Here is a 72,089-nt window from a genome sequence, read left to right as displayed (position 1 = left end):
CCAAGTACTTTATCAACAGAAATGTTTTTAACATCCAAACTCATCTCCTGACAAAAAAGGTTAGCGATTCATTTGACAAGACCTAGCTACCATGGGACTTGTTGACTGAAATTGTTTCGGTTTTTTTTTTTATCTTCTACTTTGTTGATAGACTCTCTGTTTGACTGATCCATTTAGAAATCTTAGGAGCCGTATCAGGTTACTTAGACTTTAAATCCTTATTAACACCACCTTCCCCAGCCCCACCCCCCTTTTATTTTATTACTTTTTAAAGAACTCCTAACTGTGGAACCAAAATTACATTTTTGTAATCATGTAGAAATCATCTGTTTTTTCAAGAGATTTATGAATTAACAAAATTTGGGAAAGTCCTGTATCCTTTAAAAAATAATAAATTTTACGGTTGTAAGTTTTCCTTTCTCATTATTTGTATATTTGTGGCTTTCATCAGTCCTTTCAAAGCAATTTTAAAAATTATTATTTAACTATCATGTTCTTAGTCATGTTTGAAACATTGCCCCCTCTGAAGGAACTAGTGATGCATATGTAATTTGTCCCCAGTTTTCACTAATACTTCTGTGATATTTCTGTGCTCCCAAAATACAGTTATGGTGATAGTTGCTTAAAGTTTTTGGAAACTGTCCCGTTGTATTCTTTAGCGTTTGCTGTACTGCATGCTGCTTGAAGGAGGTAAATGCAACATAACAACTCTTTTTTCCATTCATCCATTAACTCAGTTTTTAACTCTTGTCAGTGAAACTCAGTATTGCATTACCTCTGTTGGGTGCTAAGTATGCTCACTCAACAAATTATTGCATACTATTTGAAAAATTTATAAATATAAAATGTTTACCGGACTGACATTCAATATAAGAACATTCTTCACCCTCCTTGCTCATAATGGACAGCTATTAAAGGAAAAATTTGCCTGTTTTCTAGTAATACTTGCTCTTTGGAAAGAGTGGGGTGGATGACCTCCAGGATCCCGTCTATGGTTTTGTGAGTCAGTTTTCAAATTCTACATTATCTGCTGGAAAGATGATGTAGACACAGTGATGTACCATGTCATTAGTAAACTTCCATATCAGTGTTTTTTCCATATTAGTATTATGATCCTATTCCACTGGGTTTCAGTTCAATTTCCTTTACTTTGGGGTGTTTTTCCCTACGTATGAATATCTTCAGTTCCTCTTGCCTATTACTTAGGCAGATGGTATACATTGATGGGCTTTTTTTGGTAAAGTATGTTCTTTGAAAGGTTCAGTGTGATTTGATTTATGTTATTTCTGTTGTTATGAGACCAGCTTACATAACAGACCATTTGTGTTGTAATTATTCTATTGAATGAAAAAACCTTCCTGGCTACCTGGTCATGTTCATTACTTTGGAGAATCGGATTTTTATAAAGGTGGGGCCAACTGAAGTGTACAATTCCCTCTATGATGATAGACTTTTCAGTGCTTCACAATGAAAACCTACCCCTCAGTCGTCTGCCAACATTTTAGCTCACTCACAGCTAGCCTTACAGATTTAGCACATTCCTTGTTCTTGAGGCAAAAGGGACATTTGTGACGTAACTTTCCAGATATTCCCATCCTTCAACAGCCTAAGGTCTTCCAGGATCAGTGGAATGCAGGTTGGTAAGGTGTCAAAGGTAACCAGAGGTTACTGCCAGAGGAATCGCTCTGTATCATCTTTACTCTTTCGCTTCTGGAAGGAAGAAAATAGTCCTGCTTGTAAAATGTCCTGATCATTCAGATGCTCTGTGCACACTTTTTCCACAGTCATAGAATAGAATCACAGAATCATTTAGGTTGGAAAAGACCTTTAAGATCGAGTCCAGCCACAAGCCTAACAATGCCAATTCGACCACTAAACCCTGTCCCTACAGGTGCCGCATCTACATGTATTTTTTTAAATATCTCCAGGGATGGTGACTCAACCACTTCCCTGGGCAGCCTGTTGCAATGCTTGACAACCCTTTTGGTGAGCAGGTTTTCATAACCTTGTGGTAAGTCTGTGTGTTTTGAGTTGGGTGATAGTTCAATTCTTTCCTCCAGCTCCTTTTTCCTTCTCTTCAGATGGCTCATTCAGCATATTGATGTACCTTAGGTGCATCTGTGAAGATACAGAATACACTTTCAGTCAGCTTGCAAATTGACATTGCAACTGGGTACATTAGTGAAATACATAACTTCAAGATGCCTGGTCACAGAATGAAAGAATGGTCGGGGTTGCAAGGCACCTCTGGAGATCATCTAGTCCAACTCCCTGCTAAAGCAGGGTCACCTAGAGCAGGTTGCATAGTTGTGTCCAGGCAGATTTTGAATGCCTCCAGAGAAGGAGACCCCACAGCCTCTTTGGGCAGCCTGTGCCAGGGCTCTGCCATCCTCAAAGGAAAGAGGTGCTTCCTCACGTTCAGATGGAACTCCCTGTGTTGCAGTTTGTGCCCATTGCCCCTTGTCCTGTCGCTGGGCACCACTGAAAAGAGCCCAGCCCCATCCTCTTGACACTCATCCTTAAGGTATCTGTAGGCATTGATAAGATCTCCTCTCAGTCTTCTCTTCAGGCTAAACAGGGTCAGCTTTCTCAGCCTTCCTTCACAAGGGAGATGCTCCAGTCCCCTCCATCATCTTTGTAGCCCTCTGCTGGGCCGTCTTCAGTAGTTCCCAGTCTCTTGAACTGGGGAGCCCAGCACTGGACACAGCACCCCAGATGCGGCCTCACCAGGGCAGAGCAGAGGGGCAGGATCACCTCCCTCCACCTGCTGGCCATGATCCTCCTGATGCACCCCAGGGTCCCACTGGCCTTGGCCACCAGGGCACACTGCTGGCCCATGGGCACCTTGCTGCCCACCAGAGCTCCCAGGCCCTTCCCCGCAGAGCTGCCTCCCAGCAGGCCAGCCCCAGCCTGTACTGGTGCAGGGGGTTATTCCTGCCCAGGGGCAGGACCCTACACTTGGCTTTGCTGAACTCCATGAGGTCCCTCTGCGCCCAGATCTCTAGTCTTTGGCAGACTACAATTGCAATGCTGTCTACCTGTTTACATTGTCACTGACAATGTAAATCTTAGAACAGCTTGACCAATTTTAAAAATTATGGAAGTAATAAATACCTTCATTATTTTTTTCCAAACTCATTTCTCACAAAGGAATAAGTTGTCCTTAGAAGTAAAATTGCACTTATTTCTGCATGGTTTCCAGAATTACTCTGAGAACATATAATTTTATAACGTTAACAAGAAGATAAAAACTTTATAAGAAATAAATAGTCCATCAGATATCACTTATATTGTGTTCTGTTACCTTAGACTTGCTATCTAGATGGCTGGTGAGTTTAAAACAAACTGCAAAGTAATTTCAGTACGGGGTTTCCCATTATTTTCTCAGATTTGTGCTTTCCTTTCTTTTCTACTGTCACCTTTAAAAATCCACTTTTTATATTTTGATGAAAGGCAGAAAGGTGATTGTTTTTATTTGAAAAGAACAAGTGCAACATGAATCTCTCTTCTCGTGACATGCTTATTTGTGATCTACTGTAATAATTTACAGAGATGCTAATGAGAACCTGTACTCATGGACATAAAACTGGCTGACCAGGAATCCCTGGTCACGTGAGAGAAGAACTTTCTTCTGTTTAATTTAAGTGCAATGTTGAAATGAAACATTAGTACATAGAGGTTTGAGGGTATTGTGTTGTAGAGATCAAGTTATTGTGGTATTATGGTAATGATAAAACATTTTCATAGGTTATCAAACTTATAAAGAAAAGGATTGATTAAATTAGGGAGCCTGTCCTGAAAATTAAGGCTATTTGGAGTATTCATAACAGAGTCCTGAAAATATCAAGTGCCTTATTAAGAAGAAGTTCTGTTGCTAGGAGACTGTAACCACAGTGTCAGGATAACATCTTTTTTATTTCATGTAAGAAATTCTGGTTAATGCATCTAGTTAGATAATGAGCAAGGATGGCTATGTGATGTAAAAAATTGGGTGAAATGCTTAATTTGTGAGATGGGAAGCCAGTAAAAAGTGCAGGTCTTTAAAGTGTAGCTTAGTGTAGTGTGCCACAAGAACAAATTTGAAGCTTGGCTAGAAGCAGGTAGACACCCTGCTCCAGAGTACTTGGATGAAGCAATCCCAGTTCATACATCAAGTAAGAATAAAAAAATATAATAAAACAGCTTTAAAAAATGAAGTGCTTATACAGCTGTTTAATCTTGCTGATACAGAATCAAGTTCGGCATGGGAAAGAATGTCACAGGTTCATAATGCCATGTAATAAAATAAACTATCTAGAAGCAAAGTTTCTAAAAGCATCAGGAGTTTGGAGAGGCAAGGAGGATCTGTGTCACCAGGAGTAATGCAGTACTGTGTTCTAGGAGGTGCTAGGAAAGCTTTGGGAGGATCACAGCTAAAAAAAAATATCAAAATAGCAGATTCTTTGTAGAAACAATTTCATGACTGATATCCACTAGATGCTTTAAGTAGAGAAATTCTGAAATAAGTATCTGAATATATGGGTTGAAAGAATTTGATCTGGAAAGCATGATCCACGTTGCTAATGTGTGGTTATGAAAGCGTGGCAGAGGGGCCTGTGTAGTTGGACTCCAAACAAGGTACATCATAAAGCTCACACCAAGCTTAGATTGGGTATGTGTTCTGCACGCTGGTCAAGTTTTCCCCGTTTTTCAACCTATAGGGACTCCTTAAAAGCTATGCTGACCACTGTCAGCTGGACTCCAGGCAGGTACAGGAGGCTTGTGCCTCTGACTCCACTCCCCCAGCTCCCCTTGGTATTGGTGCTTTGAGCTGATAAGTGTATAGGCTTTAGTATATAGGTTGTATATGCATGAAGAGCTATTTTTTCAACAGCAGCATCCTGTCATTCTGCTAAACATCTTTTCTACATATTCTTTGAATGGAAGCAGCCTGCCAGTTGGATGTAGCCCCTAGGCTGCTGTTTCAGGCGCACTGAACTGCTCTTTACTCGTTCTTTGTTTCTTTCAAACTTTACTTTGATTAAAATGAAACATTTAAAAATGTGAATCCGCATTTTAAGAAACATGGCCTTGCTAAGTCATTAGTTTAATAATTGAACTAGTACTGATTTCATATTGTACCAAAACTTCCCAGGACATCTGTGACAAGTCGTGCTTGATTGCGATCGGTGGCTGACACAATGGCTTCTTCCCTTGCAGACAAGGGAATGTGGGTGAACAGCATAAAAATGCTTTCAGATATTTACTTGCATTCAAAGTTTGTATGTGTGTCATCCCCCGTCCCCCACACCTACTTTCACCGCCCTTTTGTGAAAAGCTTTGCTGGCAGAATTTTTCATAGAATCAGTAATGTTAAATACATGTAAGTATTTGTAGAAATCAGGTTTTAATCTCTTTCAAATGTAGAATTATCCTATTATGTTTAATCATTCAGGCAACAGAAGCAAACAAAAAAAAAACAAAAACAAAAACCAAAAAAACCCAACAACCACCCACCCACCCCGATATTTGCAGCCTATGAAAAGTAATAGAAGTGCAGATTTTAAATGTAAACAAGTTTTTTCAATTTGCTTAGGATGGGTCTGTAAGGTGCCCAGATCTGATTTACAGAAATTTCTCAGTGAATGATGAATATGTTTGTGCTTTATATGAGAACATAAAAATTTTTAGGTGCTCCTGGTTAACTGGGGGGGAGGGCGGGGAGGGATGGGGAAGCAACAAAATAAAAAGCTTAATTAATTTGAATAATTTATTCCTCTATAAAGTCAGCCATTCAGCTTCAAATTTCCTTCCTACTCCCCAGAGGCTACAGCCCAAATTAAGGAGTAGCCAGAGGGGGACACACATTTTGCACACGATCACAACATATCTAGAAATAGACTTGAGAGAAATTCTAGTTTGACTGGATCCCGCCTGAGGGCTGCACTGAGCATGTCCTGCACTTGCTCTCCGGACACTGCTAGTAGCAAAAAAACTAAGGAACTCGCCTGTTGTAAAACTGGCCTTTGGAAACCTTTCTTATGATTTCAGTATGTTTCAGATGGTGCCTCAGAATGGATTCTTGCCCAAAAAATATTTATTTATTTATTTATTTATTTTTTAAGAAAAACTAGTTTTTAGCCTAAGTAAATTAATCTCTAGAGCTGTTGCTAGGTCCAGCAGTAGCAGATAACTGTAACAGATAAGAAAAGTGCCCTTCAGTTTTATACGTGTTCTTAGAGAAGCTCTTGTCCATCTAGAAGCCAATCACAGATTTCCCAGTCCTTCATAAAGTTCATAGATGTATATAGTTCGTACTGAAACAGGGAAATTATTGCTTGCAAATTCCGATGTTTTCTTACATAGGTTTCAAAATGTGCCACAATACTATTGCCTTGGCCTGTTCCCATTAAGGGTTACCTCCTGTACGGGTATCTGTGCCTTTTCAGTCCTCTCTACAAAGAATACATAGCAGCTTCCTGAGCAGAGCAGGAAAAAACAGGTAGTGGTTTGCCATCTGTGTCTGCTTTTCTGCCAGTCCTCTGTTCATGTGCTTGCTTCTCTGCTTTTCAAGCACTGCCTTGTTAATCTCCATGATTTCTTCTTCTGTGCTCAAACCGCGGTAGTGTAAGGAATGCTTCTGGCTCTCCATTTGCAGACTGTTTGCATGGTCACGTAGCATAGCTTCTGCTCAGACTTTGCCATGCCTGTTGGTACCTGAAGCCATCAGTTCAGATCCACGTTCCTCTCCAGATTCTCACAAAACCAAATGGGAAGATTTGTTCTTTCCATTGTTTCAGATATCATTAAATATGAGGGAGTGTAGTTACTTTGCTGGTGCTCCTGCCGACTGAATTCAGGGTGGTTAGGGGTGTTTCAGAAGTGTCCATCCATCATTAGCTATTCCAGGACAAGTATGGAGTGGGAGGATCTATGTTCTCTAACACGTATATGGGTCTTTCAAGCAGTATTAAGACTACATTGTACTGAAAGAACAGTTATGCTTGCAAATAATTTAAGTCAGGTTTGGGAAGTAAATAATTTGATGAATCAAACAATGTATTTTTATTTCACTAGTGTTTTTTAAAAACGTGTATGTTGGCTGTGGTCTTCACCAAAAACCTAGGTACTTAATACGGGAGCCAAGGATTGATGAATTAGAAGACCAGAAGACACTATATCTAAGTGGAATAAACAAACAATGAAAATGGATTTTGAAAATAAACTATTAACTGAAAAAGCAGGTGTATAGGTGTTGAAAAACAGCTTTATTGTAAATTAACAATTTTTATTTATTTTTTGTATTTATGTTGCTTTATCTAGATGAATAGTTGTGAAAAATAAAAAATAATGACCTAAATGTGTTGTCTTATGTTTCTCTTTTCTGCTGAGGTCAAACTCATTTTGTAGCGTGGTGCCTGTTTTTTCATAGTGCCACTGCCAAACGTCATTGAAATTACAAATACAGAACTAAATTAAAAGGACATATTTAAGATTGGAAAGTCAGCATAAATTGTAATTAAGTCTGTTTGTGCACTTTTACCTCAGTTTCTGTGTGTACATGCATCCTGATAAGAGTGTTTCATTGCATAGTTATGGCCATTTTTTTTCAGAGGGCACTTTCCCAGTTAGTGAGCACCAACCAGTCCAGCACGTGTGTAAAGCAGCTATTCAAAACTGCTCTTCCTCCCTATTATATGTTCGGGCCTCACTCATTGCTGACTAGCCAAATCTTGTTATGGAGAGAGAATTATTAATTTCATTGGGTCTCTTCAGTGGTGTTTGTCACTGCTGTATTTCATGTGTCTTTCAAATAAGAATGAATGTATTTCACATGTGAGTGGTTGGTACTGTTATCTCCCTATAAAGGGGAACAGAGATAAACTGTTGTCACTATAGTTTGCTAATTTTGAACATCCAATCTGAGGTATCTACAACTTGGTATTTGAGTCAACTACAATACTGCTAAAGCCCACTGACTTCTGAGCAGCTCTTCCTTTGGACAGCTTCTCTGTGTGTCTGGGGTCAGCAATGAGGACATGGAGAGGCAAGGTTCGTCGCTCCCTGACCTGGACTTGAAATGTCTGATACTGGCCCAGAACCACAGTTACTGCAGAAACCTAAATCCAAAATGGGTTCTTGATATTCTGAGCCTTGAATTCTCTCCTGAAAATGTAGGTAGTGTATACACTTTTTGAAGGTGACAGATACCCTCTTTCAAACAGGGGGAGAATAGTTGCGTCTCCTTTTCTATCTAGTATGCTGTCGCTTACAACTCCCACCTCAACTGAGACATGAGCTCCTATTTTTCTTCTTCCTGAGGGCTTGCAAACCTGTCTGATATCTCAGGGATTATCCCTACCCTATCAGCAGATTCTGTTGAAGATAAAACATCTTACTGACTCCTGTTAAAATGGTTATGTTTCATGGATAAGTGGTTTTGATTATTATTTTATTTTTAAACTGGATTAGAGGGTAGAAGAGAAGAAAAACTAAGTTAAGCAAGTACTTAATCAGAAGGAAGGAAAAAAAATTTGTACTGGTATTTGTCAGTTACAGTTTCTGTGGAACTTCCATTGACATTATAGATGTAAACCTTTTGAAGTTCAATCAGGACAAATGCAACACCCTGTACCTGGAAAGCAAGAACCCCTTGTAACAACACAGGCTGGGGATTTGCTCTGGTGAAGAGACGTGAGGGTCTTGGAGGATCTCAAGCTGAACAAGCTTGGATGAAAGCATAGTTGCAAGACTGATTCCCTTGGTGTTGCTGGACCATTGAAAGTTTAGCACACTTGTATATACAGCAGCAGTAAAAGAAACATGCAAAGAAAGTCCTAGCTGATGACCATGTTTTTAAAACATGGCCTAGAAGCTTTGAGTAAAGCCTTCTGCAGCTTTTGTGACTGTAAACTTAAGCCTGGGCTGAATTGTCAAAAGAACAGATTCCCATGGGATAGTCAATAAATTTGATCACATTTTTCTATATATCACATCTGTGAGCCTCCCTGTTAAAGGAGAAAAAGCCAAACAAACTAGTTTTCAGACTGCCGAACTCTTAAAATGCGTGAATCAGAAGAATATCAGCAAAATATTTCAAAGTAAGAATTAATTTCTAGGGTTTTGTGTAGTTTAATCCAGTATCTGGTTATCATGTCCTGATAAATAGTAGTGGAGTATTTAATTTCTCTAGCCTCACGCAATCGTATTGGCTTTATTCTTTGAAAGGATACTTCAGAAGACATAGCTCCTGAAAAAAAGTAAGGTTTACTCTACAGGGTTTACTGGTCTGGGTATAATGTGATGCTGGCAGTTAGCCTGACAGTTTCTGTAGTTACACTGGTTTGTGTCCAGCCAGGTAGGTACATGTAGAAGGGTTGCTTCTACCAGTCTGCTATCTGCAGGTTGCCGTATCTGACAAAGAATAAGCTGTGATTGTAATGTATGTGGCATGGGAGGTCTTGAAATAAGCTTTTGATGATTGGCAGCAGAGGCTGAGTGGCTCTAGCATAGAGAACTGAAGTGTCTTTCTGAATTGGGTTCACCTTTATTTCAGACAAACCAGAAGGGTAATCATTTCATTATTTCATAGTAGTGTTATCAAGATCTAGAGAATACTGTTCGTTTGCATTTGGAAGAGAGTCCAAGTGACTGCTGTGCATCAGTAAACTTTGGAGTGCTCTAGTAATTCGTCATGCTCGACAGGAAGAAAACCAAACTGAAGGAAGTGCGTGTATAGTGCTTTTAGCAGAGTTCTGGATTTAGCTGAACTTTACTATTCAGTTCACTGGCTCGCGTGACATTAAGAAGACAAGAAAGGTCAGTCAAATGGCAACATCAAAAAGGTTCTTAAATTCCAGGGATGGCTCTTGACTTTGGCCAGGCTGGGGAATCTTTAGCTAATCATCACGGTATACCAGTAGGCAAGCACTTTACCTTAGTTATAAAACAATGTTCTTTTGATTTTCAAATAATATGCAGTGGCATAGCAACATTCCTGAATTCCCACCACAATCAAACAGAAAACAGATTTTGTAAATATGTTACTTAAAAATTTTAACAGATTCTAAAATGCAGAGCCTTTGATTTGTGTAAAGCTGTTTATGGTGCTGTTTAAGATTTGACCTCTACCTTGATGCTATTTTAAGTAGGAATATAATTAATATTTCTTCCTGGGACTAGGGCCAGCAGGTCAATAGTTGCTCAGGAAAGGAAAGATGTTATACCTATGTCAAGTAGGAGCTCTACTTTTTGAAGTTCTGCTTATACCAAGTGGGGTTTCGGTTTGATAGATATGGAGTGGTGATCAAAACCTTGAAAGTGCAGTAATGAAGGACTTTTGGAATTACTTACATTTGACCTACGAGTTTGGGGTTTTTTATCTCAGTGGACCTCCTGCATAGACTCGTAGCCAGTTTGGCATGCATTTATTCGCTATACCCAACTCTTCTTCACATGAGCGGTGTTGAAAATTGTAGTAAGGCTGGCAAGTTTCCAGAGTTAGCAAACCGTTGCAGAAGCACCTTCACTCTTTGAAGAGCAAACAGTAAAGAATAAATGAGTCTTTCTCAAATGTCCACAGATGGAAATTAGCCCTGATCATTTATGGATGGATGTTAGCAGAATAGTGGCATAAATTAAAAATACCAATAAAATACTATTCAAGTGATTTAATCGAAGGCTTCAAGGCCAGCTAGTTCAAGAAAGAAAATGAAAATGAGTAATTCCAGAGATGACTGCTGATTTAACCTGTTGCAATTAATACACTTCAGTGCCCTTGATATGCCTCCACTTGATGAATGCAATGGTAATGACTACTGAATCCATCAAAAATAAACATATTCATTGTGGCTGACTTTTGAATTTAGAACAACCAGGACAGAAAGTTAAGCTATTGGGCTAATTCGAGGCACATCATCACTGCAGTAGATAGTATTTTCATTTTTTTGCGTAATGTATGCCTTTACGCACTTAGCGAGAGGAAGCTGGAGTGAATGGGCATGACCTACAGGGGTGGTGAAAACCATTGCTTAACGGAGAGGTTTTCTTAAGTTCCTAAGAGATATTTATGCATCAGTTCAGTTTTCAGGCTAAACACTTTTTGCAACTGTGAGTGTGTGTGACCACTGAGATAAACTTTCCTGTACATGAATACAGATTGATAGTTTCTAGATAGTGCACCATGAGCATTACATTTGTTACTGCAAGATAAAAGGCCAAGTTACTCCTTGGAACTACTTTTTTGATTCTGTGAAACAGCAGTTCCCTCTGCATTGTAGCAATTCAAACAGCTGAATGGGCAGATCCTGACAAGACTACTTGGTGCCCTTTAAAGATTTTGTGTGAGCACTAGGCTTAATTTTTGTTATGCGGTAGACTAATAGGTTTCAATGCCTGTAGAATCCCTGTGAATAGATGCAAACCACATCTTAAAGCTAATACCCTAGAACTCCAAATACTGAATCAATAGCAGTTTTGCTGCTGACATCAACTGCAGTATAAATACATAATGATAATAGCAGTATTAAATCAACTGTTTTAATGAAAATTATAAAAATCTGAAAGAAAGCTAGATAGAGAATAGAATATTTCAGTTGGAAGGGACCTACAACCATCATCTAATTCAACTGTCCAACCACTTCAGGGCTGACCAAAAGTTAAATCATGTCATTAAGGCATTGTCCAAATGCCTCTTTAAACACCGACAGGCTTGGGGCATCGACCACCTCTCTGTGATCGATATGCAATACAGAATCCATAAGAATCTCTTACAGCTAACTGCACCAAAGTATTGCACCTTCATCACATGGTTCCGTTTTCTAAGGAAAGGCTCTGTAAGACACAACTCAGTGTTTATAGCATAGTTACTGGTTTTTATTTGATGTGAAACATACAGAGTTATTTGGGGGGGGGGGGGGGCGGGGAGAACCCCCTTTTTGTCTATGTCATTCCAACCATCTTAATTTTAAGTTATAACGGGCAAATTCCCAACTTTCTGGTATTCTCTGTTAGAAGCCAATCCCAAGCCTGTCATCGTGATGGTAAGGAGCAGAGTCTTTGGAGAGGCAGCATCTCATTTGCAGTGAATTCCTGGATGGCTTCTCTTAAATTGGCTCTTCCCCAGGAGTAGCTTAAATGTGGTTATTCATTTAAATAGTTTACTACTGGGAAAACAAAGCTCTATAAAGTACAAGATCTCATTTGCAAAGGGGGTCCTGGGGACTGAAAGTGGATATACACGTGCCATGTGTTGCAGCTTCCATCTTCTGCTTTTCCTGCTGTTAGGAAATAATTTGAAAATTACCTAAAATAGGAACAATATACTCAATGGCTGAACAAAAGGCACAAATCTGTCTCCACAGCAGAGCCGGGAGTGGTAGCCTTCAGCAGTAGTTCCTATAGTCCACAGGAAAAAAAAAACAACAAACGAGGGGTTATTGGGAGGAACAGCACAGCTTCCTCCCAGGGGGGATATCACAGACCCAAGGGAGGGCTTGGCTGTGGCCATGGCTGCACTAGCAAAAGGGACATGCCTAGGACCGTTCTTTGGTCATGAGAGTATCTGGCACGTAGCAGCTGATGTCCATACTGATTTGATTAAAAAAAAAAAAAACAACAAAAAACAGCTCTCTGCTCTCTTGTGCTCTGAAACAGAGAGGGTGCTCAAAAGTGTCTTTGGAAATTATTTCTGGCCAATGCCATCTTGGGTCATGTCTGTGCCCAAAGTATGTCAAGGATTGGTTTGACAACAACACAAGTTACTGACTCCCAGTGCAGCCTCTCTTTTCAGAGATCCCTTGGAACTGTATAATAAAAAGAGGCTTGTTTTTTCCCGTCTGATTTAGGGACAGAATAAACTAAATCCTTATTTCATTCATGCTTATTAAAAGAGCCCAAACCATGAGTGATACAAGCTCTAGGGAAACAGTGCTTCTTTCATGCACAGAAAATTTCTTTGCTTCGAATAGTTTCTTGGATGACAGTATGGAGACTATCTTTCAGGAAACACATTTTAAAACCATCAACAAGCACAATGAATTGCCCTGAAAATAATGACCATCTTACTAATGACACATCAGCACTGGCCCTTTTTATCTGTTGCTTCCTTGAAACATCAGAGAATGTTTTAAACACTACCAGAAAGTCCCATAATGTGATGATATTTGTTTGAGCAGAACCCAGTATTATCTGTAATTCTAGTTTTATTGTCCAACAGAATAAAAAAAAGTCTCAGAAATAATTACCTACCTTGTTTTTGTTTGGTCTTGTTAGATTTTACCCAATGCTCCGTTCAGACCCTTGTGCAGTCTGTGTTTGGCTGAACCCTTTCTGGAGAGTCTGAAAGACTTCAGAGACACTTTGAAAGTGTGTACACAACTACAGACTGTAGGGGGGAGAAAAGGGAGACCTTTAGATGTGATTTTGATTCTCTTCTGTACTGTAATGTCTATGATTGGAAACTGGCTTAAACAGTTAGTGGTTCGTGCTCTTCTTAGCATACTATTAGCATTGAAATTTAGTGTCATGTAGGAGATCTCTGCGCCATTATACATAAATGAAGAAGACAAGACTTCTTTTCAGGTAAACTATGTAACTTCAAAATATGCATGTTTCTCCTATATTTTCTTCAGTTTCCCTACGATCTATTTGATCTTAAACACAGAAACTAGCTACAGTCCCCAAAGGAAGGAATCAAATGTAAGAATACAGATACCACTTCCAAATTCTATGACAAACAGTGATTTGGGTTTTCTAAATGGAAACATATTTGTATTAACAACAAGATTTTTATTTTTAAGGGGTAACTAGGAGAAGTGAGCTGAAGTTTCATACACTTTATAAAACCAGCATTTTATCATGTTGATGTTTGTCATATCCCTTGAAGAATGTTTTCTATTAGTGTCATGTACAATTATGTCTGTTTGATTATTAATGGTTTCATAAAAATACATTTTTTTACCCATTTTCTGTTTCATTGTTCGTTCTGTCTGGGAAGGAGATTTCTTTCTAAAAAGACAAAGAGCCCAGTTGCCTGAATGTAATTGTATTCTCGGTTTACTTTAAGCAGAGATTTTAGTTGATCTAAAGTGAAAAATGTTGTTTTTATGCTGTAAGCCAAGTGAACAGAAGCTGTGCTTTCCCATTTTCCCCCTGACTTTATTACCTAATTGTTATTCCTTATTACAAGGTGTTCGCCATTATTTTATTTATTTATTTTGCAGCAGGCTCCTTTTCTTTTACACTTGTTCTAACTGGTAGTAAACCCTTAATGCCACAGTGACCAATGGTAAATCACTGTGTCTGACACTAGGAGACAAAAGAAGCAGGAGGGATCTGTGAAAAATGCCTGCAAGAAGCGAAGCACAGTGTGGATGAAGATGATTCACGTCTCTGCAGTGAATCTTCAGTAAAAGGTAGCAGAGCAGAACCAAAGACCATTTTCACTCGTCTTGAATTCATTTCACCTGATCTCAAAAGTATTTCCCTGCTACCCACCAGAGCTTTGAAACAAGCTGCATGTCTGAGTACTGCTGCTTTTCTTTTTTTTTTTTTTAATTCCCAAAAAAGTGGTAGTAAAAAAGGCAGCTAACAGAGGGAGAAGCCGCAAGCAAGTAATGCAGAGAAGAAACCCATTTGGCCATCTGTCCATCCATCCCATGCAACATTCACAGATTTTTGTGCAATCTGATTTAGAATAAAAAGTTTTTCAAAATCATGTAATGATCTTAGATTCTCGAGTCACTTAAATGCTTTTGAAAATGTTGATAGACTTTGATGCATCCGTATTTAAACAAAGGAATGTTTAAAAGCTGCTGATAAGTTTTTATCTATTTTTATGGCTATTTCAGTTGCTTCCTTGAAAAGTGAGCATTTTTTTCTTTTATGTAAGTATTTTAATGACTGTGATTTAGTAATTTAGGGATATCTTATTCCTGTTCAAGTCTATGTAAATCTGCTGGTTGCTTTTAATGGAGTAGAATCGGACCTGTTGCCCTTCATCCTGCAAAGCTATAGGCACATGCTTATGTGAGTCGCTCAAAGTAAATGCAAGCTTGCACAGACACAACGACATTGGGCTGGGAGTGACCTCATGGATCTCTGTGTTCCCTTCTAGCACAGACAACCACAACCATCTTACAAGTTGATTTTCCTTGGGTTTAAACCAGTGATAGGTCTTGCCCTGTTAATATTGCTGAAAAGATGCTCTCTATTTTCCTGACTTCCTGGTTGAAACCTTTTCTGGCATTCCAGCTTGTGTCTGCAAAAGAGACATGGGATCAGGCTCTGAGCGTTTTCTGGTTAACTTCAGCTGAAGGTGGAAAAAATAAACGATGATTTTGCCACTGTTGAGGTATTGAACCTGGATTCCTCACACGTGGAAATTTAAATTTAATTTCACTGGGGAGCAGATTACCCTGTTAAATTCTTTGGGGAGGTGCCTGCATTTTTCCTAGCTGCTAAAGCTTCATACATGTTGCCTAGGGTTTCACAGCTGAGACGTTCCAGAGTTCATCACCCAGGCCCCCTCTTTTCTTATGGCAACTGTTTGCTGCTGCTCACGTTTGTGACTGGATTTTGGATCCTTCTGAAAAAATGAATTTTTCTAAAACTGACCGTATAGAAGTAATGCCATTGATACTTGTGTGCTACCATGCTATGTAAATTTTATTACATGATTTAGGCTCATTGTGCTGTTGAAAGATTAAAAGGGAACTGCTAAGGCCAGTGGGTCTGAATCTTTGCTACAGAAGCAGTAATTTACTACCCAGAAAGTGATAGACAATTTGGGCTGGCAATTGTAATGCCACAGGAAAGTAAAGAATAGCCCATTTCCTTTTATACAAACAGGATATAATATTTTTATGCTAAGTACTCTGCTTTGCAGACCCAGACAAGAGCCCCTATGCTTGCATCTTAAAAGAATAAGCGCACCAATATAATATATGTTACATTCGTCGATGCTATATATTGTAAGGTTTTTACTGGAGAAGTGCTTTTGCCTTGCCTTAGTTAGACAAATATGGCATCAACCTTTTTATTTTGCTACCATCACTGATGTTGCAGGTCCTAATAGCTAGAGGTAGATTTCTCTACATGTCAGGGTAATTGCAGAGAATATAGCACAGAGCCAGCCCTGTCTCAGATCTGCAACTACAGCTCAGGGTGCGAGACAAAGGAGAGAGAGAAAACGTGTGTGTGTGTGAGCACGTGTAGGCAGTTTTAACAGAAGGGAATTGGCTGGCTCAGAGCTTTGATTATCAAACACAGAGAATTTCAGCTCTGGTCTCTTGTCTGAACCAGTCAGATCCACAATATCCAAAAGTGGTTATCAGCTGATGATTGTTTGATTGCCCGTGAAGTAAGTAGTTCAAACCCTGCTCCCCCAGCGAGACTCACCTGGTGTTTGTACACCCATTCCAGGCGCACCAGAACTGTTTGGAGAGGTTGGTGCCTCCAGGCAGCCCCAAGCTCCTTGTAGCCATCCCTTTGCTGAAGTGAGGGCTACCTCTCACCAGCCTGCTGCCCAGTTGCTGGTGTAATTGCTTCCAAAACCACCTCAGTCAAAATGAGCCAAATAACCTTAAGAAGTTGAAATAATTAGTCTCGGCGAACCTGGGAGGTGCTATATGAGCCCACCTGCCAGCAGGCTGGAAGATCCAGTGACCTGCAGCAGCAGGACAGGAGGATGGGGCTGGGATCAGTAACCTGTACAGCCAGCACAGCTGCGCCTGAAAGGGGATTGAAGGGGATCTACAAATACTAAGCTGCTTTCTTCACTCTTGTGACAGCTCCAAACCCATTCCCAGAGACTGAATCAGAGTAAGAAATCACCCGCTTGGCCTTACTCATTGTCCTTTGATTTACCTCTTATGGGTACCAGTCAGTTAATGATTGTGGCTTAACCTAATAAGACTAAACCTTAGTCTCATTACAAGAACAACCAAATAATCATTGTGTTCTGTGAAAACAGAGGTTGGCTCTTAACGTACAAGAGAGTTTGTAATTCTTTGGTCTACAACAATGTGAAAGTGCTCAGTGCAGCCAATATAAATACTTGTCCTGGACCAGCCCGATAAACAGCCGCTCCTGTCGACGTTCCTTACACCTCATAAAGCGAGTGGGATGGGGTGTGGGCACTCATGGTTTCTGCCAGCCCTGCAGCCAGGATGCCTGACCTGGCTGTGAAAGGGCTGCGGTTCCAGTAGTTTTGACAAGCACCGAATTCACTGTTAAATATTTGAACAAAAAAGATTTTCTTCTGGTGTCAGTATTTCTTGGGTTGTAGTTTTGCACTGCTGTTGTATTATAGATTGTTTTCTGTACTAACGGGATGAGCTTAAATTTTTGTGCAAGGAAGCAGCAGCAAACCAAGGGACAGGTATGAGGTGTGGCCCTGAGGTTTTAATTTCTGGAGCCACTTTCTCAGCACAAGCTGCAGATAATAACCATGTAATGGAAGTTGTCACCTTTTGGCCTCTGCACCTCTAACCCTCAAATAATGGCCAAAAATGTGAAGTCATTCAAATTAAAAGTTTTACATCTGTCAAGCTATAAATACATAGAAGAGAAGGTCTGTTATTCAGTCATGTTAAAAAGAAGTTGAAAAGTCTCTGAACTGGAGCATGGTCGCCATTATATGAGAATACATTTTTAAAGAGCGTAATCTTATTTTAATAAAATCCTCAGTTTAACCTTAATTTTTTCCTCTTTTACTGTTTGAAGAGCAGCATATGTTAACCTCACTAAAATGAACACACTGTTACATTACTCTGCACGTGTGTCTGCACGTGCACATGTGACTTACACACATTTCCCCCAGTCTGATCACCTGTTGACAAGCTGGTTACCTCTAATGATCTGTTTAGTTATCTGGTTCCCATTATTTCAAGTTCTGATTTCTTCCTCTGACAACTGGCAGCGTGAGCATGAAATGTTTCCTACCGGGTGCCCCTTCTCTGTGATGGCGCTGGGCTGCAGCTGGCCCAGCCTGGGAGATGCCGCGGTGAGGGTGGCCCCCTGGGGTTGCACCATGGCCCTGCCTGCACTTCTGGAAGGAGCATCAGACCCAAAAAATGCTGGTTAAGCTACTGAGTCCTATGAACAGTGATGTGCTTTTGCTGTCTCAGCTACCCCATGCAGGTCTGAAAAAGTGAACTAGGGTATTTCTGCACAGCATTTTATTGGGCAGTTGGAGCGATTTGTGCACAACAGGGAGTGACAGGTTTACTGATGTTTTTTTTAACTGAAACTGTTGACCTCTCAAAGTGTTATTTGGTACAGGTCCAGCAACCCCACCCTACCTGGTCCAAGTAGTTTACATTTAAAGTTTTGCATGAAGACATGTCCAGACACAGCTATTCGAGCTGCAGCAAGGCTGGACCAAGCAGTTCCTATCCAGCCCACCCTTTGCTGCTCATTTCTTCTGGTGCCAAAGGGTAGCTGTCACAGTTCTGTGGGCTTTACTGTTTGCCTAAGAGGTTTCCAAGGAGAGTGAGAGATGATCCTACTTAAAAAAACCTTGAGCTAAAGACTGTGGACTGAAGTTGAGAAAGGAGCAAAATCTGAATTATAGCCAGAGCTGATGATTCTGTCACAATGAGCACTTGCCAAAATTTGGAGATGTTGCTGTGTCAGTGTACCTTCTGAAGAAATAGTGTAGGACAATACCATCTGTCCAGGATCTGTAAAGTTCTTTACTGATTTACTAAAGTCAGTATGATTAAGGTTTTATTGTCAAGTATTTATTTAAAGATGTATCTACTTGTGAGTATTCACAGTGCTGTGTGCTTATTTATTTCCTTATTTTTGTTTACTATGACTAGATAAAAGCGTGGACCAACACTTACCAGGGCTGATATATAACGTGGTGCTATTATAGCACAAATGCCTACTGTTCAGCACCTGCATAAGATCAGCCATGACAGGTGATGGTTTCAAATTTATGATGCATCATGTTGCCAATATGATTTCGGCTCCAAAAACATACAAACTCTACTTTAGTCTCCTTGTCTTTGCACATATAATTTTAAGTAAAGAGGGAAGAACTCTGGGCTCTTCTGACAATTTTATATCTTACTGCATCATATAATGTGGATTATATACAGCAGAGACAGCTGAAAAGTACAGTTTCCCTGCAGACTCGGCCCTGACAGATTTGCAGTCTGCTGAATCCTGCAGAGAATTGAGGATATGCATTACAATGCGTTGTCTCCTGCAGGATGCCGTGAACTTCCAAGTTGTTTTCACTGTGTAATTGCTACAGTTTTTAAAGTCAGGTAATAGCAGTGGAAGACTAAGTGATAGATACAAAAAATACAATTTGTGAGAAGTGTTTTCACATTTAAAGTAATACACATAGTGAATCAGATCATTGTCTAGTTTGCTAATACATGGCACATGGTACTGTGAGGTAAAACTAGAGCAGAGCACTTGCCACATGTGGAGTGCTATTACTTAATTGAATGCATATCACGTGCCAAAAAAAGAAGACATAATATATATAAGGACAAAAGTGGAATAGGATGACGTTATGGAGAAAGGCAGAATGCTCTTTGCTTTGACATTGGATGATGAAGTGGCCACAATCCATATATTTCAACCCATGTCATTCACCTATTTCATGCCAGCAATGGTATTTATTAATTTATCCTCAGCATTTAAAAGATTAATATTATAACTTGCAAATAATATAGCCAGATGCAGAATTATGTGTTCACAATCAGTGGTGGGTTTATCACAACACTGCACTAAGGAAACCATGGCCTGAAGGTTTAAAACCAAAATTAGTAGTGAAATAAGAAATTGTTAGTTACTGTGCTGGTGTCAGATATGTCAGGACAAAGCCAAGCAATGTTGTGAATTAAAAACCCTCCCCCAAAAACATTACCTAAGCTAATGCTTAGTAATTTGATATTTGCTCTTTAATGATCTCAGATTTAAGCAAATACAAGGCTTGCCACAGTCATTTATTTCCCTGTTTATGTTTATCCTCAGGAAAGTATAAGCTGATGTATTATGCAAATAGTATCATCTTCGGTAAGCCCACCAGCTTCCTTCATCCGTGCTGCCTTGTCTCTGCATTCCCATTTTGACACCTTCATTTTGAATATCCCTCTAATCCTTTATCTATTGATTTATAGCAGTCTCATCAAGAAAATACTTCCTTACAGCTCATTTCTTTTCTGTTGGCTGTAAGGTGTTGGTAAAAAGCAACCTCTTCCTGAGGCAGCTTTTGACTTGCTGTACTTGGGTTCATGGCTGGCTCTTGGCATGAGTAAAAGACTTGCTCTTGCATGCGCTCAGTGCTGTGAGAGAAAAACAGGTTTTAAATAACCTCACTTTCATAAGAATCTGAGCCAAACTGTCCCTGTTATGTGCAGTGACCAAGCCAAGAAAATGTCCATATAATGTAAAGAAACAGGTGCGTTAAAGGGGCAAAAGTAGTAGTGATGACTAGAGCGCACTCCCAGAAAAAAAAATATTTAAACTGAATGTGAAGAAGCAAAAGCATGCCAGACTCCTTTGAAGATGCAGAGTGTGATTGCTCTAAGCTATTAACCTGTGCCGTGGCACACATGCAAGCAAAGCAAAATGAGGGATTCATTCACCACTTCCCACCGGCAGGCAGGTGTTCAGCCATCCCCAGGGAAGCAGGGCTCCAGCACGTGTAACGGTAACTTAGGAAGACAAAATGCTGTAACTCTGAACATCCCCTCCCTTCCTTCTTCTTCCCTCAGTTTTATAGAGTTTAGCATGATGTCATATGGTGTGGAATGTCCCTTTGGTTAGTTGGGGTCCCCTCAACTTCTTGCGCACCCCCAGCCTACTCGCTGGTGGGGTGGGGTGAGGAGCAGCAAAGGCCTTGGCGCTGTTCAAGCGCTGCTCAGCAGTAATGAACACATCCCTGTGTTATCAACAGTGTTTCCAGCACAACCCCAAAACATAGCCCAGTACCAGCTGATATGAAGAAAATTAACTACCCCAGGCAAAACCAGCATGGTCTCTACCCTTTATTCCATACCATTTATATCATGCTTGGGTCCCATACTATCCAATACATCCTCATTACCCACCACCACCACCCTTCCCATCCTTTAATATCATACACAGGTAGTCTATGGACCACCCCAGTGAAATGTCTGTTAAAATGTCCATAAATGTCTCCAAATTGTCCCCACAATGTCCACTGAGTTTATTTAGTCCATGACTTTGGTCTCCATTTGTTATGGTGGTCACTCAGTACAAAACAAGTGGTATGTTTCTTGGAGTTTCTGGGCACCAAAGCCAGCTCAGGTCAGGTCTCTGCTGCACTTGCACTGGTTCTTGTAAGTCTTGTCCTCCATTGGTTCAGGTGGTTCCCGCTAGTTATTTCTATAACGTTCAACTCAAATCACAGCTTACAACAATTTAAAGATACTTCCATTGCAATGTCCACCCATGGTCCCTTTGGACCAGCCCGTAGGGTTTAACATTGCAGTGAACTCCTCCGCTTGCTCCTGCTCCAGCTTGGACTTATCCACAGACTGCAGTCCCTTAGGGGTGTGCCTGCTCCAACTGGAGCCTTAGCTATGAGCCATAGTCTCTTCAGGGGTATACCTGCTGTCGCATAGACTTACCCACAGCCACAGTAGCTTTGAGGTTCACCTGTTCCAGCATGGCCTTCTCCATGGGCCATAATGCCTTTAGAGATGTACCTGCTCCATCAAGGCCTTAGCCATGGCTGCAGTCCCTCCAGGGGTGTGTGTACCTGCTCTGTTGTGGGCTTATCCATGGCCACATGCTTTGAGGTGCTCCAGCATTACTTCACGCACAGCCATTGATGCTTCAAGGTGTACCTGCTGCAGCATGGACTTACTCTTGGGCCACATTCCCTTCAGAGGCATACCTGCTGTGGCACAGACGTAACCATGGCCACAGATGCTTTGAGATGTACCTGTTCTGGCATGGACTTATTGATGGCTACAAATGCTTCAGGGTGTCCTGCTCCTGCATGGACTCATCCACAGGTCACACAATCCCTTTGACTTGAGTTCACACTGGAGTTCCAGCCTGTCCAGTACAGCAGCACAGAAACAGCAGCGATGCCCTGTCCGTGTGCCAGCCCAGTGCATCCCCATTACTGTTATCAAAACGCTGCCAGGCACATCAGAGTAAGATGATAAGCAGTGCAGCGGTACAGCAAGCAGCGAAAGCAAGAAGCAGCCACTAATGAGCACTAGACTATAACGCACAGAAAGGCAAGCAAGCCCCATGGCGAGCACAGGAGCCTGCCAATTAATAGCCAAGCAGCAATAACAGCCATAAATTTGATCTAGCACATTCCAATCAAACCTGTCATTGTCTTGGACCCTTCTAGCCTCAAGCTGGGCACCAAAAAGGACTGTCATGGTTTAACCCTGGTCAGCCACTAAGCCCCACGCAGCTGCTCACTCACTGTCTTTCAGAGGGATGGAGGAGAGAAGCAGAAGAGTAAAAGGGAGAAAACTTTATCTCAAAGATAAAGGCAGTTTAATAGGTAAAGCAAAAGCCACACACACAAGCAAAGCAAAACAAGGAATTCATTCTCCACTTCCCACCGGCAGGCAGGTGTTCAGCCATCCCCAGGGAAGCAGGGCTGCATCATGCAGAATGGTGACTTGGGAAGACAAACGCCATCACTCCAAATGTGTGTGTCCTGTCCCTGTCCCCCCTCCCCCCCTTCTTCTTCCCCCAGCTTTATATGCTGAGTGTGATGTCATATGGTCTGGGATATCCCTTGGGTCAGCTGGGGTCGGCTGTCCCAGCTGTGTCCCCTCACAGCTCCTTGTGCACCCCCAGCCTGCTCACTGGTGGGATGGTGTAAGAAGCAGCAAAGGCCTTGGCTCTGTGTAAGTGCTGCTCAGCGGTAATGAAAACATCTCTGAATTGTCAACACCATTTCCAGCATAAATGCAAACATAGCCCCAGACCAGCTACTATGAAGAAAATTAACTCTACCCCAGCCAAAACCTTGACTTCCCACCTCTCATCCTTGGTTGCCTATCCGTACTGCTCTGTGAAGTCCAGGCAAGAGCTTTTCATTTAAGTACCTCTCTGTAAATTCCCTAATGCAATTTCAGGAAGTGGGAAAAATCATACAGTAGTGTTAAGACAGTATAAATAGTAGTGCTTGCATCATTCTTCTTTCTATAGAAGCAAGCACTGATTTATTCTTATGATTGTTTGCTTATTTGAAGAAGATCATAATAAAGATAATAAAATAGTAAAAAATCAGGACTTCTGATTTAAGCGGCCCTCACTCCAGAAGCTTCTGGAAAGCAGATGCAAATGCCCATTAACCATATACACAACAGAAAAGGCTGGACCTAAATTATTTATGTGGTGTGATCAGTGGGAGGGGGATAAGCACAGTACACACAACAGTTGCTGCTGTAGGATAGCGGTAAGCTTGTCACTAGCCCTGGTGTGAAGAAATACTACATGGGGGGGTGGGGGGGTGGGTGGTGCAGGCGAGCCTGTGCATGAGGGTCGAGGACGATATATTTATTGCGAATGTTTATAATTTCTCTGATAATAGATTGTCATGTAGAGTGCAGAGAACAAAGAGCAACTCTCACCTTGCCTTCCCTTGAATATCAAGTCACCTTATCCTGTGATGTACAAGGCAAGGTAATTGCATCTCAAATGCGTGGTGCATTTTTGTTCAGAAGGTTAGCACAAAATTGATTTATGAAACAATTTTCCCTGTTTATGTCAGAGAGGCCATTTTCTGGTGAATAATTAGATATGGGTTTCTCTTGTATGGTGACATGCACTTCTGTGAAGCTATGTACAGTTGCTGCTTTTCATTACATAAAGCTCAGAGGGAATCCTGTCTAGTTGCTTCTGAGAAATATTTTCCTATGACATCATTTTAAAGATTGATTCTAGTTGATTTTGGAAGAATAATTTTTTTAATTGTGTTTACTTGTGCTCACTGTGGGTCTGGTGCTGGTCTGGAAGTTACTTCCCTTTTTTCATCTCTAAATCAATTCCTTGTTAATCCAAGATCAATGCATATGAGAATACCTGTACTGCATAATTGCATTTGACATGGAAAAAAATTGTCTTCCTGGTCCTCAAACTACCACCTGGGCTTTTGGTTTCGTAGCGGACAGCTCAGGGCAAAAATATTTTCCTGACCTAGTGCCTTTATTTTATCACAGTCATCTATCAGAGCTAGCCAAGGTTTATGCATGCTGATAGGGTGGTGGGGGTTTTTTTTCATCCTTTTACATAGATTTTCAGGTCATTTTTCAAACTTTGGTGCCTAAAGTTATGTACATAAATTATTACCTTTTTTTTTCCTGCGTATCCATTTTAATCACGTAAATACTGGATTACATTCAGATTTCCAGTAGATTTAATCTCCTAAATTTGAAATAGTGCTGTGCCTTTTATTAGATATTGCATTGAACTGAAATTTCTTAGGAAGTTATAGGGTTTCCAATGAGTTTCCTTAAAATATAATTCAAATCTCACCAAGTTTATACAAGAAAAGCTGAGCATTAAATGAACTATTTACTTTTTATAGCTGTATATTTAATCTGGGAATACAACAGGCAAAAACTTATAGAATACATTTGGGATGTTATTGGCATATTAACGTCAAAATCTTAAAAAATAATGTATTTATGAATTTGTTAGATTAACTGGATCTCTTTTAAATGTACTATATAAGAAAAGAGTTATAATTCACTGAATAAGCTGATGCCTAGAAAAATCAGACCCCATGTTTAAGAAACTGTGGTGTTTCTACAAATCCAGGATTGTTGCTTCAAATAGGTTTCTTTTAAATTTGTAGATATTTTAACTTTACTTCCTCACTTCCTTAGTGTAGACTGAAAATGGTTTTTTTGTGGGTTTTTTTCAGGGAAAAATATATTCCATTCCCAATTAAATTTCAACTCTAATTTCAGAGTTTGGCTTTCATATTACTAGAAGTAATCTTGACAGTGCTTTAACACAACTGAAAGTCATTATAGCTGCGGTGATTTGTTTACTCTTTGTCGGGACAGCAATGAAAGCACTTTTTTCTTCCTCCTTAAATGTTCTAAGTGCACTCTCTTTTTCTTTCCCTAAATACTTGTAAATAAAGGCCATGCCTTTAACACTTGAAGAACTTTGAAAGAGGAAGAGGAGATTTTGTTCCAGAATATTTTGAATAGTAAAACCACAATTTCTTTTCAGCTGGTCTTACAGTTATGCAGTTTCTCTGATAAAAGCACTGTACACATCTGGTTAAATGCCTAGAATTATATTTCTCCATTGTTGTTGTCTATTAGGCAGAATCTTCTACTGGAATTATGAAAGACAGCTTTTCCAAACATGTGGAGAGGAGGAAAATATAGAGGGTCTGACAAGTACACGGAATATTAACAGAAAATTCTGCTATTGATAGGAGGGCTTCTGTAAACCCAGAGCAACGCAGAGTCAGCTCTGTAACAGGATGGGCAGTTCAAAACTCTGCAGGCAGGTATTTCTGACAAGGCGGTCCAGAATTTAAACTTCTGTGACCTTCTACCAAACCTTAGATAACAAAGGCAGACTAGAAATAGTACTAGCTGCGGTCATAAAAATCATCCACCCAGACTGAAATCTTCCTTAAAATAGAAGTTACAGCCTTCTTGGGAGGATCATTCCTAAAGATTAACAGAGCATTCACTACTTGTGGGGAAAAAAAATGGGCCTAAAATTGGAAGGCGTCATTTTATAGAGCAGACATGGCAGGACAGAGACAGGGAGTCGTGGAGAGGGGAAGCGAGGCCACCCCCAGCATCTCAGAGGAAGCAATTAGAATGAACTCCATGTGCGGGGAAAAAAATCACCCTGTTGACACGAACATCACTGAGAGACCGGCAGGTCCCTGCACTGGCTGGCTCTGGTGAGTGGAGGCTAGACAGACACAGAACTCTGATTGTATTGATCTAGGTAATAAAAAATTTAAAAAGAATAAGAAAAAGGTCTTTTTTTTTTTTTTTTGTAGGAGCAGGAATGAGCTAGGAAACTGATTGCAGAATAGGCTGGTAACTTATTGATCACTGTTCAGGGCAGCTGGAAGTGGAATAAAAGATATAGGGAGGGGAAGGCCAGCAGCCACCCCACAAACAAGTAGATGAACTCTGGCTGGTATATGGGTGTATGGGAAAACTGCGATCCAGACACATCAGCTCTTGATCAAGTTATGTGGCAGATATTTAAAAGAGAATCAGAGATGGGAGACTTACCGGTTTATGAAATTTGTAGCTACACAAATTCCAAGACAGTGTTTCATCACAAGTTTCTCCTCACTCTGTCTAAAGTGGTTGGCCAGCCATTGTCCACTGCAATATTTTACACCCATGTTGACATAAAAAACCATTTTGATAAGTAGATGGCTGAGATCAATAGATTTGTGGTGTCATTAACAGACATGCATTATAGCATACAGAGAACCGATTATTTATTCATACATAGAATAGTTCCCAATGGACTAGACGTTTTACAACCTACATGTAAAATAGGCTCAGTGAGATCAAAATGTAAATGTTATAACTCATGTAGAAAGGTTTGGAGAGTGGAGAAAGTGTAACTTTCTCATATATTTGCTCATTAGAAAGTCTAGTCCATAACACATGAAATACCAACAATGCCATATTCTCAGTTTCTGATAGGCATGATAGCAGACTGAGTTCAGCAAAGAGTATGGAAGGAGTGGATTGCTCTAGAGAATGTTCTAGATGCTGTTGTGTCCTAGCTTACTCTGCTGAAGGATACCGAGTAGAATATCTGCTCCACTCCATTACACTCGTTAACACTGCATGCTACAACCAGCATGCACTTCTGATGTTGTTCAGAAATTTACACAGAAAATGGCCCTAATTTGCTAACCTACTAACATGCGGTATTGTTCACACACCAGGAACATCCTACATGCTACTTAGCTAAATTGCTGCTTCTGCTTTTTCATTCCTAAATAACAGCAGTCCAGCGAATGACAACTCGTACAACCAATGTGTAAGTGACTTGATTTAATATTCCTAAAATGTAACACCACTTCACATATGACTTAAAATACAGTGAAAATATAGTTGTGTTTTCATATACATGAAAACAAATTTCAGCTTTGCAAGTACTTTGGGCCTGCCATAGAAACGCTATAAGAGAAGAGGTGACCACCTATTAATTATTTTAGACGGGTGATGACATATAATATTGCAAAATAGGAGTAACCCATCTTTTAAGAATCTGAGCAGAAATTATTTTCAGTTGTCTGCAACTCCATAAATATATAAGAAAAATCTTGACATTAAACATTGGTGATGAATCATGATTTCTTTATCTTTAATGCTTTAAGTTTCATAGATCACGGTATGTATGAACTCTTCACAGGCTTTCATACCATGATTATTGCTGTGGACTTTTTCTATTTTGTTTTTGCTCGTTTATCCCTGAAAATCTATAAAGATGTCAATGTAATGTCATGACTCATCACACACCTCCTTTACACACACATATTTGCTTAAAAATATGTCTGCTAGGAGCACCTGAAATATTGCTATATTCTGAAAATAAAACTTCTTCCTATTTATTTGAGTGCAGAACATCATTCTTTGGTTAACCTGCAGCTTGTTTCTACATATGTATTCATATGAACCATGGTTACTTGACTGTAGCAATGAAAGTTATCTGTATACCTGAGTAAGTTTATGGCCTGAGTTAAGTGTTTCTTTTTTCTTTTTCCTGCAGGGAATAGAATTCTTAACATAGGTCACAGAAAACTTTACAAAAGTTTTATACAAAGTTTCGTATATGAAAGACTGAATGAAGGAAAGCACTCGGCATTATTTTTCCCCCTCCAATCTTCTAACTTAAATCTAGATTTATCTGCATATAAATATACAGAACATTTTCTGTAATTGCTCTCCTAGCACAGCAGATGACTTGTCAGTAGATAATAATATACTTTACACTTAATTAATTCTTGCATATGTACTATTAGAAAGCATTTTACAAATAAGACCATACAGTAATGACCACTTTACAGCTAGAGAGAGAAGAGAGATATTAATCGATTTGTTAAGAGCTAAGCAAAGGATAAAAGCAGGATCAAATATAGAACACTAGGATAAAATTCTTATGTGCTTTATTTCAACAAGAAGTTTGCTGTTCATTTCTATGGAGCAATGATTTTATCCCAAGTGCCCTACCTTCTTATCTATAGGACAGCGTAGCCTAGCACTCATTGCATTTACCTGCACTTGAGATAATTGACCCCAGCCAGCCACTAAGCCCAACAGAGGGTGTTCACTCTTAATATAGTATTTTTATTTTAATTTTTGTCTTTGTATGGACTGCTGTGCTCGTGCATGAGGTCCCTTTCACTTCAACTACCTGCAATTAGAAATTTAAATATAAACTAGTTCTCTGAGCCTCTTTTGTTGCTAGTGAAGAAAAGATCTGCAACTCCAGAATATGCTTCATTCCACCTATCTGAAGACAAAGATGAATTATCAGTGTAAGCTGGTCCTGCTGTCAGAAGAAGCTGTTCTGGAGTTTTCCCCCTTCTTCATGTATTCATTGCAAAGCGTGAGATGCAGCGTGTGGTGAGTGCATCTGAGTTGAAACTAACCGGGGAGAAAAGTGGCTAGTTTTCAGCCAGTTCAGGTCTCTGGAATGATTTACCACACAGTTGTACAGATGTTGGTATCAGCACAAGAGACAAACCTATGCAGGGCTGGGAAGAAGGGGCTGTGAGTAAAAGCAGTGCAAGACTGCTTTCTTTGCTGGGTAGCACCAGGTTACAGGATCTACCAAACTCTAGTCTTATCCACCTGTGCTGGTTTTGGCTGGGACAGAGTTATTTTTCTTTGCAGTATGGGGCTGTGTTTTGGATTTGTGCTGGAAACAGTGTTGATAACCCAGGGATGCGTTTGTTACTGCTGAGCAGGCTTGCACAGAGCCAAGGACTTTGCTGCTTCTTACATCACCCCACTGCCAGCGGGCTGAGGTAGCCACAACAAATTGGGCGACACAGCTGGGACAGCTGACCCCAACTGACCCAAGGGATATCCCAATACCATATGACGTCATGCTCAGCATATAGATCTGGGGGAAGAAGAATGAAAGGGGGAGGTAGCGTCATTTGGAGTGATGGCGTTTGTCTTCCCAAGTAACTGTTGTTACATGTGCCAGAGCCCTGCTTCCCTGGGGATGGCTGAACACCTGCCTGCAGATGGGAAGTGGTGAATGAATTCCTTGTTTTGCTTTGCTTGTGTGTGTGGCTTTTGCTTTACTTATTAAACTGCCTTTATCTCAACCCAGGAGTTTTCTCACTTTTACTCTTCTGCTTCTCTCCCACCAAAGGGGAGCGAGTGAGCAGCCACGTGGGGCTGAGCTGCCGGCCAGGGTTAAACCACGACACCACCCAGCATATCAGGCAAGGTTAGTCTCACCTAGAGTTTATGGGCAATCAGTGCTAACTGGCATTAACCTTATCTGCTGAAGTTTAGTGTGATATCAGTACAATGAGGCCTTTTTCAACTCTGCCTCCATGAAGGGATTTGAGATGGTTAAATAATGATCAGATAAATACTGTTACTGGAAGTGGAAACGCTGAGTCCTCTGTTTATTTGTAACATCTTACATGCGAAGAGTTTGTTAGCTTCTAGACATTCTAATTATTAAAATTTTAAGAAATATAAAATTGAAAAAGACTGAACAGTTTCCCTCCATTCTCTGATTTTATATTTGATCTAGTTAGAATTCTCTTAGATACTTATTTATTTTAGTGAGAAGGCAAGCCCAAAAGGATTAAACCTTGCCTGCAGCTTTGTTTTTGAGCAAAAGTCAATTATGGCTGGCTAAATATCCCTGAGGTAAACATGTGTGAGGTTGATAATGTGGTTAGAATAGCAACAGCAGTTGTAAAGGAGACACTGGTGTTGATGGAGTTAACATATTCCATATTGCTATTGTGCAAAATATTACAGACACTTCCAGTCGGGGAGCATCAATCAATTTTTGTTAACTTTCAGTATGTTTTCTTCCTGATGGAGCTAATATTACATCTAAATATTATGTGTGCTGCATCTGTAAATTTCATTCCATTTGCTTAAGGAATCCTTCTGTATGAAAGATGTGATTTAAAAAACTACATTATTTACATGGTGCCATTGGATTGATTGTAGAATGGGTCAAATCCTGCTATCCTTAATGAGGAAAATATTGACTAATGACTTAAGTAAATATTATCTGAATTCAATGAATGTTTAAGTCTCTTGTATTAAGTATTCAGAGGAGCAGAACCTGGTTCATAGCTTTTCCTCTTATGAGTGCACTTAACCAGCCCTGCTCACACTTACTATTTCCTTCTATATTTTGCCAATCAAAATTATGCAGCTTCAACAGATAATGCTACAAACATCATATATCACAACATTATGCAACCCCATAGCAGAATTCACCGTGGCAACTGCAAGTTTCTCACATTTAGAGAAAAGAACTGGAATTATGTTCCTACAGGCTGGCTGAGTGCTTTAACCACTGACATTGGATGAAGGGAGGCAGAAGCTGCAGTACAACTGTCTTTCAACTATTTTGGAGAAAAGGCTGATTTTACTGCAGGAGAAGGTAAAGGGACTGTGACATGTAGAGAAAGAATAGCATTCCTTCACCATAGAGAGCAGTGGGTCTTAGCACACCTCTGCATCAGCTAGCTTGAAGTGACTCCTGACTAGGACATTAACACAAAAAATGCCAGCGGGAGGTCGCAGGCTCTTTCAATGCATTTTTTAGGAGCCTAATGCCAAACGTTGGTCTATGACTTTCCATGAGTGGTAGGGCATCTAACGCCTTTGCCCCTCTAGTCTTCTCAGTGTATTTTGTCGCCCGATCTATAAAATGGAAATAATTTTATCTCTCGGGATGCTGGGAATAGAAGATTGCAAGACACTCAACTATTGAGGTGATCTATGGTGGTGGTTTGACCCTGGCTTGATGCGAGGTGCCCACCAAAGCCGCTCTGTCACTCCGCTCCTCAACCAGACAGGGGAGAGAAAATATAACAAAAGCTCGTGGGCTGAGATAAGGACAGGGAGATCACTCAGCAGTTACAGTCACAGGCAAAACAGACTTGACTTGTGGAAAATTAGTTTAACTTATTACCATTTAAATCAGAAAAAACACCTTCCCCTCACCTTTCCCTTCTTCCTGGTCTTAACTTAATTCCCTATTTCTCTACCTCCTCCCCCTGAGCAGCACGGGGGATGAGGAATGGAGGTTATGGTCAGTTCATCACATGTCTCTGCCGCTCCTTCCTCCTCACGCTCTTCCTCTGCCCCAGTGTGGGGTCCCTCCCATGGTAGACAGTCCTCTATGAACTTCTCCAACATGAGTCCTTCCCACAGGCTGCAGTTCTTCATACAGTGCTCTAGCGTGTGTCCCCTCCACAGGGCGCAGACCTTGAGGAGCAGATTGCTCCACCGTGGGTCCTCCGTGGGATCACAAGCCCTGCCAGCAAACCTGCTCCAGCCCAGGTATCCCTCAGGTCACAGCCTCCTTTGGGCATCCACCTGCTCCGGTGTGGGGTTCTCCATGGGCTGCAGGTGGGTATCTGCTCCACTGTGGGCCTCCATGGCTACAGGGACACAGCCTGCCTCACCATGGTCTTCACCACAGGCTGCAGGGGAATCTCTGCTCTGGCACCTGAAGTCCCCCTGCCCCTCCTTCTTCACTGACCTGGGTGTCTGCAGAGTTGCTGCTCTCACACAGTCTCACTCCCCTGTCTCAGGGGTGCAGATTTCCTACACATACCCCCACCCCACCCCCCACCCCCCAATATGCTATCCCAGAGGCACTACCATCATCACTGATGGGTGCTTCCTTGGCCAGCAGCAGGTCTGTCTCAGAGCCGGCTGGCATTGGCTCTCTTGGATGTGGGGGAAGCTTCTGGCATCTTCTCACAAAAGCCACCCCTGTAGCCCCCTCCCCTTACCAAAACCTTGCCGTGCAAACCCACTACAGCCGTGGTTAAAATAACCAAACATTGACAGATAGAAAAAAGGTGAAGAAGTAACTTGAATGTATTATACCCATTTTGTTGAAATGGCTAGCCAAGAAAAGAACCAGTGAAACTAACAGGGATAGGTAATTTTACAACAGGTACTGTTTTTATTTCTTAGCAATCTATGAAATACCATTATACAGGATATAACCTGATTGCCATAGGTTGAATTAATCCTTTCCCACTGTCTTCTTAAGGTATTTTGCATTTATTTACTAGACTGTTGTGTGTTCTAGGTGGTCGTTTTCCTGGATGTTCCATTTGCTGTCCTCTTCCCTCTGCTCTTCCAGAAAGGTTACGGTAAACAAAAAGGAAATCAGTGACTGATATGACAAGGTATTTGGCCACATGTGTTGATCTCACAGTATATGAAAAATAGTATGCTTCCTCTCAATTGTGGTCTAACTGCCTAACAGCCTGAGTTACTCATTCAAAAATAAAATGCAAAATAGCAACAAAAATTTAAAGGCATAAATCTTTTAAGTTGTTCAGGTGCAAAATGTCTGCAAAATTATTTCAATGAGAAGTAGGAACTAAAGTGCTTTTGAGGATTGAGGCTATAGAGTTTCATTTTCTACTGAATTATGCTATTGTACTTCTATTTGCATTAGTATATTTTACCTATTTAACGGACTACAAAGTCCAATTTATCAATTTTCCTCTAAGCTGGCGTTATTCATGTTATGGTGGAATATATTTATACCTATTGATTTAATGCTGTTTCTGTTCCACGACCAAAACACAGTAAGCATGGGGCAATGAATATCAAAGTACTCTCAATTACAGAGACCTCCTGTGAAGAGCTGAAATCCCCATCAATGGAAGGAAGTTGAATGTGTTGAACTCCAACGTAAATTATAAAGATAGAATAAAACAATCTTAGAGCATTATGAAAGATTTCATTTGGAGAATAAGGATGCAAAATCAAGAACACAAATATTGGAAAATGCCAGAAGTCTTTGCAATCTTACTATGACCCCTTTCAATGTATGTCATGTGAAAGTGTCTTTAATTACAAGTTCTCATATAATTTTTGTCACAGTCCCTGACTAATTTAACACCCTGAATGGGTGATACCCCCAAAATGAGTAGTAATTAGGTATTTACTTTAGTTTTCTTTGTTTGAGATGTGGGACTCCCTTATGTTTCCCTTGCAAGATTAAAACTTAATCCTGAATGTAGAAATACTGACCTTGTCAGCATAGAAATACTTCCTATCGTACTCTTGCCTAGTGTCATAGTGCTCCTTAGCTATTTATTAATTTAACTTCAATGTGTTCTTGTGTTAAAAGATGCCATTTTCCCTGTTTTAGAGATGGAAGAACAAGATTCTCAAACGCACTTAAAACAAGGTAAGAGGCAGGGTTTTTTCATAATTTATATTCACAATTTGTTTTCATAATTTGTGTGATCTGGTAGCAAAGGCTGCATGGACTATGAGGAGTAACACTGAGTTCTTACCTTATCTATAAAACAGATTCCACAGACCACGTGGGGGCCATAAAACGAGGAGCACGCAATCACCTAGGAGATTTCTGATTTAAGGGACCTCTGTAATGGTGCGCTGACATTCTGACACATAAACACCATAGCAGAAGTAAAGGTAAAATTTAACTCTTCGAGGTAATGCATGCAAAATTATGTTTCTTTCTTTGCAGTCCCTTGTCATGCTCATTACACGGATCTTGGCTTCTGCAGTGAGTGATGTGAATGGGGATCTGATTCGTCCCACAGCCCTCTGAACTGATAGAGGGCTGGCACTGGATGAAGTGGAGGTGTCACTGGTGGGCAAAAAGTATTAAAACTTTCTTTACATGAAATTCTTTATAATTCTTTGTAGTATACCAATGTAATATGTGATTTGTAACATTTTTGTGTAAAAAATGTCTGTAAAAAAGCATAGTTCACGTGGAATTGTTTTATGCAAAGTAGGATAATGCTTGTAACTCTTCTATATGGGTTATTTCAGGCTGCCCTCGTCTTTCTTTAGCCGCTCTGTCCCCGACACTAAAATCAAAACCCAGGTGTCATCCCACATCAGCTCGGCCTAAAATATCATGTAACGGCCTTTCATGTGCTCACATTTTCATGATATGAAATACAATAGACTAAAAAGATCATACCTGGATTGTTGCATTAAGTATGTTCAATACAAATCTCTAAATAAAAAAGTCCATCAATGGAAAAGAATTCCAATATCTTGCCTTTTTCTTTGTTTACTCTAATTATGTAGGTTATAAAATTGAACCATTTTTGGTAAACCCCCTTTCTTGTCAGTGAAAATACTGCACCTTTCTCATTTGGGCAAGCATTTATTCAAGGTGTTCAAAGTGATTTGTGCGTAGTTTAACTCCTTTTGAGAAGTTAATGCTGAGATATGCTCATAACAGGTGTTGCAGATCTCATGTTATTTGATATTGATATAAAAACATATTGCATCTTCTGCCTTTATATGCTAGGAGGACTGATAGGAGCTGATAAATATGGAGATATTTAATGCAATTCCTTTAAAGGAATTTAAGCATTTATGTTAGAAGCACAAATGAAAGACTTTTGATTTTTGTGCAAATAAATGTAATAAGGATATCTTTTTTTTTACTTCCCCAAATGCCTGTGCTTCTAACATACCATAAGAGATGATCTGCTATTTTAACAACCTAGGGGGTTGCTTCTAGTAGCAGTTGCCCTTGGTGAAGAATATATTTGCAAAGGATCAGAATGACCTTGTACTTTTGAGCCAGATTGGTGCTATTAGTATGTGATTTTGCTGAGAAGCTCCTAAAGAGGCAGTTATATTGTCTGTTGCTGCAAGTGCAACAGCACTATAGGAATATAAAAACAGGCATTGCAAAAAAATAATGCAAGTGGTACTTGCAATATCACTGCATCAGAACTGCAGCGATTTTGACACTTTATTGATACCATAAGGTTTCAAACATGCAAGTAGGTTTTTTGTATTCTCTTTAATTCAAAATAGCAGCACATGTGTGAATGGTGAGCAACACTCATAGCAGGTGTTCCAGGTCTCCTCGAAGACACAAAGTATTGTTGTCCCTCCTTTTTTCAGTTTGTGGTCCCCTTAAATCACTGGTTTATAAGCTGTGGAGAAATACATAGGAAAATAAAGAAAAATTAAAGATCTCAATTTCATCCCTGAAATGTGGAACAGTTCTGGGAATCCTGAAGTTGTTAAGGGGCAGAGGATGTAATTTCTCACCCAGATACATTAATGGTAAGTTCCTGATGACTCATTGCTTGTCATGCATCAGAAACAGCAGTGACTTAAAGAATGAAGGTTTGCAGAAAAACAAGGGAGCTGGGTAATGTACTTCTTAGAGGGGAGTTTTAGGCACAACAAACCTGGAGCTGGAGTTTTATTGCTACTTGCTTCCACAGGAAAAAAACATCACCCACTAAATCCTATATTATCAGAAAGGTTTTAATATAATGGGTGTGAATTTTGTTAAGGACCAGACTGTAAGAGATGTAAACTCACATGAGGTTTTATTCTACAAATTAATAATTTAGAACTGTCTCCCTTTCTGTATCTGTTCCTGACAGGATCAGGAGTCCATAGTAGAAGGAATCATTCTCTGATCAAATAGGAAAACTATGTAATATCTGAAGTGGTCATTGGCACTATAAGGCAGTGATCCTCAACTAATTTGGATATGTCATATTGAAAAGAAAAAAAAATCCCCCCCAAAAAAATACATCTAAGTTAAAGCAAAAACCAAAAAATACCACAACCCTGTACAACTGTCTGCAAGTTTCAGCTCTGTTTAGTTCAACTTTCTTTTGATGCTCACTCTGCCTACTCTCAGAACTGAGTTCTCACGCTGTTTCACTAAACGTGTATGCATGCCTGTGTGGAAGGTCTAACCTTGTGCCCATCCAAATGATATCTGAATGCCTTTCTGACACTGTAGTGGGAATTTCTCTTTCCCAAATCATGCTTCTTTACAACAGCTGAAACAAAGGACTCTTATTATTATTATTATTATTAAAGTCCTTTGCGCCAAGGCAATTACTGCTTTGTGTAAGGAAAAATATAAACAAAAAACCCTAGAAGCACTCGCCTCACCTTTCTTTTTTTTATATATATGCTAAACTTTTGTTTGCAGGTTGGAACATATTTAAGCTGCTATGCAAGTGCAGAAGTGCCTTTTGGAAAGTCAGCAAAGGTATTCCTGTTATCAGTTGCATCCTGGGCTTCCAGGATTCCTGCATTATCAAAGCCTACCGAATGAGGTCCTACAGGATGCCACTACTTTGGTGTTGATCTAACAACGCACTTAAACGTATTGGTGGAATCTATTCACTAATGTTATTTATATGCCAATGCACTAAGCTTTCTATCATTATGCAATTATATTCTATAATTATGCGATTGACAGGGTGACAGAGCAATGTGAAGAAGCAGTTAGAACCCAGGATCACCCCAGCAACAGGGAAGAGAAACCTTCAGGGTTTTCTTTAAAACAATCTGAGAGTAGTTTTGAAGGTTGCACTACAATGCAGTCCGAAATCTGAAAGGGTAAGGAATAGCTTTTGTGAAAGGCAATGAATATTTAAGTGATATTTGCTTATTTATTTTTCAGTGTTAATGGCTATCAGTTTTCTGTTGTTGTAGACTGCTTTACTGAGTTGAATCAAGTGACTTGTATGGGAAAGTGTCATTCTCCTTTTACACCAGCACAGAGAGCTGAGGTGACTTGACCCAGTTTACTTAAGAGATCACAGCAGAGCCGGGCTTTGAATCCTAAAGAAAGGTAAGTGAATAATAGTTCTTGTGTGGCAAACATGCTATGAAAGAAAGGAGTCTTCAGTGATGCATTTTATAGGGGACCCAAACTAATGAGTGTTTGTTGAGTGGTACTGCAGTTAGGATGCTACTGAGCAAAGCAGAGGTACTTGGCCAAATTTAATGTTTTAGAAGACCTATAGGTTATAAATATACATACTTATATATTACCATGCTATATATATATATATATATATATATGGTAATGTATACAATATATAGTAACAGATATGTTACTATTTGTATACAATCATGTGTGTATAGTGATTCCATTCTGTGGAAAACTTCAGTAAGGCAGCCTGGGTAGGAGTTCACAAGATGTCTATGCCTACCTCTGATTTGAAGAACTTAAATTTTTTTGAGAAATTTGGGTTTAGTTAATTATGTTAGAAAAGTTTACTAACCGCTTGTAAAGCAATCACTTAAATTTAGCTAAGTAATTCTGATATCAAAAGCAGTGTGACAGAATATTGCTTGAAGACTACTTTAGCACTTTGTAATTGGCAGATGTTCTTAATTCTCCAGCACACAGGCCGATCCTAGAGGATTTTTAGGGCAAAAAAAAAAATAATGTTGGAGTTGCAGTATCTATACTAGTCGTTTCTGTAACAGACAAGAATCTAAATAGGAGATGTTATTTACCTTTCTGTTCCTCCTGTGAATAGAGCTGGCCATTAATTTTAAAATTTATTTTAAAATATGGAAATGTTGCTTTTTATCTAAATCAAAATTAAAAATATTTCAGCTTGTGAGTGAGCAGTGGTGAGTGGGACTGACTTGGTGTCTAGGTTGAGTTAGTGATGCACATCAGGTAAAACAAGTGCACCTGCTGCTGTTGCAGACTATGCTTCCCTCACTATCTTCTATCAAAGCTGTTCTGTTCTGCGTAAAGAAATATATATTAGGCTTCAGAAAAAGACTGAATCGGGCAGAGAAAGGATGTGAGCTGTAGATATGTCACGTGCTAAGTGAATGCCTTCCACTTGGGCTGAATACTTAAAACCCAAAGCCCCACACTCGAGCCCCTTTTTTGAATACTCAAAAACAAAAGAAGAAAAACTTATGCTTGAAACCTTAGGGAGTGGAATTTTTCAGGCTGTGCACTGTGACAGTGAAAAGGAAAGGGAGAGAAGAAATAAGAATAGCACCAGGAAAAGGAAGACAACTGTTAATGGCAAAGCAAAACAGCATGAACAGTGAGGCAAAGATGGTGGAGGAATTTTGTAGAGCTTTACTGAAGGATGGATTTTTCCCTGCCTCTTCTTCACACTGGTCCCCTGTGCCTCCCTCTCGTGATGTGTTTATTTCCTCTTCCATTTTCATCATGATGTGGCAACTAGAGAAGGACCTTTCTATACTGGTTTACTTGTTTTGCATGTTTAGGACAAGAAGTACTCCTATATCTTCTCCTGGTTAACTTGATAAACCAATTAGTGCTTGTTCAGTTTACTGAACTCCATGCTTTTTGGTTTGTGGTTACATGCTCTCAGACCCTAACATCTGACAGAAAGCAAGGACACAGACTGAAGCAACTTTATTTCTGATCTACCTGTGATTTGTGGGTTCAACTCTTAACATTTATATTCCATTAACATTGTAGTTTCTGGACTGAATAAATATGAAATCTAATCTGTGCTCTCCAGAGGAAATCACTGTAACGCTTGAACATGACACTGTTGAAGGGATTTGGGTCAAACATTGATTTTTTTTTTCCAGTATGCCAGTATCAGTGTATTTTAATTTAATTCAAAATACAAGGAACCAAGAGTTCATGAAAACTAGACTTATACTGAGATGGACTCATTTTCTCAGGGCTGCTATCTCTCAGTCTGCTGACACAGTGAACAACGGAGATAATTCAGTACTTTAAGGAACAGCTAGGCTGCTAGGTTGAGATAGTCTGTATTTATGCTCATTCTGATAAATCTGAGAAGCAATTTGGTAAGTGAAGTGTCTCCAGTGCAGCTTGAGCAAGGTGGCCTTCAATGAGTAGTGTTAAAGCCCAAGGGACTGAGTTTGAGTGGTGGAACTGGTGAAGGGAACTGATTTAGTAGCGTATTATTATGGTGCACAGTAAAACAAGGGTATATGTCAGAGATGCCAAATCTAGAATATCTCTAACAGTGAACCTTAGAAAATAGACTGGCCATGGCAAACTCCACTTGTAAGTAGATAATGAAAGCAAGCAATATTGCTGAATGTGTGCTTCAATACTCCAGTAGAACTATGGGATTCACAGAAGTAATGGACTCTTCTGGACATGAAGCTGAATTCCACGTGATTTCTGTGTATTTACTATTGGGATTTCTGGATAGTAAAGGGAGAAGGTTAGAGAGATGTAAGAATAGATTTCATTGATTAGCTTACAAGGAAGAAATTAGGAAATATGCCCCAAAATTGTAGATACACAAGTCTGAATGTTTTGGGCTGTTATCTAAGATACAATGGTTTGGTCTGAAAGAGGTGAAAAGAACGTCTGTGTTGATTCACATATGTCCTGTGAACTTGTGTATTTGTTGTTTCTGTAACTGAAACAGATTTTCTAGTGTCCAGTGTTGTGCTGTGTCCTCAGCGCAGGGTTCCAATAATCCTGGCAGCAGATTATTTTATTTATTATTATTATTTTCAATAAATAGAGTTCAGATTATGAAATCCCTTCTCTTGCTAACAAACACCTGCTTCTGCAGGCAGATTCCCTGAGACTAGTGTAATTACTTGAAAGAGCACTGAATAATTTCAGTGAGACTCCTACAGTCCTGATCCACTTTGGGTAGTTAGATTTAATTGTGTTTGAAAAGGAATAGAGCCAAAACAAAGTACAGGGGGGAAGAAATCTCAGTGGTTCCTATGGATATGCCTTCATAGTAAGTGAAATCCACATTCTTATCTGAGGTTTACCCCGGATCCCTCCCTGCCCCTGCTATTCACATCTCTTTAAATCCTTGACAGCTTGTCCATTGAATATTGACATATTTGCTCAGACAGAGGTATAGAATAAAGTCTGTACTGTGCTTTAAGAACAGTTCTAGCCCATCTACTTTGCAATGAGTATGCAACTGAAACTCACTTTTTTTTCCCCAGTTCTATTCCATATCTGAGAATTTTTGACCTTTTTCCTTCCTCCTGCACCAGAAACTCATGCATATATGTTTGTGTATGGTTACTGTTCAAATCCTCATTTCAGATGCTTTGCCTCACATCTGACCAGCAGAATCTGTCTCAGTCCAGAAATGCCAAAAAAACCCCAAGCCCAAACAAACAAAAAATCCCACCCCTGTTTGAGACTGGTGGTTGCTGGCCAGAACAGTGTTAAGTCAGTCACGGTGATTCTCACAGGTAGAGCGTGTGAATGACTCTGCCCACCTCTGAAGGAAAGACCAAAATTGGTCAGTGCACTAGGCACACATAAGCACATCTTGGAGTATCTTATCTGTGCCATCTAATTCAGAAAGCTGAGTTGAAAGCCTGAGTTCCTAAGTGGATCATCCAGAAGGCAATGGGCAGAAAATGAGCCAGTGGAGAGGACGGGAAAAAAAACCCAAAACCAAACAACAAAAAAACCCAAGGAGTGAAAAGAAGAATGGGAAAAATAGACTTGATGATTGAAGGTAATTGTTGCCATTCACTCCCACACAATATTTCATAACAAAATGTTTTGAGTTGTCCTCTGGATCCTACACGGATTCTTGTACAGAAGGCCAAGATTCCTAACTCAAGGATGTAGAGACCTCAAAAAATTTGTCACTGTGCATCAGGCCAAGGGCTTCAAGACACCTATGAAAAGGCCAGCACACTTTTTAGTAGCAAACCCTTATCTGTTGATTCATGACCCTGATGTGTTTTTTGCAGCACAAATTAATCTGCCACTCCAATGAGAAGATTTCTTTCCTCCCCACTGACCTTTTGCTGGTCACTGACTCTTGTGGCATTGCTATTTTGTAGTAATGAAAACTAAAGCAAGTGTCCTTTGAGTACATTCACTCCACTCTGGAGTTATTCCTTTATTCACTGCAACATCATTCACTGTAACTTCACGTAGACTTGGCCTGCTCTTTTATCCTGGTATTTTTGTTTTATCTCTGTGTACTCCCAATGCAAAGCCTAGTGTCATGCTAATGCATGCTATAGTAAGAGCACACAAATGTAGGTGGATGGTGAAGAGACTTAAATTTATTTTGGAACAAAAGAAATAGGGGTTGGTGTAAATTCTGAAAAGCACAGCAACGGGCAAGTCTGGCGACTGACCATCCACCAAGAGTTTGTACAATCTATCCTTACTGTTCCATGTAACCTCATCCACAAACTTTGGGGCTGGTCTCTCTCAGACGAAGGTCTAGGGTCAACACTGGCAAATCTCATAGCAGGAGGAGGAAGGAAGAAGAAACAGACTTGACATGACTGGATGACCTGGAAGTTATGCTGGGCATGATACTGGAGACCTACTGGAGATGAATCTATGGGAAAAAGAAGCAGCAGAGTCAAAGTCACAGACCAGTAAATGGCAGCCACTATCATTTTGACTCTTACTGAAGAAACAGCAGCAAGAGTGGGAACATTCCCCAAATAGCAATCAATATAATAAGTGCTAGAAAAACTATTGTAGTTATGTTCTGGGTCACCGCACATGGAGTTGCAAGTTGATACTAGAGGCTTTTCCTTTAGCTCCCAGATATCCTTTGCCATGTATGATCCAAGACAGACTTACACGTGTGAAAAATTTGAGTGGAAGTAAAAGTTTACTCCAGCTACACATGAACTAATTGTTCATATGTATGTTCATATGTGAAGCTTGTGATCCATTTCCCTTGCATTTTTCTGTTCCTAAATCTATTATTTGGGCAAACTTTTATGCTGTTATGCTTACAGCAATGTCCCAGACAACGCAAAAATCCCAGATACTGTACTAAATGAAAATGCCTCTTGATGCTTGTTATACTTCAGATTCTTCTGTTTTCTGGCTATACGGCTGAGAGAAGGAGGAGATTTATTCTGTGGCTCTCTTCCTTAATTCACCACCTTATTCATCTATTTGCAAATTTTCCCTTTTTATTTGCTTGATGATATTTTGTTTTATTTTATTTAGAAGGAACTGAAAACAACAAAGTTCTTGGTTGAAAGATGTTTCCAACAACTCCAGTAGCTACTAGTCTTGCTCATTTCATGGCAAGCTGCTGCGTGAGTCATGAAATATCTCTTTCCTATTTTCGGGATAATCAGATAACCAGTTTTCTAATGGGAGTTCATAAAAATTACCCTTACTGCAGACCTGATCTGACTTCCCTGCTGTGCCAACTTTTTCTGCTTCTTCAACTCACCCTCAACCTTCTCTTCCTTGCAGTTTTATTCCCTTGTTTTGTGAGATGTGGGCCAGTATGGAGTCTTTCAATGTACCTTTTCCACCTGTCAAATGGTCTTACACGTTGTAACGAGCTGGTCCTTATTCACAGAGCATTTAAGGCAATTCTTAAGTAAGATTGGATAAGATTCCTGCACTGTTGCTGCATAGTTTACCTTAACTGGTTAGTGAAATCACACCCCTACAATTCAGGGTTAGGTGAGCCAATTTTTTATTTCTGGTAATTTGACCTTGCCCACTGCTGAAAAATGCAGAAGATCCCTCTGCTTTAGGTTCATATAAGCAAACATTTTGGCATAGGCATCATGCAATTCAGTCCCTAAATTTCCAAAGAGTCGTTGGAGTTTCCAGAACAACCAAAGATTTGGAGGAAGGAGAAGTGAAGGATAAATGAGTTGGAAAAACAGGATGGGGGTGGGGGGTGGGGAGGAGGTTGTTTGCTGCATAATCCTAAATAGTGCTCCACACCAAAGAGTCTCAATCTCCCTCTGAAGGCTTGACCGACTATTCAGTGAAAGCAAGCTTCCTTAACATCACTCAGTTTAGATGCGTAAGGTCGATGTGAATACCTGCTCACTTCCCCTCTGCCCCTCGTGCCCCTTTAACAAGGAGAAAATTGATTCCCTGTTTCTGAACAAAGGTCTGTAGCTAGGAGAGAGCATGGTCTCCCTGGCTGAGTAACAGCTGGGGAAAAATGAATAGACCATATGCTGGGGAGCAGCCGCCAGAATATTGGGACAAAGCTGTGGACCACTGCCAAGCCTCGCAGCTAAAGCCACAGCAGCCAAGGCGAGTGGTGGGGGGGGACTGCTCGGAAGGGGACCCTGCACTGGTCTGCTTTTAGGGACTGCAATGTATGAATTCCAAACAAAAGAAGAAAGAAATTACTTGTTTTCAGAAAGGTCCTTGCAAAAGAAAGTAATTTACCCAAGTGAACAGCCTTGTTAAAACTTGTGTAGTTCCCTTATGCTTTCCTTTTTTCCCCTGCCTGGCCATTCTCAGGAAAGCCTAGCCCACTGCAGAATTTTATCTGAGGGGGTCAGTGGCTACTAATTTCTTTATGTTATCTTTTCCACCCTTACTCATCTTTCTGCAGAAGCCGATTTGTTACTGTTTCTGCTGTGACCTAGGCTCAATGGCAGGAGGGGGCTCTGCTCAGGCAAGCATTGTGAACACCTGTAACAATTTTGCAGCCTCTGGAAGAGGAACTTAGTTTATGAAGGCTGTTATGCAACAGAAATCGATCTGCAATATGTTAATCTGAAACTTTTTTCCCTCATTCTTGGAAACTAATTATATATGCCAGTCTGTTCCAGGCCCACAGAGGATGCCCTTGGTGGTGATGTATAATTTTATTAGAGGTGGACTTGAGAGCTGAAGCTAATGAACATGGTGAGCTTCAGGAGAGAAATAACCAGGACCAACAGCAGCCTTCAGGCAAAAAAAAAAAGACACTCAGGCCTGGACCCAATCTGTAACCCCACGATCTGTGGGACAGAGCCAATTTTTTTATATGAAATATCACTGTAAGCTGGGATGGTTGGGAGCTGCTGGCCCATTCTATACTTCGTGCTAAGTCTATACGAGGTGTTACACAGCTGATCGGTCTTACTCTGTGCAGTGAGTCAACGATCAGTTTGAGAAGTGGGGAAATAAAAAGAATCTTGGCTAAGTTCTGGTTTTAAAAAAATTAAATTTATAAATTAAGGCAATTCTTTATAGGAAGAATATATGGGTGTTATTAAAACCACACTTCAAGTTTCCAGTAAGAATCACATTCATTACAGTCCCTTTTGCATTTCTTTAATCAGACAGGTCTCTTCTGAAACTTCCTACTTTAAAACAGAGTACCTGCTTAGAGAAACTTAGGCAAAAATAGTGAAACAGTTCACATTAATCAATTGTGACTGATTTAAGTGAAACCTAATTGCCTACATTGCTGATACTTATTTGTCTAACAAACCTAAATGAAAACAATTGGAAAAAATCCTTATGCAGTGTTTTACACCATGTTGGTTATTCCTCTGTAATTAGTCATTTCAGATTCTATATATCCAGTCCAGTGTAACTTGTCATATATTGGCTTATAATGTTTAAAGGGAAAAATAAATGAGAATATACTTCTGCAATGGCAATGATATCTACTAAATTTCCTTTTAAATATACACAACAAAATGGATTGTTAAAAATAATCGCCTGAGGATGGTGCTTCTTTCGTCAGTTTTCTACCAGAGCGCATCCTGCACTCTGACAGAAAATTGCTCATTAATCTCCAAGGAAGGACCAGTTTTTCAAAATAGTCACTCAACTATGCTGCCACCGTTAATTTTTTCAGCATTATGGATGCCATTAATTGCTTGATGTGGTTGGTAACAACAATAATCCTTTTTGAATGGGACATTAACTCCAAAACAAGTCATTAGCTTTTGTCCACATACTGTAATTAACACTTAACCTTCCAGGAGGTAAGCATCATGACTTGACAGAAATTGCAAAGGCCACCATGCTACTTCAGATTTGACTTCTTTCTCTAATATTTATATTCACCCTCAAGATATTGCAGTAGGGTGTTTTTGGTGATCACTGTTTTACTAGCAACCACTTGCATTCGGAGCGGTAGACATAGTAAAGGTAAGGGATCTGCTCCGCACTTCGAGCCTTGGGGAGATTTTTCCCTTCTTTTTTCCCCTCCAGCTTTTTTGCTTCCTAAAATGGGGGAAAGGTATGGATGCTTCAGATTACTTCTTCTCAGATGTGTGAGATAGATAGGTCACCTGGCAGGGATGTATTGAGCCACCTTTTGGAGCAGAGCAGAGGCTGTTACTGAGTGGCTGTCGGTTGAGGTGGAAAAGACAAGAAATAAAATATTTTCCTATCTCATACATGCCATACTTTGCCTTTGCAACCTCTGCTCACGTCTGCTACATCTCACCCCAACGGGTGCTGGAATGAGAGGTGAGGAAACAGAGAATAGCTGAGCATCATGGAGTGGAAGAATCTGCCAGAACTGGAGCTGCTTTGATGTGAATTTTGTCAAGAAAAGTAATGTCTTTGTTTTAGCTTTAAGGAAGACATAGAGGGATTGGTTTTCAATGCCTGATCCTCATTTTGGTACTTGGTAAAAGGTGCAGAATTAAGGGCTGTGCATCTATGCAATATGGAGCTCAAAATCTCTGCAATGGTGTCAGCTTTTTCCCCAAGCTACTTTTACATGGCTCTGATGTCAGTAAAGTCACTTCTAATTCATTATAGTATGACTTCAGACTCAGTTCATTTGACTTTGCAGTCTGGGACCAAACCCAGCCCGTTTGAAGTACACATACATGGACAGAAAGGTGGAAGGGCATAAGATATATTTGTTTTTATACTTAAGATAACACTTCTTTATTTGGTCTATGCTTAAAAATGAATAAATAATTTTAAAAAGAACAATAAATTTTACCTGCAAAATAAGCCCCTAGTAAGTCTATTTAGTTGATATTTTTAAAAGCAGTATGTGATTTAAGATATACGGTCTCCCTGAAAACCGAAGAAGTTTGTGCTTCTAGGCTGCTAAAGCATATTTAATATGCCTGTTTTTATTGGATTCTTCTTATTGGATTCACTGGTAGCTTAGCTCAAATTGAAGCAGAGCTTTGGTATATCATTCCTCCAGGACTAAAATGTCAGCTACTGACACAGTCTCAAATATTTCCTGTTTCTTGACTGTGCTTTTTCAGAACATTGGTTGGTGGTATCAAAGGGCGCTTCCCAGTGGCACCTTCCGCTGGTTGAGAAATTAGTAACCTGGAGATGCTCATAAGTCTTGCCTGCTTTGCTCAGAGATAGTAAACACTCAAGCAAAATTACATGCAAGTAATACTCCCTGCAGACACTCTGAGGAAGGCACTGGGATTTCCTAACCCTGCAGCAAATATGCAGCTTACTTCAACACGTCTTGCTTATCTACCTATTCTTTATCTAATTATTCCCATACTCTGGCCTACAGGTTTGTGGTTTGTTTTTCTTTTTTCTTTTTTCTTTTTTTCCCCCAGTTTGCCTAATACCATGGAGTGTGCAGAAAAGGCTGGTGTTAAGTCTCACTACAGGTGCTTTAGCCATAAGGTCATTTGTGTAATATTCTTTGGCTGATGCTGTTGTCTAGCAGCACTTTATATGCTCTGTATTCTTGGAAGCATTAAAAAATTTCCACTCCCCTTTTTTAGTGCATTTTACCTCTTCCAGGTTTTGGGTGTCTTGCATTATTTACCTCTTAGTTTTCTGGGTTTTTTTTCAGCTGGGGCTATATTATTTTTGTTGTTTAAAAATATATTGAACCCCAAAAAATGGCAGGGGTGGAGAATGCTAACACCTGAGTCAATACAAGTGCATACAGTTAAAAAGAGAAAGTGTTTTGCACTTAGATCAGAAGGATTTTGGACTTTAGACTTCATTTATCCATTTTTTTAGAGATTTTGATTGCTGATACCATTTTCTCTAATAGCCATTCTGACTTAGATATGCATGCCGTGCACTATAAATTATACTGGAAAACAATTAAACTACATGTATTTAAGCTATGAAGCCAAATGTAACAGAGTTTGGTAAGAGCTTGTATTAAGTAGATGGCTGGCCCAGGAAGACCATTTTCACGGTGATAACGAGTATTGACTATCGTTATTGAAAATTAGGGCAAAGTTAAGTTTGTTGGCTATGAAGTCAATATAAAGATTAAAACTGTGTAGATACACTTTTGAATCTAATGTCATTTTTCTGTGTCAGTATGTGTGTTTTTTCAGGAAAGTGCTCAGCTCTCTAAATAAAATCTTCATGGGATTATTTTCAGATTATTTGACTGGAGCTCATGAAAAGAGGCTTTGTTTATTTTATGGATTTACATCTAATTTCTTAAAAATAATATTTTTGTAAGTGGGCCAGTAGATCATATTAGACCACAAAAGAAGTATTAGTTTTCTTGCTGCTTCTTTTTTTCTGGAAGATTGTTAAGTGTGACTCACTGTCCTTGGTAAATGGATTTATGGTTTTTTCAGGAAGTTTGCAGCTTGCAGAAGGGGCAATGAGGGTGTTTGGTAAATTATCCACTTTATCTTTTTTTTTAGAAATGTGCTGGGAAAGATTTAGAAGAAAAAAAGGGAAAAAAAATGGCATTGAAGTAGGGAAAACCCGACTGGAGTTAGTAAAACTGGGTAGAAATTTTCTTTTAAGGTGGTGGAAAGTATCAAACCAATCTTTTCTCATCCAGAAGCTGCTGAGCCAATCGGCAAATAGATGGGGGGTGAGAATGCGATAGGATTGAGTGCACCCATAGCAAGTTTGCTGATGACACCAAGCTGAGTGCTGTGGTTGGCATGCTGGAGGAAAAGGATGCCATCCAGAGGGCCAATGACAGGCTTGAGAGGTGGGCCTGTGCAAACCTCATGGAGTTCAACAAGGCCAAGTGCAGAGTCCTGCACCTGGGTTGGGGCAGCCCCTAGTATCAGTACAGGCTGGGTGGAGAATGGATTGAGAGCCGCCCTGAGGAAAAAAACTTGGGGGTGCTGGTCGAAGACAATGTGTGCTTGCAGCCCAGAAAGCCAACTGTATCCTGGGTGGCATCAAAAGAAGTGTGGCCACCAGGTCAAGGGAGGTGATTCTCCCCCTCTATTCTGCTCACTTGAGACCCCAGCTGGAGCACTGGTTCAGCAATGGGGCCCCCAGCACTAAAAGGACATGGACCTGTTGGAGTGGGTCCAGAGGAGGGCCACCAAGATGATCAGAGGGCTGGAGCACCTCTCCTGTGAAGACAGGCTAGGGGAGTTGGGGCTGTTCAGCCTGGAGACGAGAAGGCTCCGTGGAGACCTTGTAGCAGCCCTTTGGTGCCTAAAGGGGTGTGCAAGAAAGCTGGAGAGGGACTTTTTGTAAGTGATAGGGCAAGGTGGAATGGCTTTAAACTGAAAGAGGGTAGATTTAGATTACGTATTAGAAGAAATTCTTTACTGTGAGGGTGGTGAGACACTGGAACAGATTGCCTAGAGAAACTGTGGCTGCCCCATCCCTGGAAGTGTTCAAGGCCAGGCTGGAACGGGCTTTGAGCAACCTGGTCTAGTGGAAGGTGTCCCTGCCCATGGCAACAGGTTCTGGAACTGGATGATCTTTAAGGTCCCTTCCAACCCAAACCGTTCTATGATTCTATGTTAAGACAAGAATATCACTCCAATTTTCCTTCTTATGTGCAAGGAGCTTTCACATGCAGCAGCACACCTAGGGTACTTTCTTATTCTCTGAGGCAGCAGATAACATAGCATAAATAACTTGTGCTTTGACTTGGGAATTTGTTTTCCTCCTCTTTAAGAGTAATCAGCGTCAGCAAGTGATGTGAAAGTAGAAGGTTTTTAGTGCACAGCAGTGGCAACATGAGGAACATCAGTCTGTGTGGAACTTGTGATGGGACAATGCAGAACCGTTGTAATTCAAGATTTCAGTAGCCTAAAGTGCAAGTCTCTTGAGACCATAGTATTCCAAGTCCACAAGGAATATAAAATGGGACAGCAAGGATTTTAGGAGTTTGGCAGAACATAGCCTGTGGTGAGAGGCTTCAGGGAATATCTGCTTCATTAGATCAGCTTGATTAAATGAGTTGTATCAGGAGTATTCATGCTGCCATAGAAAAGCTGAATAAACAGAGTAGATACAATTTCCTGTAGAAGTGGAGAGCTGTGGGATCGCAGGGCTGTGAATTTGATGGGAAAGCTGAGGCTGTTGCACAGCACTCCCTGAAAATCTGTATCTGTAGGGGCTGATAGTTCCATTGAACCTGGTAGGAGTTTAGAACCTGCAGCACTTTTCAGGATTTGTTTTGCACCTGCTAGGTCAAGATGTCTGACATGTGAGAACGTGAGCTCAGTGCTGCAACGTTCCCAAGTCTGTGTTGATACAAGAAAGCACCTGCCCATGTGTTTAGATCTCACTGGAGTTAAGGTGATTTGAATTCAGGTTTAAAATTAAACACATACTTAGACTGAAGGGGAATGAACTTAAGTGTTTGCTAAATTGGGACCCAGAAGCACTAAAGAAGCTCTTTTACTTTTTTTGTTGTTCATTCAAAACTCCCTATTCCTGCAGGGTGTGTAGCCACCATTCACTTTCGTTACAAGGGAAGGGGATGGTAGTTCAGTAGCCATACTGCACACCTTCAGCCCTCTGCATCAAACGCTGAAGTGAAACACTGAAATGAGCCAGGGGATGGCTTACTCTCTCCTAACCCCTGACTATATCATTAGGGTGATAATATTATTTAAGCCTAATATATCACAAGGAAATGGTTTCATTGTTATCCAGTGGAGCCCCCATAACAATGCCGTGGTGACTGAGGCTATAATGAGGAACTGTAAGATTTCAATGGCAAAAGCGATTCATTGCTAGTCCATGACCTCATGATGAAATCATTTCAATGCAGTCAGAGATATGAAGTTATTACAGGAAAACTATTTCACAGCAAGTCTATAAGGACCTTTTCAACGGTACCGTTATGAAGCCATTACAATGTAAGGTTATGATGGTAAAATAGTTTCAATGAAAGCCTATTGTAGTTTAAAAACAGACTAAATGGTGTCAGTGGAAGTGATTCCTCCTTCTAAAACCTGAAGGAATTAAACAGACCTCTGCCTCTAAACCAAAACAAGGACAAATTAGATGTATGACTTGCAGTTGATCAGAAGGGGAGAAATCATGATCTCTTGTGAACAGTCTACTACCGTTTCTGCTGGAGTTATCTAGGAGGAAAATAATGGTTACTGAGTTTCTAGGATGATCTTTAATTAAGGAAATCAAAATGAAATATCATCTTCACAAAACAGTTTACATTAACTAACATTCTTCTGAACTCTTCTCGCTCTATTACAGATTAGTGCATTACAGTATCTCATTTCTCTTGTGATTGTAGTCATTCTGATTTCATTTGCTCTGATAAGGGTAGCTGTGGCATACCTCAAAAATAAATTAAAATTCCACTGCCACTCCCAGTCTAGGATTTTGAGTGACATCTGAGACTGACTGTCAAAGTAAATAGTATATTTCAAAACTGGGTAAAAATCCCCTTACTTTAGACTGACATCTTATCAGTGAGATAGTTACTATGTATCTGGTTTACAATCTGGCCTAATCTAATCACCTGCTCTATCACTAGTGCTGGAAGGAAATAAAATGCACATTTAAAAATTGTTTTGGATAATGCTACCTCACTATGAGATAAAATTAGAACAATATTTCCACAGAGGAACATGCCTCTGAAGCATCTCTGGGTTTTTGAGGCGGAACATCCAAATCTCTCAGTCAGTGCTGTTTCATTTTCAATTAATAACTACATATTTGTTGTTCAAAAAGTTCAGTCAGAGATGGTCTGATAGCACAGCGACTTGGATGTAGGACTCCATGGAGGCTGTGGTGTTTGAGCTCCCACTGGCCATTCAGGAGGGAATGTCCTGGGCCACAAGGACCAAATGTCTATCCCAAGGACAAGAACTCTTTTATTAGAATGAAAGGTTTATGCAAAATGTTCAAGGTTTGACAAACCTGGTTCCCCTGGCCCCTATACATTAAAAAAAATAATAATTGGAAATTATTTCCATGAGCATTAGTTAATTTAAGTGTTAAATGTGCTGGAGTATTGTTACTGGTTAGGAAACCTACAGGGGATTTTCAAAACCAGTTACTTAGGTGAGGGCTCTCTTTACCCTCCTCACTTAATCTGCATGTAAAATGATCTGGCAGACTGTCATAGAGACCCACTCTTTTTATTACCAAACCATAGTGTAAGGTGTGAAACCTTGTGAATAGTAGTTGGTGTGTCCTTTAATCTGGCATCCACGTATTCTAAGACAGCTTGAAGTATAATCATTGGGGTTTTATACATCTTTGCCTCTGAAGAACGTCACCTCTGAAGACATTTTTGGATAGAAAGGCCAGGATTCTCTTTAGCTTCTGAAGAATCCCATCCCTTTGCAAAAACTAGGCTTGAAAGCAAAGCCTTGAACAACAAGAGGTTTCCTCTTGAAAAGCAGTCTCAGTGGTTTACATCAATTTGAATTACACCTTTTGCATTTCCTTTGCAGAGACTTTAAATGGATGCTTATTGTTCTTTTTTGGAACATAGGCCGTTTCTGTGCAGTGACAGCAACAGAAAGTTAGATTAGCAAATGACAAATGAGCTCTATGTTTCCCATTTCAGATAAACTAGAAATTATAGATTTTTTTAAATGATTTTGGTATTAAAAAGTATGACCCAGCTATCAGTTCATCAGTCAAATAAATATCATCAAATACGCTAAAGGATGTATTTTGTCTTCTGATACATTGTGAACCAGGAATAAATAAGCTCTCCTACATTTGGTAGGAAAGCTTCTGTGCAATACTGAAGAAACATGCAATATCCCAACATCAAGTGTCTCAGATTTTGCCGTCCTCATTCTTTTCAACTTTTTAATAAGTTCAAAACCTGTTTGACATCCTTGGAACAGTACCATCAATCTCTGTTATCTCTGGTAATGAGGAGGTTATCCTGGAAAATGGTATAAATTGGATATTGCAGGTACTGTGGAGCATATAGCAGAGAGAGACCTCTAAATAAGTCTGTATCCTGTCAGCTTAGGTCTGCCATTGATAGAATTGATCTTGAGGTGATAATTCTTCCTGGACTCAATGATTCATGATGGTTAATTGGAAGCCTGTATCACAGTCCCAGTGAGGTAGGTACTAGGAGGGTGTGCTGCCTCAGGCACCGGTGAGCACAGAGACTGCTTGTGTACATTCATCCCATGCAACATCCAAGATAATGTGAAAGGTAGAATGCAACAAAACATGGGATGGACAGGCCTGGTCACATCTCCAGGTCATGCTGCTATGGACAGGTCACAGCCCTTGCTTGAGAACAGATACCTGCAGAGATGCTTTTCAGATACTTTGTCCTCCTCACTCTCTATGAGCAGTAGCCTTACAGCTGTGGCACTTGTCAGGGGAGCGAAGTCTTGGTTTCAGTTTTAATTTGGATGGGAGAATTCATATCCTGTCTTTCTTTATGCCTCTGAAGGGTGCCATGTAGCACGGTGCAGTACCTGTGTGGTCTCTCCATGCACTTCCACTGGGCTGCTGCAGTCTGCTTGCAGTCAGCAGGGCTTGTGAGCTGCTGCCTGGGGGACAAGGAGGAGTGTGGACATCAGCCCTTAGACAACATCTGCCTGTAGACTGCAAATTATGGAAACACATTGTCCGATAGTTCATACTTCTGTGATCTTCTACCCTGCTCTTTCTTCGCTGCATCCAGCCGGTGGGCTAACAGCAAAAAATATCATCATTAGTCTTTTACCATTTGTTTTGCTTTTTTATTACTCCAGGGTCATCCATCACTCCTTGTCCTCTTCTGCTTCAATGGTGACTGTTATTTTTGTATAATCAGTAAATTTAATGACCACTATCCCCCTTTTTTTTTATCACCTCTGAAAGTCATTAATGATGATATCAAATAGGATCTGTCTTATTAATTTACACTTAGTGAATTCTGCTGTTTCTCTCTCTTTGGTTTGGTAACATCCCTTTCAAATAAACCTGGAAGAAAATGCAGATGAAATGAAATCACTGTGTTGACCAACTTTACAGACTTCACAGCAATCTTACATATTTCCATTTGAAGAACAATTTCCCACATGATACTAAAAATCCATATATGTTAGATGACTGCCTCTTCTTTGCTTGAAAAGAAGAACATTGTAATTATTTTGAAAAATAGTAGACTCCATTCTGGTTATCATTACTTTTCTATCTGTTTCTTTGTTGGTGACTTAATGGAATATCATCTTGATACCCAGTTTGACCATTGTAATTTGACTGGTGTTTTTATATGACAAGTACAATAAATACAACTAGTGATTTCTTTAAAAAGAAATAGGCTGGCTAGAGCGGGGGGAGAGAGAGACAGAGATTGCTATATCATGAGACATCACTCACAAAAGTTTCAGAAGGCAATGTTAATCTCTTTTTATTAGTTTTTAAAACACTTGATAGAATTTAGTAAGATTTACAGCAATATCTGTTCTGATGCTAAGCACCATAGACATACACTACTATCTGATGGAACTTCAGACTTCCTGGTTTCCAAAGTCTTGACTCTGGTATTTTTTTCATAATTATTGTTACTTAGAAATAACTTGGGGAGCTGGTTACCTCTGACCCTCTCTAACATGCTCATTGGATACACTTTCCTGTGTATCCTGCAATCCTACTAGATTGGTAGAACTTTCTTCAGTAGACCACAGATTGCTTCCAACTTAGACAACTGTTGAGGCATGCAGGGGGATGGTGACCGTCCCCATCCTGACACACAGTCAGGATGAAGTACTACACCGAAGGGTTAGGAGGCATGATGAGTCCCTACGGCTTAAGACATGCTTTAGTCATACATATAGAAAGTATAAAGACTTAGTTAATGGAATTTGGGCATTACAAATTCTCTTTGTAGTCTTCTTACTTGTTTTGCTATAATGTTAGCACATGAATAACTTGCTCAATGACAGCTGGTGTTCAAAGCTGCTATTTGTGGCTCATTTGCAGTAGATTTTTGTTTTTGTTTTTTGCTTTCTGTTCCCAAGTAACTACAGCTAAAGGAAATGTAAAAGTGAAACAACAACAAAAAAATAGGTTGCAGCTTGCAACAAACACATGGGGATAATCTAACCTTTACAAACATAGAAAGGACCTTCAACCAATTGGTAGTTGGTTAATGAAGAGTAAAACTCTTTGGGGAATACAAATTTTTATCATTTTGAAAAGCATCATAAGACTGGAGTAAGGAGCACCATTGTATGTTATCAGTAGCTTTTGGGGAAGAGAAATAGGATACACTGGATTGTTAGTCACAATCATCCATCACTCACATGATACACATCACACATGGTACACCACATTCACATCATACACATCTTCTCAGAGTCACATCCTGATCTGACGTGAATCAAATTTTTCCTTAAATATTTTCCTGACCATATTGCACCTTTTTAAAAGAGTGATTCTAAATACATTTGCAATTTGAATTAGCAAGGACAGCAAAAAACGTTTTTGGTTATGCACTCTTCCCCAGTGCTTTGTGCTTTTGGTATGGCAATGAATCAGAAACAAACCTCTTTAATACTAAATATACATTGAAAAAATTATTTAAATACATAAACATTTCCTCTTACTACATCATGGTTATACTACAGTTTAGCTAATTCTTCTCTGAATATTTGTTTGTGTAGAGGACAGCTGGATTACAGAACTTTTAGAAAGTCCTTATTTCATAGCACAGTTGTGTATGGGTGTTTCTTTTTTCAGTATCTCAATTTCTTTTCTCTTCCCAAAGGATCAAGAGGGTGCCCTCTAGAAAACCAGGGCGACAAATACACAGTTGGAACATTGAGCCCTGCACAAAGTCTTTGAAAGAATCTGTCACATAGAAAATGCAGGATCCATGACTGCATAACACATTCAGAAGAACTTGGTTTAGTTTACAAAAATGAGAAATGCAAACTAGGTTGTTTAAAATACATACTGTATGAAGCTGAGACCAGATAAAACTAGTGAAACATTTTCAAAAGCTTCCTGTCATAAGAACTGTAGAGGTATACATTAATGGAATTCTAATTATTGTTGTTGTTACTGTTATTATTATTATTTACTACTACTGCTGCTGCTAGCAGTCATTGTTCTAAGTAGTGCTTTATCTGTCCAGTACCTACAAAGTTAAGTTCTGCCCTGAAGAGCTTATGCTTGAACTACTTTTTGGATGAACATAGAGAAAAATCTAGATTTTAGTAATACTCCCATGTAGTCCTAAAGTTGCTGCTTACATTCGTTGCAGCAGAAATCAGCTTACTAAGAGGGCAAGGGGCAGTAAGGGTGTGAGGGAAGGAAGCTGTTCCATGTCTGGGCAGTATGGAAAACTGCAATCAAAAGTAAAGACAGGCAGCAGACTCTCAAAAGTGACATTGCCCAGTAAAATTTGTGTGCCAATGTTCAAATGGACTCAGGTGAAGGTCTTTTAAATATGGCAATTCTCCTGTTGCCCTAACTCTTCTTTTACAAGCTCCACCTTATCTTTCTTGGTATGACCAGTGCTGGGTCCAGTGATAAAAATGAGGCCACACTACGCATCAGCACAGTGGTTTTATGATGTTTCCTGTTTCGCTTTCTACACCTTTCCAGTTATTTCCCTTTTTTAATAGCAACTTCATTTGATGACTGCTGGCCACTAAGCTGTCCTTTTCAGAGACCTGTCCTCATTTTTTCCTCATGAAATGTAGTATTTCACTGAGGAAATTGTTACCATAGCATAGTGCAGGTATCAGAAATTTACATGGATTAAAAAAATAAAGAATTTCATGAAAGAAAAATTAATCAATGGCTATTAAGTAGTGCAGAGGCAATGCTGCCGGTTCAGGAGATTCATGCATCACAGATTGTCAGAAGATGTGAGGGTGTGCTGGGAAAGGACCATTAAACTGCCTTTCCACACTTCTCTCTCCACGCTTGCTATTGGCCTCAGTTAGGCAAACTATTAGGCTAGGTGGACCTGATTCAGAAAGGCATTCTTAGCAGTAGTGCATATGTAGACCATCAATATATTACTGAAAAAAATGTTTTTTCCCCATGATGATGATTTTGCATTTGTCAGTGTTGTAGTTGAGCTGGCAGCCCACTTGCAGAGGCTTTCAAAAGTTCTCCAGTCTTTAGCAGTAGGGTTAGTGGATGTATCACCATCCTGAAACTTTGCCACTATCAAGGTCTTTTACAAGCTGTTTACACGTGCATTGAGCAGTGCAGCCTCTATTGTAGCTCCCTGGGAGACTACCGTAGTAAAATTCCTCCAATGTGTAACTGGCCTTTCATTCCTGATAGTTTTCCCCTGCCATTTGAAACATAATTTCTGTATGCAAGGACTTTCCCTTGTAATGTGTGACAGTTTAGTTTCTTTAAGAGTCTCTGCAAATGGATGTCTTCAGATCCTTTTGTATCAACTTGCTCCACCTGATCTTTGCTACTTCAAAGAACTTCAATCAATTTGTGAGACATGACTCCTAGTACAAAAGTCAATTGGACATTTACACATTTTATTGTATTTGAACTTGTATTGTATGTGTTCTAATTCTGTGCTTTCTTTGCAGTATAACCACTTTCCTAGCATGAAAATTGGTACCTGTGGTTTCCAGTCCCTCTGAGATCTCTAAAAAAACCTATCATGATTTAGTGGAAAAGCTAATGTAAACATTAATTTACAACTCACAATACCCAGAATTTTAAGAAGGCATGGATGAGTACAGCCTGGGCTAGTCTGTTCTGCACTCCCTCTCTGACCCTAAGCCTTGAAAAAGTTCTTTAGCATATATTTCACCTGCAGGGAAGGGCTCCAAAATGGAAACCTTTTGTATAAAGAACAGTAATACAAATCATTCATTTAAATAGTCTGTTGCAGCACAAGCTAACTAGTAGGCGGCAACAAGGCATTTACTGTCGGTCAGATTCTACTGTCCATGCTGTTTCTCCTTCCCCCAGAGATCAGACCACACTGCTCCTCCTTCATCCAAACCACCCACCCCACCATCCTCAGGGCTATTTAACTACTTAGCAGGAACGAGCTACAGCTGCACATTGTCCATGTCAATCAACCACTGCCTTCCAGGCAAGACCACAGCTGCATATCAATGCTGATCACCCCACCGCCTTCATTCCTCTGCAATTCCCCCTTTTTGTTTTTAACCAGAAAGGCTGTGTCTATCATCCATTGTTAGGGCCCTTGGAAGGATATGTGGAAAGGCTGCTCAGGTCGAGTTAAGAAGGCACAATGCTGCATCCGATTCAGGCTCTGCATCAGGATCACCCAGATGTTCTGACTCCCCTCTCAAGGGTTCTGTGGAACAGCTGGTATCTGATGTCCTCTTGTCAATTCTAGGATCTAAAACAGGCTTAACACACCTAACTGAAAGCCACCGTGGCCCTGCATTTGTGGAGACACAAGCATACCCTTGTCCCCAGGTAATTAAATCTCACGGGCCTGTCCATTTTCCTGTTTGTAGGTCTCGTATTAAGACTTTTGTTTGGATAGGAGGATCTCCTCTGTGCAAAGTCAAGAAATGTGAGATAATCACAGGACATTCTTTCCCGGCTAGCACAGTCAGATAATTCAATGTATACACAGCTTTCCATAGATGAGCATGCAGTTTCAGAATCCATTCCCTCTTTTTGTTTTTCAAGAAGTAGCTTTAAAGTATGATGAACAAGTTCCACAATGGCTTGGCCAGTCAGGGAATGCAGGATGCCAGTAACATGTTCCACCCTCCAAGAGGCAAGGAACTTGGCTGTGCATGCAGATGAATATGCTGGTCCATTGTCTGTCTTGAGATGCTTTGGAACCCCAGAGCAGCCCAAGCCTGTTGAAAATATGAAATGGCATCCAGAGCCTTCTCCCCTGGGAGAATGCCCACACAACTTTTGAGAAGGTATCGATGGAGACAAGAACATACTGTAAACTACCAAAAGAAGGCACATGTGTGACGTCAGTTTGCCACAGATCCAAGGACTGATACCTGCATGGATTGACCCCTTGTGGAAATGTCAGTCCAGGACCCAATCGCTGACACTCTGGACAAGTGGCAATGATGAATTTTGCATCTGCAAAAGATATTTTAAACTGATGGACCAGTGCCCAAGCCCCCTGATTAAAAAATTGATGAGACATGATGGCCTATCATATCAGATTGGGCACTGGAGAAGTCCAAGCGGGAGCTGCAAGAGCATCAGCACGGGGCATTTCCTTCACAGACAACTCCCGTCAATCCAGTGTGACTGAGGACATGCAGAATGTGATATCTATGTGCATGTTGTCTCAGTATTACCCATCATGTTTTTAATAAAAAAATTATAGTCGCTCTGAATTTACCTCCTTAAGCAGCGCGCAGTCAATGCATTGCGCAACATCCACAACATAAGTCTGTAACAACGTTTACAGCACATCGAGAAAATGTTTTAAAGGCAACAGCAGCACTAAGTTTGATCAATTGAGGTGATCCCTGTGGTAAGTGTATAAGCCCTTGCCATTGCTTCTCATCATACCAAGTGACCACTGCCTTTCCAGGTTTCCCAGAACCATCTGTAAAGACCTCAGGGCCTTGCACCGGGCTACCTGCTGCCAGCAGCTTTTGAAGTATTTGTATGTACAAATAAGTTTGTAACAATTTATGACTGGGAAGATGATAGGATATTTGTCCCTTAAATCCTCCCAGAGCTAACTGAAATGGTAAACTGTTTGCCAAACACCAGCTTACGTAATTGCATTCAACAGGAATTATCAGGTAACTGGGATCTTGGCCTCTGAGCTGAACACACCATGTACGTCCTTTGCTGAAGGTTTTTGATACTAGTTCAGTCTGAGTGCTTACTGTCTTCCGTGGTTGAACGGATAAAAGTAACCATTCTAAGACACGTAGCGGATCCTGCCAGCACTCATTCCATTGGCCCAACAATCTCATGGGATGGTAGTTAGCAATGACAACATATAAACTTATCGGAGTTTCTAAGTCTACGCTGTGTACCCTTTTTTGTTGCAGACCATTGGCCACCCTCTCTAGGGCTAAGGTGGCTTCTTTAGCTAGTGATCGGGGAGACTAAATCAGTGTCACCCTTCAATAGATCAAAGGGTGGTTTCAATTGTTCTGTTGTAAGGCCCAAGTATGGCCTTACCCAATTTGTGGTCGCTAATAATTTCTGCAAATCATTTAGGGTTCTGACATTTACTCGGAGTTGGATAGCCTGTGGCTCAAGTGTCTGATCTAGCACTTTAACTCCCAAGTATTTCCACAGGGTTTGTTGTTGAATCTTCTCTGGTGCTGTACGTAGCCCAAAGGTGGCCAACGACTGCTGCAAAACTGGATACACTTGTTGAAATTCAGCCTTATTTGCAGCCGATACAAGAATATCATCCATATGATAGCAATACACTTGTGGAAATTGTTCCCATACAGGTGACAATGCCTTTGCTACATACCATTGACATATAGTAGGAATGTTTTTCATACCCTGGGGCAACACCGTCCATTGGTATCACTTACAAGGAGTCATATTGTTTCTGCTAGGTATTGAAAAAGCAAATTTACATTTATCAGCTTCATGTAAAGGAATACTGAAAAAAACATCTTTTTAAATTTATTACTAAGATGTCCCAGTTTCACGGGATCATCGCTGGGGAAGGCACGCCCAATTGCAGGGCTCCCATTCCCTCCATTATATCATTTACTTTCCTTACATCTTGTAACAAATGTAATTTGCCTGATTTCTTTTTTACCACAAAGGGGTATTACAAGGACTATGGGAAGGTTCTATGTGTCCTTGTGCTAACTGTTCAACTAATTGTTGGAGGGCTACACATTTTTCCTCAGGAAGGGGCCACTGTTCCACCCAAACAGGGGTATCTGTCTTCCAAGCCAAAGGTAGACTAGGTCTTTGTACACCATCCATCAGTGGCCCCTATTAAAAATCCTTCTGAGTACCAAACTCCCCATTGTCCCAAAACATCCTGTCCCCACAAAGTCTGAGGGACATCAAGCGTGTAGGGATGGATTGTTGCTGTCTGGCCCTCAGGGTTTCAAACTTGCACCATATACTGACTTTGGACACTGTGTCACACCACCCACTCCCACCAATACGGAACCTGCTGAACAGACAGGCCAAGAGCGAGGCCAGATGTGTGCAGATATAAGTTACATCTGCTCCTGTGCCAATCATTGTGGTCACCTGTATTGATGAAGAGGTCCCTTTTACAAAGGTGATTTTACGGGTTAGAGTTGGTCGAGCATTTTGTACGCTCTGAGTCCAGAGAACTTGTGGTATTCCTGTCAAACCAAACCCTTCTTTGCCCTGGACTTTGTCATGGGCATAATTAAATTGTGCCCAGAAAAAAATTAATTGTGCAATCCAGCTACTTTCAGGAATTGACATGGGGGGGGAGGGTCCAGACCATTGCTTGAATCTGACCCATATAATCTGCATCAAGGACTCCAGGCAAGACAAACAAACCTTGTAATGTTACACTAGAACATCCAATTTGTTGCCGATGGGTCCCACAGCATTCAGTGGGACCCTATGTACTTTATCATCCTCTATTGTGATGGCAGTTGCTGTGGTAACACCCAATCCAGTGGTGCTCCCTGAAGTTTGGGCAGCGAGTTGGCTGCATAAGCCTGGAATTGTGGAGGATTCATTTGTATCATCACACGGTTCCTCCCCCCCATTTCCCTGCTTTCTGTTGCCACCTGCAAGTAACTGTCCTTAAATGTTAGATCTACAGTATGTTGCAAAATGCACTGGCTTGTTACATCGACGGCATACCAAACCAGAGCCATCAGCCCTTCCTGGCCTCAATCTCTTTGGATAGTCCTTCTTTAAGTGACCTTTTTGCCCACATGTGTAACAACGGCGGATGACCCTGACTGCATCAGCAAAGGTCTTTGCCAGATGCTCCATTTGGAAGGCAGAAGTTCCTACCTTCCCACATACATCCATTAATTCTATTAAAGTGGGATTACGATTCGCCATGCCTGCAATCACCTTTCTACAATCCTCATTCACATTGTCCTTAGCTATTTGAAGTAACAATTCTTCCTTAGCCGCCCCATTCTGTATTTGCTTATCCAAGGCATCTCTCGACCCATCCAGGAATGACACGTATCCCTCATTTAAACCTTCTTTTATTGTGGTCCATGATTGTTGTGAAGCACCATGATCTGGGACATGCAATAAAGCTTGGAGAGCTCACTCTTTTCCTTGCTGCAGGACTAAAGGATGTAAGTGATCTTGTAACTGAGAGTTAACTGAAACCTCCCCCATCAATTGTGGAATCCCTGCCCCAAAACGTGGGTCATCCCGAGGGTATTCTAAATTCATCAACAATTACTCATTTGGCAAGCACCTCCAATTTGACTTAAACATTAACATTTGCATAGGAGTCAATATAATTTGCACAATCGTACAGCAATCATGAGCAGTATCACAGCTCTGCTGTGAAAAGACTATGTAACAATGATTGAGCATAGGGTGAGCCTATTCCGTACTGTATACAGGTTGATCTCAACTCTTATCTTTCAACCCAGTTGAAAGGTTCCCATTTGAGGGGAGCATTATCGTCACTTCAAAACACTGGGCAGGCTAACACCCTGCCCTCCATGGCGGTTGCAGCATCAATATCCCCTTCCACGAGTGCTTCTTTCTGCACCTTTTTCCAGAATTTGGCAGGATCTGGTCCCGATGCTGTAATTTGGACTGGTTGTTGAATATGACCCAAGGTGTCCTCCGATAACTACCACAGATGGCTCGGGATCACAGTCAGGCAACGGGACAATGACTGGATCAATGACCAATTCTGCCTGCTTGACCCAGCACCGCTCTGCTCCTCGTGCCAGCTCTGACTGCGTGAATCAGGTGATGGTGGAGAATCTGATGGTGCCAAAGGTACCTTATTGGGCATCATCTCTGCAACCAGGGATGTGGCTATTTCAGTTACAGCCTTTGTCTCCCTGTCCACTTCTGATTGTTCTAGTAAATCTAGGACCAATCTCCATGTTGTCAATGATGGTGTAGCAATTTTTTCCCCCTCTCGTGGCAGCCCCAAAAAGTAATATTCCAGCGCTTTGCCATATCTGAATGCTGGAGACATTTTTCACCGTAACTGGCAAATCATTCCTTTTACACCACCCCAGCAGAGTTCTTATTGCCATCTCATCATATTTTATGCCTCTATTTTCAAATATGTCTATTAGCATTGTTAATATAGGCTTTGTCTCTGTCTGCTTCTGATTGTTCTAGGCAATCTATGATCAATCTCCGTGTTATTAACGGGGCCGTAGCAGTTTTGTCTCCCCTTGAGGCAGCCTCAAGAAGTACCTTTCCAATGCTTTGCCATGTTGGAACACTGAAAACCTTTTTCACTATAACTGGCAAATCATACTTTTCACACCACACTAGAAGAAGTCTTATTGTTTTACCATATCTTACACTTCTTTTTTCAAATATATCCATAGGCATCGCAAATATAGAATTTGTCTCTCTGTCCACTTTTAATTGTTTTAGTAAGTCTAAGACTAATCTCCATGTTGTTAGTGATGTTGTTGCAATTTTATCCCCCCTTGAGGCAGCCTCAAAAAGTAGTTTTCCAGCATTTTACCATGTCTGAATGCTGGAGACATTTTTTGGTGTAACTAGCACATCATTTACTTTGCACCATCCTAGCAAGGTTCTTATTGCCTTCTTGTTATACTTTATGCTTCTTTCTTCAAATATATCTATAAGCATTGTTAACATAGAATTTTCTTCTTCTGCACCCATATCAATTAGTCCTCATCTACACTGAGCACCAAAAGTTGCAGTTTGAGTTAAAACAAACAACAAGTATTGCAATAAACCCATGTCAATTAGTTGTCAACAGCTCACCTCTCATAGTGTCTGTTATGGGTTGCAGGTTCTCCCGCTTGTCTCAGCTATGTTGAGCACCAGTTGTTGTAGTCAGAGTCCAACTCAGTCAGCCTCACACAGGGCACCAATTGTTGCAGCACAAACAATCCAGTCAGCTGCAACAAGGCTTTTATGGTCAGCCAGATTCCCCTGTCCATACTGTTTCTCCTTCCTCCAGAGATCAGACCACACTGCTGCTCCTCCATCCAAACCATCTACCCCACAATCCTCAGTGCTATTTACTTAGCAGGAACGAGCTACACCTGCACATTGTCGATGTCAACCAACCCACTGCCTTCCAGGCAAGGCCACAGCTGCATGTTATCAATGCTAATCAACCCACTGCCTTCATTCCTCTACACTAGTCTATTATGGTCTTGTTTTCCTTTACCTTACCTTGACATTTTGATGACCACTTGGTGACCATTGGCAAGCTTTCTACTTCTGTGTTGGGAAGAGGTGTTTTTTCATACTCTTTGTGCCTTTAACAGGTTGCATCCTTAATCTTTTTGGCTTTTTTTTTTTATGGCTATTCTACATTTACATTTCTAATTTATTTTATTTCCTATTTTTCTTATTTGAACAAAGCTTCTATTTTCACTGTACTGTCTTCTCAGCACCCTTCTCTGATGTGTACATCTGTGGGGTTGAGAGAAAAAGACTTTAGAAATCTTTTTGCCCTGTAGTGTGCTTTCCTGTGATGTCTTAAAACAGTCACTCTCACTGTGTACGAGCATTTTATGCTTTAGCTGCTTTTTTTTTGGCCTCCAGTGGATGACTTTATTTCTATGCAATTTCCTTTTTCTAATCTCAGTGCTGTTAGACTGAGAGTGGTTCTTTTTTCTTTTTCACTTTTACAAGGATGTTGAAGTTCACCCTGGTATTATAGAACGATTCTTTGGCAGTGACTTCCTAAACTAAGTTGCATGCCTAGTCCAGGACCACACCAAGGTTTGTGTCTTTTTTGTAACAAGTAGTGGCCAAAATTTCAGGCCATGTCAGTATTTGGTCAGGTGGTTGGTGCCAAGTCTGCCTCAGAGAACAAGGAGAGCAAATGACCTCTGGGCTGGTTCATTGCCTACACGAGGAATGACTCCTGTAGTGTGTTGTTGGCCTGGTCATGTGAAAATGAGTTGGAGATGGTTTGGTGATGGTTGTCTTAATAGCTGCAGCTGACCTATTTCCTCCTGCAGCTATGGACTGATATTCTGCAGCAGTCCCGATACCAGCCCTGCATGTGATGTAGCACATGAACATGGTGCATATGATGAAGACTGAAACATTTACAAGCTGTGTGAAGTTCAAGAGCTGTAAGCTATTCATCCTTGATGTAGAGGTAAGCCTTTTTGTCCTTGGGGTCTGCAGACTTGGTGATTCTGGCTGTGGTAGTTGATGAAGGGTACTGACTTACTCCTACAGAACAGCAGCCATTTTTAACACTTTGAAATGTAGAGGACATTGTGACTCTCTTACTCACAACTCTGTTCTTGGATTGTCCCCTGCTTCAGACTATTCCCTGGTACACACAAAGTAGGACTTTTTATGAGACTGTGAGTTTTCTGGATTAGGGAACATCTTTTACAGGTAATTGAACATCACTTTATAAGTGTCACTGCAAATACATTGATGTCGTAACACCCTTTACTTGATCTTTTTGACCTCACCTATGTCATGCATATTTATTCTTTCTGCCAATATAAACATTAACCTCCTATCTTGCATTAAATTCCCATATTCGTCCACTACTTGAGAAAACAGAGAAGGAGGAAAGGAGGGATGCATGGAGAGAGGGAAGGAGAGAGTGATGGTAGAAGAGAGGGGCTTTTAGTATTCTGTAGCTGAGCTGTCTGATGTAATATGTTAGAGGATATAGGTGCCAGTAATGTGCAAAGAGCTTGAAAAATGACCAGACAATGCTAAGCCTACAGTGCATGTTGTCAGGAGGGCTAACAGTATAATAAATCAACCTGTCTAGTGTCAAGGGTCAGGTAGTTTGATGTTCAAAGCTGATCCAGCCAAGCATTTGTTATACATTTCTGAGCTCTTAGCACTATTATGATACTGGAATCACCCTAAAGCAGTTCCTGCCCTGTGGTGCTTTGGGCTTTAATTCAAGATCCCAAAGGTGAAAAGTATCTGGGAGAAGGGAATGAAGTGCTGCTTAGTTTCAGGTTTTATGTTTCTCCTGTAATTATTTTTATTAAGCAGTACTGAGAAGAGTATGGAAAACTACTTGTCAGTTGGGCTTTTTCTATGCCTTTTGTGTAGGGCAGGGATGCTTAACCTGTTCCAGCTGGGTGACCCATATGGGCCCAGAGTGGCCGGTGGGGACAACAGGTTCTGCCCGCTTCTGTTCATGTGGTGTCATGGTTTAACCCCGGCTGGCAACTGAGCCCCACACAGTCCCTTGCTTACTCCCCCCACAGTGATGGGGAAAAGAACTGGCAAAGTAAAAGTGAGAAACCTTGAGGGCTGAGATAGACACTTTACTAGGTAAAGCAAAAGCCACGCACACAAGCAAAGCAAAACAAGGAATTAATTCACCTCTTCCCACTGGCAGTCCGGGTGTCCAGTCATCCCCAGGAAAGCAGGGCTCTGTCATGTGTAACGGTTACTTGGGAAGGCAAACACCATCACTCTGAATGTCCTCCACTTTCCTTCTTCCCCCAGCTTGTATATACTGAGCATGTCATATGGTATGGAATATCCCTTTGGCCAGTTCGGGCCAGCTGTCCTGGCCATGTCCCCTCCCCATTCCCCGTGCCCCTCCAGCACTCTTGCTGGCAGGGCCCAAGGAACTGAAAAGTCCTTGAATTAATATGAACATCACCCAGCAACAACCAAAAACATCTCTGTGCCGTCAACATTGTTCTCACACCAAACCTAAACCACAGCACTGCACCAGCCACTAAGAAGAAAATTAACTCTATCCCAGCTGAAACCAGGACACAAGACCACATACATATATAAAGAAAATAGATCCCATTTGGAGCAAGTGGAGGATATCAGGCAAAATACAACTAAATCCAATCCATCACAGCTACTGTACATTTTGGCCATTGGGTCACTTCTTTGCAGGTCTCCTTCCTGCTGTGCATTTTACCTCCATTCTGTGATACTTAGGTGGCCTGGAGGGAGGACAGCCTGCCACGGGCCCTGCCGAGCTCAGAGGAGGGTCTTCCCGTACATGTCTTTTCTTACCCCAGTGTTTGCAGGGCTGGATGGGTACAGGGAAGCTGCAGTAGGCATTGCGGGCCAGTCCAAATCTTCCCATGTTCAGGAGCTTTAATTAGCCTCAGTAGCTGGCAATATGCCAGGAGAAGGGTTAAGGCAGCAAATCAGGCTAATTAGAGGCTGGAGGTCCCAGGAGTTCAGATCAAGAGATCTTTCCTGGCCCTAATCTCTGAGAAAGAGGCAGCTAATGCCGTGCCGTCTCTGTCGGTGCTGCCGGGCTGCTGGTTTTCAAGCTAGGCACATGATGACTTCCCCAAAGGCCGTTCTGCCCTGGGTACTTGCAAAGCAGGTCAAACCGCAAACCCAGGTGAGCTGGGTCACAAATCAGAATTTTCCCTCAGTGCTTTTAGGTGGTGCTAGTGGTAGGTCCTAGGTGCCTTCCAGAGCACTCACAGATCTGCAATCTATAAATCCATACAGGTACGTTGGGGGCTGATCGGGTTCCTACACTGCACCCCAACTTCTCTCTAAACAAATTCATATGCAATCACCTCTTCACTGCTGTTCCCCATCACCGTAAAAGTTCCCTCCAGCTGCTGTTTGTGGCAGGATACACTGTCAGCATACTGATATTTCTGGTGTTATATAAATTAGTGCCCAAAATATTACAATTAAAATGTCACTGGTGGAGTTGCACTAAAATAGGCAGCTGTGGTACCAAAACATCCAACTGTCAGAAGAAAACTGACACGAGTACAAATGATGTGGAGCAAAAAGGCTGGCAGACATTTTACGTAGCAAGTAATTCTGCAACCTGAAACAAATTTTAGAAGAGCAGCTGGGTGAGAGGTTTAAGGAACCTCACTAGATACAGTGTGGAGGCAGTTTCAATGAGAAACTGGCTTGGTTGAAAATGAAAAAAAAACAAAAAACCACCAACTCATCCTGCATAACAACCCCCCAAAAAAACCCCAAACCAAAATAAATTTCTATCCCCAAACCCAAAGGCCATTCCCCCAAAACTATAGCACAATTAGGTTTAAACAGTGTGTAGAGGGAAAATTCAGCAGGAGAGGCTTGACTAGTAGTAGACTAGGAATTTGAGTAGTTTGCTTCCAGAATTTTTCTCAGAGATTTGTAAACCCATATTTGTCCCATATTTGAGTGGTTATTTTGTTCAGAGGAACAGCTGTGGCTATAATGTAAGTCTTCAGTGTATGTGGGTTTTTTAATCATTCCATACATCCTATGCGGACTTTATTTTCACTGGGCATTTCAGTAACTAGTTCTTTTCCAGAAAATTACTCCGCTCACCTAGCCTCCACAAATACACAGGTTATGTTCTTCTCAAACTGGGGAAAGTCTCATTGATTCATGTTTTTCTTGACATACCCAAATCCTGGGAAGGACTTTTACAAATTAAGATCAAAAGTTGTTAAAGTACTGGACTGGCAATAGTGCTGGAGTCTCCTACTCAGGCACTGTGTAACAAAGTCAGGTCTTACCAGCTCCTTTCCACATCTGCAGAGACCATGATAATGTTTGATGCCTTCCTAAATGGCTTTGAGAAATATATAAGAAGTCATTTGTATAAATAAGCAAGTCAACTCATTACAGCAGAGTGCCTAACTGGAGTATCAAAATGCAAGACAAAAACCAGATTTGATCAATTCATGCCTGTAAGTACATAGCTGAGATTAAAAAAAGATTTATTTTTTTTTTAATTATAATGCCAAAGATAGTAAATGTTAAATGCTTCTGAAAAATTCCACCTATGTATTCCAATAGGAAACTTCGTAAATATGAGGCATTAGAACAGGGAATATTGCTCTCTCTGCAGTGGTTTTAAGCAATGCAATAATAGAACAATGCAGCGTAAAACCAGAGCAAGTCAACAAACAGTGAAGGCAGAGGGCAGAAAGGACCACTTGATATAAAAATAAAATATATTCTTTTCCTGCAGCCGTTAAATCAGTACTCTTGATAGCAGTGCTGGACTATGTGTTATGAAGCTAGACTTAGCCAGTGAGCGAGACTATCATCTCAGAAACTGAAAACGATGAATTAGAGTGGGGGGAACAAGTATAAGGAACGAAAATGTCCGAAGGGTGACATACTGTTTCTGTCAGTGAGCTAAGCGAAGAGATACTTTGGAAGGTTTTCACCCTTCTGATGCTTATTGTAGAATCATAGATTGATTTGGGTTGGAAGGGACCTTAAAGAACATCTAGTTCCAACCCCCCTGCCATGGGCAGAGACACCTTCCACTAGACCGGGTTGCTCAGAGCCCCATCCAGCCGGGCCTTGGACACTTCCAGGGATGGGGCAGCCACAGCTTCTCTGGGCAACCTGTTCCGGTGTCTCACCACCCTTGGTTTGAAATGTGAGTTCGTTACTATGTGATATGTTGTCTTTCACAGCAAAGCTGGCTTGCAAGTTTCCAAGATCCATGACCAATTTACCACCCCCTCAGATGTGTTAGTAAAAACTTATGGTTCTGTGCACCGAACTGGGTAACTCAGATGGTCCAGATTAAAAATGATCATTGAAATCTACCCATTTTTGGAAGATGGGATAATGTAGGGTACCAGACATGAGCTTTGCTGCTGAAACACAATGTAGTGTCTAGCAACAAGAGTTGTGCAGTCTTCCACTTGAATAATTCTACCTGTGCAGCTGTGTTCCCAGCCTTTGGTAGGACTTACCCTGTACAGCCTGATATTAATGGACTTATTCCCATCATGTAGTAAGAGTGAAAGTAAGATTAAAGTTTGTGTATAGGGGAAATATATCTGCTGTAACCAACTTGTACTTGGTGGGTAAGGAATTATCTCCAATAAAAAGGTTTCTTCCTGTTGATTCATCTCATGCCAGGTTGCTGTTAATTTCACAGAGTCAAAAGGCTTTGTTGTTTATTTCTACATACATATAGCTAAAAAAAAACCCATTAAAAAAAAATTCCAGTAGATACTTGATATTTCACTACTTTAGATTTTAACACCTTTGTTTTTTTATAAAAGAAAATGTATGTTAAGCTTGGTACAGAATGATATTTAAGTGTTGTGGGAGAAAGAAGCTTTTAATTTCTAACATAGTCTGGACTGCTACTATAGTTAATCTAATAATCCATTATTTAGAATAATCCTAATATGGCTGTTCCCCTATACAGTTTGTATTTGTTTAAGCTATGCTTACTTATAATATTCATATTCTACTATAAAATAATTTTAAGTGTAGTGCATGACTATTGGCATTTATTATGTTTCATAGTGTAGTAGGTGTGGGTAGTATTTTCTGGATCTAGAAGTGACTGACATCAAGCAACCTAAAACTAACCTTGGACACTGGAGCACCTTGTATACAACCTGGAAGAAAAAACATGAGGATCTTCAAGAGCTGTACAACAGTCAAGATAAAGTAAAAAATAAAGAATAAAACTGCAAGTATTTTTAAAAATGCATTAGAGAGATTTTCCCTACAATATTTTAATGGTCTTATGAATTTCTTGATCATTTTATTTAAATATTTTAGTGCAATTTGTTTTAGATTGTTGTTCATGTTCTTAATCCTTTCAAGATCAGGCGCTAAGCAATGGAACTAACTGGATAAGTGACGGACCACTAGTTTTAATGCACCAAGTTGTAATGAGGCATCTGCAATGTTTTTCTAGTGTGGAACAACTAGCTGACCTTGTAGACTGTGGCTAATGCAAAGCAGAACTGCAAATTTGGTGGCCATCAGCAGCTATGTGAGGGTGGCGAGTATATAAAGATAAAATATTTTCCATTCCTTTGCTGTCTTTGTTTTGCCAAATTATTCAGAAAGCTGTTTGCTTGAGCAGCCTGTTGCTGTGCATTGTGTGTGACACATTCCAAGCAGCAATTATTTCTGCAATTTAATGTGATATACAGATATTTTTGTTACTGAGGATTTGCAACAAAGCAAACCACCTGCATGCTTTCTACCCAGCCTGGGTAAGGGGCATTCCTGCCCTTCTGCCAACATGCCCCTGTGTCCCACAAGGAAAGCACCTCAGTTTCCCACAGAAAACTGACCCAGCGTGGCGGGGGGAAGAGCCATCTGTATGTCCATGCACTGGTGTGGGGAAGCAATCAGTTCTGCCATTGCAACTGCAATTGCATCCACCCTTGTCTGCTCTGCTAGTCTCTTGTTCACTGGCTGATCTTGAAGTGGCCTTGCTAAAAGCACTCACTGCCATTTCTAAAGGAGATAAACCTACCTGAACCACTGGGAAGCAGACGTGCTTCTCTGCTTGAAGGTGAGCGCTTGACCTGAAGGTCTCAGAGGTCTACTGAAACAGATGGTGCTGGGTTTCCAGACACAGAGCTGCAACTCCTGAAGCACTGCAGTGCTGTGCCGTCCTGGCAGCCTGTGGTGCCTGGCCCCAGCACACAGATTCACGAGGTCTGTGTTTGGGGCTGCAGGACCAGAGGATGGTGGTGTGCCTCATGGCGTGATCAACAGGCTCACCAAGCTGGGCTCCATGAAGAGCAGCAGAAACAGAAATGTGTCTGAAGAACCCCGTTTGTCCAGAGCTTGGGGAAATGAGTCATGGCTAGACGTCTCTACTGGAGACAAGTGTCTATTACTTCTCTTTGAAAGAATTCAATTGGGCTTACCCTTGAGACTAGGAAATAGAAAAAAACCATAAGAACAAATCCCAAAGGATGGAAAATTGTAAAGATTAGTAGAGATTTTGAGAGTTTAAGCATTTTTATATGCTAATTTCTCTCACTTAAAAGTTTGTAACAAGAAGTTTTAAAACTTCAATTAAGCAGTTAAAACCCTCTGGAATATCAAAAACATATTAAATTTGTACGTACTGGTGCATGTTGATTGACCACGTAGTTTTCCTCCAGATCTTAATTTCTGGAAAAGATTAGATTTTGCATTTTTATCTTTTCCCTGACAAGGAATTATTTTTTCAGGGATGGGAAATGTTCTTCCCTGAATCTCTCATCACAGAGCAGATGTTCCTGTTGGTTATAATTTCCCAGGTAGTGAAAGACCAACAGCAAACTGCCGGTCACCACGTCAGAGCCCCGTGCCTTTCCAGCCCTCCAGCTTCTGAACTCACCGCAACCTGCACATGGTGCTCTGTGGAGGAGGACCACATAGCTGATGTGATGATCCAGGTACAGCTTCTCTGAGCATCCCTTTCAGAGGATGGTCATTCTGTTTCATGACAGCTTTTGCAGTGTCAACATTGTTTTCAGCTGGCATGGGAACAAAACCAGAACCTCTTGAGTGTCTGAAATGACTGGTCTGAGATGAAAAATCTTGGATTTTCAAACTGGACTGCATTCTTTCTCTGTCTCTGCCATCAGAAGTGACAAATAGCCTTGAACCTTGAATACCTCTCTGATTAAACCTTCACGTAAATAGACATGTTTTCTGAAAAATGTTTTGGCTCTGACAAAGCAGCATATTTTGATGAGATTTCATTTAATGGAAACGTTCTGACCAGCTCCAGATGTATGTTTTAGATATGCATAGATAGTTTCGATTGCTTAGAAAGAACCACCTAGTAGACAGAGAGGATTTGCCAAAAGCAATTATATTTTATCTCAGTTCAGTTTCAGACCATTTGTGACCCTCCAAGATCACACTTTGGTAAAACAAACAGATGTGGTCCAAACTGCAGCAAGAAGCTAAACCGTAAAAGACAAATACATCTATATGTTGTTTGTGTTGCAGTGAAAATTAATATTATGCGGCTAGAGAATTCTGTCCACATCTGTAGCAAATAAAAAAGAGAGAGAATTATAGGATATTATATTCTGAGGAGCAATGTGACCAGTGAGGCAGAACTTGATCCACAATTGCCAGGTTGCAACCTGATAATACACCATCAATTCTGAACGATACCGATCCAGGATGGTGCTTCATAATCTAAGTAATTGCTTCAAACAATTCAGCAAAGTTCCAAGATCTACTGTATCGAAAGCAGCAGAAAGATCCATCAGCAGGAGTACTGTAATTTAACTTGAATCAGCAGCTGGTGATAAATCATTTGTGACCTTAAGTAAAGCAATCCCAGGACTGTGGTACTCCCTGAAGCCAGACTGAAACCTCTCATATAATCCATTCCCAGATAAAATTGCTGGTAGTAAAAGGGCAACCACTTGCTTCATCTTTCCCTTCCTCACATCACAAAAAGTGTGCTAGTCCAGTTATCACTAGGTAGAAGA

The 72,089-nt window shown here is 40.5% G+C and overlaps 2 long non-coding RNA genes across 7 annotated transcripts; both read left to right on the top strand.

Annotated features, from left to right (window-relative positions):
- Window positions 1–21,728: 21,728 nt before the first annotated feature.
- Window positions 21,729–34,316, top strand: LOC130151853 (uncharacterized). 6 transcript variants are annotated; one of them, XR_008822751.1, is made up of 6 exons: window positions 21,729–28,583; window positions 29,344–31,583; window positions 32,278–32,377; window positions 33,355–33,393; window positions 33,519–33,600; window positions 33,700–34,316. It is a non-coding gene; the product is annotated as an uncharacterized LOC130151853 (long non-coding RNA). The 6 variants fall into 6 exon arrangements; XR_008822749.1 differs by having other exon boundaries at window positions 21,729–29,421; window positions 30,502–31,583; XR_008822752.1 differs by having other exon boundaries at window positions 21,729–30,609; window positions 31,431–31,583.
- Window positions 34,317–36,458: 2,142 nt separating this feature from the next.
- LOC130151997 (uncharacterized) lies at window positions 36,459–47,270 on the top strand. Its single transcript, XR_008822838.1, has 3 exons — window positions 36,459–36,578; window positions 36,675–36,813; window positions 47,232–47,270. It is a non-coding gene; the product is annotated as an uncharacterized LOC130151997 (long non-coding RNA).
- The last annotated feature ends 24,819 nt before the right edge of the window (window positions 47,271–72,089 follow it).

This window comes from Falco biarmicus, chromosome 6 (genome assembly GCF_023638135.1).
Source record: "Falco biarmicus isolate bFalBia1 chromosome 6, bFalBia1.pri, whole genome shotgun sequence".
NCBI lineage: Eukaryota > Metazoa > Chordata > Aves > Falconiformes > Falconidae > Falco > Falco biarmicus.
This window is presented reverse-complemented; position numbering and strand designations above follow the sequence as displayed.